Source organism: Astyanax mexicanus, chromosome 7 (assembly GCF_023375975.1).
Source record: "Astyanax mexicanus isolate ESR-SI-001 chromosome 7, AstMex3_surface, whole genome shotgun sequence".
Taxonomy (NCBI): Eukaryota; Metazoa; Chordata; class Actinopteri; order Characiformes; family Acestrorhamphidae; genus Astyanax; species Astyanax mexicanus.
Genome location: NC_064414.1, coordinates 13,298,544 through 13,370,632, shown reverse-complemented (window position 1 = coordinate 13,370,632; position 72,089 = coordinate 13,298,544). Strand labels below are relative to the sequence as shown.

General features: G+C 38.6%; 2 protein-coding genes across 2 annotated transcripts; one reads left to right on the top strand and one right to left on the bottom strand.

The window, feature by feature from the left end:
* The first annotated feature begins 26,389 nt into the window (after nucleotides 1-26,389).
* fbxo11a (F-box protein 11a) lies at nucleotides 26,390-43,744 on the top strand. Its single transcript, XM_007238446.4, has 22 exons — nucleotides 26,390-26,697; nucleotides 32,627-32,754; nucleotides 32,975-33,056; nucleotides 33,169-33,313; nucleotides 34,625-34,754; nucleotides 34,970-35,053; nucleotides 35,144-35,276; nucleotides 35,356-35,462; nucleotides 35,565-35,676; nucleotides 35,764-35,870; nucleotides 36,199-36,336; nucleotides 36,651-36,868; nucleotides 37,545-37,725; nucleotides 37,860-37,982; nucleotides 38,395-38,480; nucleotides 38,874-38,950; nucleotides 39,590-39,733; nucleotides 40,390-40,500; nucleotides 41,530-41,637; nucleotides 41,729-41,837; nucleotides 41,939-42,037; nucleotides 42,850-43,744. Exons 1-22 carry the CDS (start codon nucleotides 26,610-26,612, stop codon nucleotides 42,977-42,979), a joined length of 2,640 nt encoding a protein of 879 aa, XP_007238508.3. The 5' UTR covers nucleotides 26,390-26,609; the 3' UTR covers nucleotides 42,980-43,744.
* Nucleotides 43,745-44,259: 515 nt separating this feature from the next.
* msh6 (mutS homolog 6 (E. coli)) lies at nucleotides 44,260-63,395 on the bottom strand. The gene is made up of 10 exons (XM_022684999.2): nucleotides 63,034-63,395; nucleotides 61,152-61,354; nucleotides 60,144-60,319; nucleotides 57,168-59,739; nucleotides 53,704-53,996; nucleotides 51,064-51,181; nucleotides 49,725-49,814; nucleotides 48,709-48,863; nucleotides 44,561-44,760; nucleotides 44,260-44,435 (listed from the first exon to the last, which is right to left on the bottom strand). Exons 1-10 carry the CDS (start codon nucleotides 63,267-63,269, stop codon nucleotides 44,354-44,356), a joined length of 4,125 nt encoding a protein of 1,374 aa, XP_022540720.2. The 5' UTR covers nucleotides 63,270-63,395; the 3' UTR covers nucleotides 44,260-44,353.
* Between the last annotated feature and the right edge of the window lie 8,694 nt (nucleotides 63,396-72,089).

Sequence of the window (72,089 nt, the reverse complement as noted above, 5' to 3'; positions counted from 1 at the left end):
GGCAACCCACAATTACTTTGAACTCAAATAAATAAAGTCTGTTTTATGTAAAATGTCATATTTCTAAATATTACTTAACTATTTTGGGTCAGGTAAACATCTTTTTGCAAACTGGGTGTGTCCCCAAGTTTCTGACCCTCACCATCATTGTGTAGTCATTTCCTACAGGCTGTCTAAAGTATTTTCTCAAAATAACTCAACACACAGTCATTAATGACTAATCCGCAGGCAAAAACACACACTGCCTCAATTCTGTCTGCATTGCACTGTCCTAAAAGGGAGCCTCTTCTAAAGCTGATGCACAAGAAAGCAAGACCAAGATTAACTTGTTGGGCGTTGAGTGCTGGCATCCTGGTGAGGAGTACCAAGACAAATGTCCCTTGTCTACAGTCAAGCATGGTGGTGGTAGCATCATGGTCTGGGGCTGTATGAGTGCTGCCAGCACTGGGGAGCTGAATGGCAACATGTACTGTGACATTTTAAAGCGCATGATCCCTTCCCTTTGGGAACTGGGCCACATGGCAGTTTTCCAACAAGATATTAACCCCCAACACACCTCAAAGACGACCAATGCCTTGCCGAGGAAGGTGAAGGTTAAGGGTGATGGACTGGCCAAGTGTGTCTCCAGATCTAAACCACATTAAGCATCGGTGGGGCATCCTGTTTGTTGTCATGGAAGAGTGGAAGATGGAAAATAATGGCGACCACACATAATATTGACACTTTGGGCACAATTTGTTTATTTTCTCTTATGGGAATACTCACTTTTCTTGCCAGTGGTTTAGATATTCATTTTTTACACTGTGTTGTTACACTGTTATAAACCTAACACTGTTATACAAGCTGTACATTGACTACTTTGCATTGTATGCAAAAGGCTATATCTTCATTGTTGTCCCATGAAAAATGTGAGGGTGTACTCAGTTTGTGAGGGACTATTCATGTAAAAAAAAAGTAGAATTGTGGCCAGAAGAAATGACTTTCTGCCTAATACTGTTAGAATGTTCTCTATAGACAGAATTCAGAATTAAGATTTATATGCACCATGTTTTATTAAAAATTGGAATACAAAAAATAATTCACATGTTAGATAATGTATTAACCATGTTTACACTGGTATAATATAGTTACAATGTTTGAACATCAGATAACTGTTTACAATGATTGTAAGTAAGGTCTGAAAAGGTTTTAGAGAGTGTGCTCTTAACTATTGTTCTTACAGGCCTGATGGAACAAAAGCCTAGTTTGCTTAACAAAAGACAGTCTAAACAGCCCTGCAACACAATATACTACCCAACACCAATCCAGCCAACCCACTCATCCTCAGTTATTTTATTATCCCTGTACATTTTCTGTTCCTTTGTAAGAACTGTCAAGTGTGAAAAACAGTCGCTAACATGCTTTTGTCCGTTCACATTTTAAAACTCTAAATACAGTTAACACAACATCGTCTGTAGTGGACTATACTACTGATACAATTTGTGTTGATATCACGCAATATGCACCCAATTAGCATGTTTTAAACATGATAATTGGAGAGAGAGAAGAAAATATGTCTGGATGACTGTAAAGTTAGAATTAGTCCAGGAAAAGGTTTGGTTAAACCAGGACAAGGCAGAGGAAGAGTTGGGTCAGGATAAAGGAGAGGAATACAAATGTGAAAAGTATCTCTATTCATTACTCTGTAGGTAGAAGGGTTTAAAATACTTCTGTAGAACTTAAAGTATCAACTTAAGTATAAACTTTCACCCAAGGGTTTTACTGAACAATGAGAAGTAAAAAAAAATGAGGCTATTTTTTTTAAATGTAAGGAGCAGAAAGTTCAGATAATTGTGTGAAAATGTAAAAAAAGAAGAAATTTCTCCTGTAAAGTATAGGTAATCAACATTTCTACTAAAGTTACGTATCAAAGTATTTTTTCTTCGTTATTTGTCACCTCTGGAAATAAAAAAAGTTGTTCCAGGATAAGAGAGAGGAGTCAGAATGTGTGGTGGTGTTCAAATAAAAGTAAGGATTGTTTTTGTATTTGTGTATTTAAATTTTTCACATATGGAACTAAAGCTAATGACGTTTATAATAATATTTTTGCAGAGTTTGGCAACAATGTCATGTCCCTATACCGTTTTTTTACTGAATGACTGCCACAGACTATTTTTAGTCTACACTGTAGTTCTATAAAATAATTTTCACTAAATTACTTGCAGACAGCATGTTGCACACATTTGAAACTCAAGTACATTTTTTTATTATAAAAATAAAAACAATTGTGATGCTGTTTCTGAAATGTTACTTGTTTTTTTTAGTATTTTGACAGTGGTGGCACTGTGACTGACTATTTGTAGCTCTGGAACAGAGAACATGCGTTAGTGTTTTGAAATAATTAGTTGATGTTGATCCATTTTTTTGTGTTTTGACAACAGAAAGTGCCTTTGTGCAGGAAATGATCTATTTGGCTAATTGTATAAGGTAGATGTGTTGCTGTTATTTAGAGTTTAGAAAAAGTATCTAGAGTACTGTTAAACGCTTCTTAGCAGTCGTAAAAAACAATAAAGTGTTTAGGTAAAAATATATAAGTTTAAATGGAGAGGTTGAAAATACTAAAATGTATTCAAAACATACAAATGAACAAAGCAATGTATAATGTGGCCAAATTAAACTGTGCTTGTGATGTTTTAGTATTATTTTTTGAGTAATGTGAACGCTTTTGATTACTCAGTATACTAGCAGTCCTTTTTACCATCTTTCTCTTTTTTTGCAGTCTTTCGCCCCTGCACCCCCACCATGAGGCATCAATGAACTTTTGTCTTGTGGGACAATCGTGATGTTGTGCCTGGAACGGTCATCTGGCACCAGCGGCTCCAGCGTAGGCCGTGGCACATGCTCAAGCTAACGCTATTGTTCTAATAGTGCAGTTTACTACTTAAGCATGGCCATGTGTGACTAATGAGAGCGTACGTCAGACGTAGACTACGGTGTATAGCCTGTATGTTTTTTTTTTCTTGAAATGTACATTTATTCACTAGTTTATGGTCTTAGTGACCAAAATTGTCATATGGTGTGACTTGAATATTATTGTGTATTAAATAAAAAAATTATTATAATGTGATAATGTAAATCTATTAATCCTGATTCTTTAACATTACTATATAAAAGTATGGCATTGCTCATGTGCAAATATATTACCTTTTAAATATTTTATCTACACAGATAGGAAGACGATAGTAATAATTCATATTCTTTACATATACTTCAATTTAATTTGGGAATACCTTGTTATAAAAGTATTAAAATTCTTGTATTCTGCTCTGCTGGTACTCTTCCTTATCTGTCACATTGATGAGTTTATGATAAATAACCAAAATCCTCAACTGACAAATCTGAATGTTACACCAAATGACATGGTGTCACGCCATATAAGAAATCACACCACACATGCATTTAACAAACAAACTTTGTTTGACAAGTGACTGAAACATTAACTAATCCACTGTATTCATTAGATGTTGCACTTTTATTTTAATCTGTTGAATGTTAGCTACAGGAATTTTAATAATGGTTAGTAAATCATTGAACTTTTGTAGAGCTAATTTTTCTTGCATCAGCTATTTGATGCAGCACCTGCAACACTGTTATAAAGTTCAATGCTTCCATTTACTTTGCTCGTCTTTTTCCTCAGGACCTCCTCTTTCTCCTTACAGAATCTGCATTTAATCTCTCCTTGTATTTCCTTGCTCTTTCTGTACTCACATCTCTCGTCATCTACTGAAATCTGCCTCAAACTAAAGTCCCAAAATTCTGTAGTTTAACATGGATTCAGCTTGAAAATGGGAGTAGGGAAATACTATCAAAATGTATTAAAATGATGAAATATTAACTATTAGCTAATATATATGTATCTAGGAGCTTTATTTATGCATATAAATGCAGTTCATATCATACAGTGTGACAAAATAATCATATGGTGTGATAAGACCATGTCAGCCTGTAGGACATTGTGTCATATGAGGTTTCATGTACTGAGCACTGAGACTTTATGCTAACATCATAAAACTATGCTAACTACAATATGGCAATATAGTTTTAAAGGTGATATTGACTGAAAAGTAATTTCTTTTGGGCATTTTTGTGTAAAATGTGTCCCACCATATAACAGTGTCAAATGGAACTGAAGCAGGAGTGCAAGATATACTGATTTTGCTGAAAGAATAAAGAGCAGAATAAAGAAAGATGTTGTTCTTCCTCCTGAAAGAAGGTTTGACTGAAAATTGTGAAAAAAAATTAAATGTTTATTCCATGAATGTTCTGTAAATTCATATGAAACAGCACTTTTTGAAAAATATCATCACAGTTTTTGACATTTTCTTCCATAATTTACATATATTTGACACATTGGACCCAAAAAGGCCACGTCATGTCAACCACCCATATACGCCATTATTTATTCCATTCATTTTTTCATTTAAATTAACTGCCAGTGATTTTAATGGAGAAAATGAACTAAAAACTGAAGTGTATAGTTAACAAAAAAAACTGTTTCATTATTCACCTCAATGAATATAAGCATAACATTAACAAGAATTATAAAACTTTCAAGAAATATTTTGGGTATCCACATTCATTTTTTACATAATCTATTAATTTTTAAAGGCTTAAAAGTCAAGAACACTTTTTTGACAGGGTTGTGTTGGGTTTTCCATGTGTTCATTAGCATCCAGTATTAAAATTTACATTAAGAGGAGGAACCAAGATGCATCTGTAAACATAAAACGTAGTAATTATCTGGGTAATAAATCAAGTTATTCTGCACCTGAACATCCGTTTAGCTTAAACATAAGGAATATATTTGATAGTCGGGTCAGATTGAGGTCAGATCACCTCACTACAAATTGTTGGTTTGGAATTTGCGAACTTTAACTTTGTCACTGATTCTTGAACATTGTTCTTAAGACTCATCTAATACTGACTGAAATCCACGCAACCCTTAACTTTAATAAGATTCCCAGTACCTGCACTGATCACACAGCCCCACAGCATGATGAACCACCACCAAATTTTACTGTGGGAGCAGTAAAGTGTTTTTCTTGGAATGCTTCCAGCTTGCATACCTCCCTCCAAATAACTAAATTTCAGTTTCATCAGTCCACATCACCTTATTCCAAAATGAAGCTGACTTATTTAAATGTGCTTTAGCATACCTCAAGCGCCTCTGTTTGTGGAGTGTGCTCAGAGAAGGCTTCATTTGCATCACTCTCCCATACAGCTTCTCCTTGTGTAAAGTGCGCCGAATAGCTGAATGATGCACAATGACTCCATCTGCAGCAAGATGATGATGTAGGTCTATGAAACTGGTCTGTGGGTTCACTATGACTGTTCTCATCATCCTTCTCCTCTGATTATCTGAGATTTTTTTTGGTCTGCAACTTCAGGTCTTAACTAGAACTGTGCCTGTGGTTCTTCCATTTCCTCACTATGTTTCTCACAGTGGAAACAGAGAGCTGAAATCTCTGAGAGATTTTTGTATCTTTCCTCTAAACCATGATGTTGAACGATCTTTGTTTTCAGGTCATTTGAGAGTTTGTGTTTTGAGGCTCACATGTTGCAGTTTTTCAGAGGAGATGCAAAGAGGAAAAAAATAGCAATTAACCCTTTCTCACAGTTGGATTAACCTGTGTATGTATGTGAATGGTCAATGAGCTTATCAAACAAATTGTGTCCCAATAAATAGTGCTAAAGGTATTTAATAAAGGTAATTAATAAAATAGGTTCCCAAATTAGCTCAATTACATGTAAAATAAAAATATCTTACACATCACATTATTCAAACAAACATGCCCAGAATATAGATTCACACCCAAATTTAACATCAACAACATGTGTTTTATCTATGGACTTACACCCTTGATTTATTTATTAATAACGATGCAGGTCTGCAGGTATCTGATTTGACAGATTATAATACAAGAGGAGTGTGCTGATGTGCAGTCTTAATACTGTGTGTGTGTGTGTGTGTGTGTGTGCCCTGCAAGAGTGTGACCCCTTGCCTGGAGGCTCAGTAGGCTCTATATTAGGGGAGCTGGGATGAAAGTGTGTGTGTGTGTGTGTGTGTGTGTGTGAACAGCGCGTGCTGCCTCTCTCACCGCCTCACTGAGCAGTGGCTAATGAAGCGAGCAGTGTGTGTCTGCCAGGCAGACTGGACCCTGTGTTCCTACGCAACCATGAGCCATGGGGAGGTGGTGAGGCGGCGAAACAGGGCTACTTCTCTCTCACCCTATACACACACACACAAACTTCCTGTCTCAAACCTCTCTGCCTGATTTTTTCTTCTCTTTTCTTTTGTTCTTGGCCTTTTTGTTCACCGGTAATGCATCTCCTTCCGCTCTTTCTCTAGGAGCTCAATTTTCTCCTCCCCTTAGTTTATCTATCCTTACTCGTCATCCTTTGCTCAATAAGCGGGTGTCTGTTTGAATGCTCCAGTGTCTCTGTTTGTATACTAATTGTTTCAGTGATTAATTGTTTTTGAATTGTATAAAAAAAGGCGTCTCAAAATAGTGATTCTAAAAACAAACAGTTTCTTTCAAAATCAAGTGAGCGCTGGATATAAATCTACACCAATTTCTCTCCTGAAAACTGTTTATTTGAGTGGGTAAAGTGCTTCTGTTTTCATACAGTTAGCTTAGGTTTTTTAGTCCTTTAGGACGGTTAGCAGCAACACTAGCTGCGGTTAGCGGTGCGTGAACAGGCCTGTACTAATTGTTTTACTGATGAGTTTTCAATTTTCAATGTATTTTCAGGTTTGGGGCTCTGCACTGTTTAGGAAAATCAGGTATCTGGTGCATTGCTGATGCCATGCAGTGTAAGCACTGATTACTTTTGTTAAGTTTCTTTTTTATTATTATTTTTAGGATTTAGACCAATCTTTTATGCAGCTCAACGCATTAGTTCCCAGCAGAATAAGGTGCTGTTTCCCTTCCACACACTTTCCCCTCAATCAAAACTCCTCAGGGGCAGCATATGTGCTCCTCGTCCTCAAATGCTCTGGGTTTTTTATGCTGTGTGGATGGGAGCCTGATGTAGTGGCCCATTTCATTTTCTTTTTATTTCTGCCTGGTTTAACATCTCCTGAGATTGCCCTGAGTAAGAGCATTTACAAAAGAGGGGGTGGTGTATTTTATTGCATTAGGGTGCTTCAAGTGCAAAAAAACGTTTTCCCCGTCACACCATTCAATTTACCCAAAAACTGGAAAAAGTTCCCATCAACTACTTGGCAGTCAGACCGTGAGTTTTAGTTTGAGAATTTTTAAATGAAATATTCTACAAGGAATAGTGATCACATACAAAATGCATCTCATTATTTAGATTCTACAATAATGTACTAGCTTTTCAGATCACATAATCACACAGTGAACTATCTGTGACAGGGTTGAACCCAAAACAACTTTTTGTGGGGAAAAAAAGCCTAATAAGTACTAGGATTTAATACCTGAGGTAAATGGAAGATGTACTATACAGGTTAAATGTTTGGACCTTAAATTCAGGGTTTTTTATTAACATTTAACATTTTCTGTATTGTAAATTAATACTAAAGTCATCCAAGTCAGCTAAGCAGAACCTTTAATTATTTAGTAAAAAAAGAATATGTTTTATATTTTAGATTTTTCATAGTAAGCATTTGCTTAGGCTACATTTACATTACCAGGCTAAAGTAACTCAAATCTGAGTCATATCTTTTGCTCAATGTGGCTCAGATCTGATTTTTTCATGGCAGTGGGAACATGTCAAATTCAGTATTTTCCAATCAGATTTGAGTCACTTTCAAATATGGTCATAAATAGGATATGTATTCGATTCATGGACATGTGACATGAATGTGAACAGTCAAATCGGAATTCATGCTTTCTTTTGCTTGTCTGCATGCGCTACATGCTTCTCTCTCAAACCCACACATCTCTTGGTGCATCTGTGCAGCTATAGCTGCAAAAACAGCAAAAGCAAACAGCCTGGCCTTTTTTCACCTCCTCGACCTGAGCATGAACTTCAGACCAGCTGTTTGCTGTTTCTCCACTCCAACAAAAGATGCTCCACTTCTCCACTTCCATTTCTCTTTATAAAGCTACAAGCGTGTCTCAAATATGACGTTCATTGCTGTTGATGAAGAAGGCGACGTTTATACATGTATCAATGTGCGCATGTGAGGCGTTACAGGGACAGATTCGTTTACATATGAGCAATGCGGCTTGTAATGTGAAAGTAGCCAAAATGCTCTATCAAAAAAGGGACATAAGTAGATGCAGAAGTGTTTTTTAAGCACCACACTTAAAATACTGTAAGTATTTTATTGTAAAATGTAGTACTGGAGTACTGAAAGTAAAATTACAGTACTGTGTTATTATTGTATATAACTTAGTTTTGGGAGTTTGATCCACGCCCTCACTCCTCCCACTCTCCTCCCTATATAAACCGTCCCTTCCTCTCTACCTGTGTGTTGAACAACCTCGCATGACTGACGTCCTCATCTACGCAGGCTGCTCCACTGCCACTGCCCCCGGCTGCCTTCCTTGAATATGGTGTGTTTTCCCCCAACTGCCGCGGCTGGCATCTCCTCTCCTGGCTCCACGGCCCGGTCTGGCCACTTCCGCGAGGTCTCCTTCGGACTTCAGCGACATCTTTCTCTCTCTCACCGCTGCCAGAGCCCAGGCCGCTGCCGGAGCACACACCATTCTTCTCTAGTTTACCCCTCTGCCTTAATTCTCTCTCAATCTGCACTTCCTTCTCTTCTCATTTGTCTTACTTCCTTCTTTCCGAAATACTCAACACCTCTTCCACTTTCCCTAATTCCACTCTTCACGCTCTTCTGGCAGTTCCCACCATCCTAGATGAAACAACCCTCAAACCCTCACTTTCTCTCTACCAGCATGTGGAACAACCTCGCACCCACCTCCTCCCCATCTTCCAATTTCTTTTATTTCTCCCTTTCTCTTCATGTTTCTCTTTGCGTGGGGGGGCTTCAGATTCATGCTTTTCTTGCAAAGGTGGCCCAAACTCCACCCCAAATACTGAGTTTGCCCCCCCCCCCCCCCCCCCCTCTTCTTCTTCTCTTCCCAGTCAAGGGCATGGGTCAATACTTGCAAAGTGTAATTATTACAGAAAGCAGTGGAAAGTTCTCAAAGTGAAAGTCAGAATGGGAGCAGTGAGATCTTCTTATAAGACCAGCTTGATCTCTTGATTGACTCAGTGATGAGCAGATTCATTAAACCCGGTGACAGAGCAGAGCATCTTCCACTCTGGCTTTAGTGATAATGTGGGTTTCTTACATTTTTGTAATTGAAACAAAAAAAGATGCAGCCCTTAAAAATGTGTCAGAGTTAAATTATTCAACTCATCATAACAATATAAAGTGAAGTAAATGTGGAAGTAGGAGAAAAGAATAATACTCCAGTAGATACAGCAGGACAGATACAGCATGTTAGTACTTAAGTAAAGTAGTGAAGTAGTTCAACTTCCTGACTACTCATCTCTGCTGGTTATCATATGTCATTGGGCTTTATGTCTGGGCTTTTAAGTCTGGTGTAGATTTATCATTGTAACAGTACGAGAAATAAATATTATAGCCGTAACAGAAATGAAAGCAATAATAAAAATAATTCTAATGTTAAAAATAACAATAACATGTTACAGTAAAAGGGTAACATGTTTTCAAACAGGAAAAAGGCACCAATAAGCAATTCAGCCATGAGCAAACATATGCTGAGATGCAAGCTGTCACTGTGACCAAATGAGCCACCAAAACACAGCCAATACATGTGGCAGATACACACGTCTACAAAGCAGATCGGTTGGTGAGGCCGCAAAGTCAACAAGTGCTGTTCTATTCTTAGAGCTGGGCTGAAGCTCGGGCTGGTGGGCAGGCCTGGTCCGAGCTCTCTCTTCTCCTAGGTCGGGCCGGGGAAGGTGCCGGCTGTCCAGTGCCAGCTCCCGCCGAGTCTGATCACACCACACCCAGCTGCGAGGGCCGGCACGGCCCGCTGACCATCTGTCCCCTCCGAGCGGCAGCGGCCGGCGCGGGCCTTAAGCCCAGCAGTGAGGGGATAGTCAAACTGAGTGCGGAGGACGGCAGTGGAGGGGAGGTGTGGAGCCTTTGTGTGGCCATAGAGCTGTTTTCTTCTGCTCCTAGCAACGGCCTTCCACTTCCACAGTTTTTGGGGGTGGCGGTGGTCCTTATGGTGGGCAAGCATGGCCCCTCACACTCTGTCTCACTGGCCTTTTTATTGTAATCAGCCATCTGCCCTTTCTCTGATGCTGTGTGTGAGGGGATAGACCATAGAACATCACGCCATGAAGCTGTGTTTGCATTCTAGAAATGATGTGGGAGAATGTATTGCTGCATTAATAAAATGATGATGGGTGTAGAAGGGTGAAGAGACTACAATACATCTGTACTCTGATAATATTGTTTATGTGGTAGTGTCTTACAAATGCACTGCCTGCCCTAAAAAATCAACAAACTCATTAAAGATTCCAGACGCTGAGATTTTGTGATATAGAATACACCATTCAACAAAAAATCTTTACATAGGACAACACTATAAACTTATAATATAACTTATAAAGAATAGTCAGTGTATAGGTTGCAGGTTCCAGGTGTGAATGAGGAGCAGGGATGTGAAATTTGTTGCTTTGGGTATAATTCTCTTATACTGGCCACTGCAAATTCAACATGGCTGTCATGGCTGGGCAGAATTCAGGCAAGCGCAGATGCAGATAAAAATATACTTTATTAACAAACCTATCAGGCAAAGGAATGGTCAAACTGAAAAGGATCAACAATGGCAAACAACAGTAACAAGAAGATATTATACCAGAGTACAAAAACAGTCCAGAGGTCAATACATGGCAGGGCAATATCAGAGGGTAGGCAAGAATCGAGGTCAGAGAACAAAACGAGTTCAAAACGAGAGATAAACACAGGCAATAGGATAACAAGTTGTACAAGGACAGAACCGGCAATACTCAGCAAAGATTCAGAGCAAATGAGCCCCTTATATAGGGCTAAACCATGTGGCTAGTACTCAGGTGACTTGCTTCCTAAAAGTATCATGTGCTGTGGCATGTGTCTGAGATTAAGTGTAATGTCGGGGTGTGGTGCATCCTGGGCAATGTAGTCCGAAGGCTGCAGATCGCAGGCTGAGTGTAGGAGAGAGACTTTTTTTTAAAAAGTGCAAAATAGAAATGTTTACTGTTAGAGTATTCTGTACTTAATAAATTAAATTTAGATTAATATTGGTCTTGTGTAACAACTAGTCTGAAACAAAAAGAACTAGAAATGATTACAAAAATATTCCACCATTAAACCCTGCTGCAGAAGTTCCTTTCTTAATAAAAGACCTGCAACATATTTCTGAAACATAACCAGCTAAAACATGATGAGAGACAGATGTAATATTTGATCAAAATTCAACAAAAGCCTAGGACTGCCCATTTAACAAAAAACAACAACAGGAGATTATGGAGGATTAAACAGCATCATGTTTTGGGACTGCCTTACATCAGCAAGCACTGAACATCTTACAAAATTATGCATAGACGTATCCGATTTAAGACCACATATGAAAGTGACTCAAATCTGATTTGCAAAAATTTGGATTTGGCACATTCACGCAGCCATGAAAAAATTAGATCTGGGCCACATTTAGCAAAAAAAAAAAAAAACAGATTTGAGTCACTTTAGCCTGGTAATGTGAACGTAGCCTATTCATTGCTAACTCATTGTATTGCAGGTCTAAAATGCAGGAATGTTACTTTAGGGGACAGCTTGGGAACACCCTACACTTGGATAAGTTGTGAGGTTTTATCTTGTGAGTTCAAGCAGGAAAATTCCTGCTCTAGTCTGCAGGCTCTACACTTTAACCATCCCAACGGTTGCCCCTGGATACAGAATTCCTCAGCAAATTGGTTCACATGTTAGGAAGCTTGCTGTTGCTGAAAGCACAGTTTAGGAGACCTATTCTGACATGAGGATCACCAGGGTGCTGGAGTAAAATACACAGGAAACAGAGAGTAATGATCTCTGTGGTGTCTGTGTAAGGAAGCCTCAGATAAACAGCATTACATGTATCTATATTTTAACACACAGCAAATCAAGATTTGTTTAATTCTGAACCAATATTTTCCAAGCCAGCATTCCGCTGACCCTGAGCTGACCCTGACCCTCTTGTGCTCCACCTGAAGGGTCAAGCAAGCATACGCATGCTGCTTTACTGTACGAAGAGCTAAAGAAAGAGAAAGAGAGGCCACAGAGAGGCTGAATCTTCAAACTGACTGTAGTAAGATGAAATTTTACGCCGTGTTCACATATACTGTTCTCAGACACTCTTCACATCAGGAATGCTAATAAGAGCGCTAGAACACTGAGAAAGAATCCACTGGCGGAGAGAGCGGTGGCTAATGGAGTCAGTATTAGTTTATGTAGGCTACTCTGGGCAGATAGATAGCATCAGCAGGGCATGTGAGTTTTACATGATACTGTTGTCATGGCAGCGGCCTAGATCACACCATGGCGACAGTGGTGTGGGGAAGAGGGCGTTTGATCCGGGGCGTCTGATAAACACATGGACACACAAAATCACTGGTCAGAATATACGAGGGAAAATAAGAAATATTCCGAATGAATGAATATTAGAGTAAATGAGTGATTATTCAAGAATCATAAATGTTGGCATCAGCATTCAGGTATGATCTGTATCTGAGACTTTTTGTAGAAGCCCCACCCACATTCGACCCCCACGCCCCACTGCTCATCTTCTGAGCTTAAAGGCTGACAAAAGTATCTATATTTAAAGTCCAGTGCCAGTCAAAAGTTTGGACACATCTTCTCATTTAGTGTTTATTTTATTTATTTATTTTCTACATTGTAAATTAATATTAAATACATGAAAACAATTAAGGGACACATATATCCTCTACAATCTCCTGAGCTAAACTTGATCAACTGAGATGGTCATTTGGGATGAGCTGGAGCTTCACAGCGTGAAGGAAAAACAGCAGATATTGTTCAGCACCTCCAGAAACTCCTTCAAGAGAAAACTCTTCCAGGTGACTCTCCCTCATGAAGACACTGAGATTAAAATAAAGGGTGTGCAGATCTGTTCTTAAAGGTATATGTGGCTATTTTACACAAATCTAAAGTATAAAACAAATTCTGGTTTGTTTAACACTTTTTGTTTTCTAAATAAATATACATGTGTAAACAAATATACAGCTTTAATTTCTTCAATAGTAAGTTTACAATGTACAAAAAACGAAAAAATAAAAAACACTTTGAATAAGATGTGTTCAAACATTTGATTGATACCATGTTTCAGATCAAAAAAATCAATCAGACCCATAATTTTTCAGATTTAAAAAAATCAGATCCAGATTCAGCTTTCAGCTCCACACTCCCTCCCTCCTATTAAACAGTAGATATACTGATGTGACATGGCAAACTATTGTTTCCACAATATTCCACTGCAGATTTTTAAGTTAAATAATTTGCCTGATTTAAGGACTGTATTATTTTCTGATTGGCTATACTCAGAAACACTCCTACAGTCACTTTGTGCTACCAGCCTCTACAACTGTGCAGTTGTTGTTCAGCACCTCTACTGAAGTCACTGCCACATCCTGCTTCACACACACACGCACACACACACACACACACACACACACACACATATGTACACACACACAGACAGTTTCCTGACATTGCCATCCGCATCTGGAGTTCACTGATAGCCCCACTGAACACACGAGTTCCACTGATCACACTTTTACTTCTGAACAGCACAGTTTACACAATAACTCTCACTTCTCTCAGTCTGTGTGTCCTGACTGATAAGCAGCTGATCGGTTATAAATCTGTAACTGATCTAGGTTAGTCTGTGGGGTTTAACAGAGAACCACGAGGCTTTAATTAAGGTAAACTGAACACACTCGCTCTACTGTTAATGAGAGCTATAGCTGATAAACAGCACAGCCTTGTGGATCAAACCGGTACTGCGTGAAAAGCAAAAAATAAAAAACTTCAGGAAAACTATTAAGGAATTATACTATACTAAACGAATACTTACTGCAATAATCCTGTTAAGAGTATAATATAAAACACTAAAGCGTTAAATTAAGGCTTTGATTACTGCACAATATATGAAGGAAACTTTAACACGCCTTGCTTTACAAAACTAAATATTTAAAATAGTTCCATAAATACTATCTAGGGAATGTTATTAGACCCACATGTGAACGTTCTGATTAAGTTCTAATATGAGCAACAGGGGACCATATGGGAATGTTCTTTTTACATCCCAAACGTTAACTACATATTAAAAACATTAGAAAGAGAAAAAGAGAGAGAGCTCATTCACTGTCTTCATCTTTAGGAGGTGCCCAAGGTTCCTTCTCCGCTGCTTAAAAAAAGTATAAATAAAAATATTTACAATTCATTTCAATTACTTTTTAATTTCTTTTAATTGCTCATATGACAATGTGAAATTTAACTGGTTAAACTATGGATAAGTGCAAATAAATAATTGTGACACAAGAAAATGTTAATTCTAGGGAAAAAGTGAAAGGTAAAAGAAGAAATCAAGCTAATAGTGGCCTGGGTTACTGGAATAGTCAGGGTTCCTCAGGGCGGCATTTACTAGAGCAAAGCGCTGCTGTTAAAAGCAGCAAAAATACTGGAATTCTAAGCTTACTGTAAACAAATGGAAGCGCTTTACTCACCCAAATTAACATTTTTCGGGAGAGAAATATGTGTAGATTAACATCCAGTGCTTGTTTAAATAGAAAAAGTTTTTTTATTAAGAAATACAGTTTTCTTTACTTTGGTGCTTCCCTATTAGCAGAGGAAACATGGCAACAGACTTGTTTCTTTCTGTCACGTCCTTGCCCTGTTTCCCTGTCATTTCCTGTCTGTGCTCATGTTTCTGGGTTTGTTTACCTGTGTCTCATGCTCTGTCTGTAGCTCCGCCCCTGTTTTGGTCTGTGTCTCTAACTTAACTGTTGTCACTTGTGTTCATTTGTAGCTCCGCCCCTCATTAATTGGTCCCCAGGTGTTACCTGTTCACTTTCCCGCCTTGTGTGTGTATTTAAGCCTCTTTTGTCTCCAGTTCCTGCTGCGGTTTGTTTTCTGTTAGTTCTATGAGTGCCCTGTTTTGGTTTATTGTTTTTTTTGTTTTCTGTTTTTTAAAGACAGCGTGACACTTTCTATCGTTGCTTAACACGCCTTATAATCTGGTGCGCCTTATGTTCGAAAATAAACCAGAAAATAGAAGTTTATTGCGCATTATAATACTGTGCTTATAGTCTTCAAAATATGATACTGTACTAGTTACTTTTACAAAATGATGATTAGGTGTAAACTGAGGCTTTGTAATTGTAGAGAATTCTGTAAGTTTGTACTCACTGAGCAGACCGCGTGGAGACACCTTTAACTAGGCCTGGACAATAATTCGATATCGGGATTTATCGCGATAAGAAATGTTTCAATAACGGTGATATCAGTTTTGTGGTATATCGATATGTATTATTTACAGAATCACGGACAGGCGTTTTTTACTGGCGTCAGCTCGCCGCAGAGCTCAACACATTCAGCCCCCGTAGCTGGGCTACGTCAGTGCGTGATGACGTAACCACACAGGCACGTAGCCAAATAGGCTAGGCTAGGCAAGGCTAGGTTTAAATGGCTAGGCTCGGGTCCGCTTCGCTACGCAGCAAAAATGTCTCGCGCTGGAGCCAAACGAAGCCGGGACGAGCGGATCCCTTACCGCTTTGCTGCAAATTGTGCCGGAGAGTGCAGCCGACCAGCAGCGGTAATGTTAATACATCTAATCTGTTCCACCACTTCAAGCAACTCCACTACATACAATATTTTTCTTATACTGACTGAAGCACTTTTATAGCTTATGTTGTAACTAAGTTATTCATAGTTGATAAAGCCTGTAGGTTTGTTTATTTGACGGGAAAATCTTGTTGCTTTTATGTGTATAAAGGCTTCTTGTATTCTATATCCTAGTTGAAACACTTTTGTTTTAATCTGTTAAATTTGTTCACAAAGAATAAGAAGCTCGGCCTCTGTTGTAATTTAAAGTTATTTTTATTGGTAATAGTTATATAGGCTTATGTTTGACAGGGATGTCATGTTATTATTTTGCTATATGCAAATAATATTGAGCATTGATTTATTTTGACTACTTTTATTTCTAAAGTATTAAAGTTTTTGTGAAAGGAGGTTTCAAAGGCTTAAATTACATTTTCAGACAGTAGTAGGTACAGATTTCTGATAGACAGATAGATAGATAAATAGATAGATAGATAGATAGATAGATAGATAGATAGATAGATAGATAGATAGATAGATAGATGTGCATATAATGAGGGTATCTGAAGGGTATCTAGAAGGGTATCTACAATCACAGATACACTTTCCTGCCATTATGAAAAAAAAAATATATATAGCATTTTGTGTGTTTTTTGAGTTTCAAAGTGTATTCAGTATGTCATAAAGCTGCTTTCAATTGCAAGTTGACTGAAATTTTCTATAAATTATTCTGCGTTCCATTTAGCTGGGAGCCGGGTGTGACATCAAGCATTCATCAAGCTGATATCAGCCAGCATTGTTAGTAATGCTAGCGAAACAAACACTATCAGTGTGTCCTAATTCAGGGGCTGCATCCTTCAAAGGACTCATTTGAAGGCCGATTACATCACAGTGAGCGACTAGACTGTCCCATTTTAAAGGCTCCTTTGAATGCGGCCGACGAATGCGGCCTATATATATATAAACTAAATATTATAAATAATATAATATACAAATAATATATATGTGTGTGAATATTATTAAGTTCATATATAAGTATTGTTTAGTTGCGGGATGGTTTCCTCAAGAGGCATGGTTAACAGTATCTTTTTATTTGTTACAGCACTTTTACTCAGCCAGCTCACTTTGTCATATCAGTACAGCTGATAAGACCTGTTACTTTTCCCCACCTTTTACACCAAATTAATCTGAGCAGTTGATCTGCCCTGCTGTTTCACTCTTAAGTTTTTCCTCGTAAGGAAGACTACTAAATGGCTTCGCCAAAATCCGGTCCACAACATTCAAAGGTCAACATTAGGAAAGTCTCTGGTTCAACTCAGAACAGAGTGAAAATTAAATGCTCCCAGCACAGATGTTTACACCACAATATTGCTGTCAATCAAAAAGGCATTCAGCCTCAGACAGAGCATCCAATCATCATCCAGAAGCTGAGTGTCCTGGCCAGCCGAGGGCAGCCCACTGCCCCATAGACCCCCAGAGATGCTGAGCGTCCAATGGGCGGGACCAGAGACTGTAAAAAAAAAAAAAGTCCCATTTTAGTAGAGCCATCGCAGCCTACCCATCCTTCGAAGGACGCAGGATTTCAGTTACATATATCATATATTTAAGAAGATTTACAGAAAGTGTGCAATAAGTGTAAAATAGTCATTTCCACTGTGAGGAAAGGGAAGACAACAGTTCTAGTTAAGGCCTGAAGTGACAGAACAAGAAAATCTCAGATAACCAGAGGAGAAGGATGGTGAGAACAGTCATAGTCAACCTACAGACCTCCAGAGCTCCAAAGACCTACAACATCCTCTTGCTGCAGATGGAGTCACTGTGCATCGTTCATCTATTCAGCACACTTTACACAAGGAGCGTCTGTATGAGAGAGTAGTGCAGAACGCCACAAACAGAGTCGCTTGAGGTATGATAAAGCACATAAAGACAAGTCAGCTTCATTCTAGCAAAATGGCTAAATTCCTTTTGGGATCTGTCTGTATCTCAATAGACAAATATCTCAATAAATAAATACCTTCAACCAGACTCTCATTGGAAGCTATAGGAAGCGTTTAAAGGCTGTTATTTCTGCAAACCTTTTTCTGTGCCTAAATTTATGCACCTGCCTAATTTTGTTTAACCTCTTAGGACCAGTGATGGTAGTAACGGCGTTAAAACTAACGGCGTTACTAACGGCGTTACTTTTTTCAGTAACGAGTAATCTAACTAATTACTCTGACTGTAACTATAACGCCATTACCATTTCCTACACCCCGTTACTGCACGTTACTTTAGCCGCTCTATGAACTTTTTTTTTGTTGTAACTTTGGTTTGCCCTGGTTAACCCCTCCTCTGTCCGGTGAACTTGAGCTTCTGGCCGCTGTGCCTGTGGTTTGGCGTGGTGAAGTGAGGCACAATTGTGACGATTTGCTGCTCTAATCAATTCAGTGATTGCCGTGGACAGGCCAAGTTCCGATTTAAGGAAGTTAAGCTCTTTTTAGCTGCTCCGGTTTTTGTGGTGCTGCTGCTTTCTCTTTCAGAGCTTAGATTCTCTGCCCGAACCCGACCTGACCCAAAGACCGTCCCAAAATCGGGCTCCTATTTTTATTTTATATAAAGCTCTGGTGTGATAATCACAATGTTGCTAAGTAACCAATTATTATTGTTCACTAAAGCGAACGAAATAGCGAAAACTGAAAGTGAAAAAACATTTGTGTTAACTGAAATAAAAACGGTAATTAAAAGGAAAAAACATAACTATCTCAAACTGTATTTTGTGTTTATAAAACTAACTAAAACGAACTAAAATTACTGAATTTTCGTGTTTAATTTATTTATAAGAGCTGTTGTACAGCGGAGTTGTACAGCGGGCGGTGTTGCCGAGCGCGCAACACCTCGTGGTCCGTGGCGTTAGTTCTTGTGTAAAGCGCTCACGCTAGCCGCAAAATACGACAGAAAACACTGAAAAACTGCAGAACTATGTATGGGATTACAATATGAGCGCAAGGCAGATGAAAGAGAAACAGGAGATTCAGTATGTGAGAACATTTACCTGTGAGTAGCTCATTCCAGAACAAGCAAATATTTCTCTCTCTCTCTCTTTCTCTCTTTCTCTCTCACGTTTATTAGATTGATCTCTCTGATGAGATGTGTGAAAACTAATAAAAACTAGCAAGCTCACCCTAAAAACAAATTAAAACTTACTGAATTAAACTATAATAAAATGAAAAATGTAATCACGTAGCTCTGGGCGCACGTGAACACCTCCGCGTTTGACTTGCAGCACTGTGTGTAGCTGTTCTTAAAAATCATTATAGTTTTATGCTATGTTTCAGTGTTAATTAACATAATTCTGATTATATTTCACTCATTCAATCAGCCCGAAAACAGACAGTTTAGGTTTGGGTTGGCTCGGGCTCATAATGACAGTTCATGGTTCGGGCTTGGGCAGAACATGCACGAGCTCCGGCTGGGTCGGGTCGGATTTTTTGGGCCGATCTAAGCTCTATTCTCTTTTGGTGAAACTGTTATATTAATACCATTTTAACGGTCATTAGATTGTTGTTTTTGTCCATTATTTTGTTTTGTTTATATACATATTTCCTTTGAGTGTGGCTTGGTTTGTTTAACTCCATCCCCAGACGCGTTTTTCCGTTTTTTTGGTTCTGTGAAGAATTTCGTTTTTATTTTTTGTAATTCGTTAGATTATATTTTTGTCAACATTTTGGGTTTATTATCGTTTGGTATTTTTCTAATAATAACAGTAAATACATAATTAATTTCCTTTTTTTTGACGGGCGAATAATAAAAGTAACGCGATAGTTACTTTTACTGGTAACTTACTTTTATAGTGGAGTAACTCCGTTAGTAACTCAGTTACTTTTTTGGAGAAGTAACGAGTAACTATAACTAATTACTTTTTCAAAGTAACGTACCCTACACTGCTTAGGACACGTGTCAAACACAAGGCTCTTAGTCTTAGTCTTAGTGTCTATAATAAATAGGTCAGAAGCGTTCTTTGACCAAAAACTACATTTCCCACAATGCTTGTCGATTGTATTACCCGTGAAGTTATGGCTTACTGCCACTACACGGCAGTGTAGTCATTGCTGTGGAAACCCTGCCGGAGGGAAGGCGTAACTTCGCGGGTGGAAATGAGACATACAAATGTTAATCCCATAATGTCCAGAAAAAGAGAAGTTGATGCAGACGGACGGCTGTGCTTCAAGGCGAAAGACCGGTATGCCTTTTGTGTTACAAATAGTGTTACTGACCAAAATAAACGCTTTTTAGGAGAGATATAAGTTGTGTGTAAATATTTATAAGACAATAACTGACAAAATCTGTTGTAATGACGTTTATAAACATCACTGTGACAGCACTATTCACAGTTTCACTGCAGCAAAGGACGAGAATCACTTATCTAACCAGCCTTTACTGATTTCTGTCCCCAATAACCCTTTCAATAACCTCCAATAGCCTTTAATAATCTTCAGTAGCCTTCAACAGTCTAACCTTGCAGCCGTGGTGTGTCCACTAAACTCCGTAGTTATAAACACCCTGAGTTTAGCAGCGCGCTAACTGACCTGTTTATAATGTAGTCCGAGCAGTGACTCCGTGACGGCTGCTCTAAACTGCTGCTGTTAGCTGCTTGGGCTGAAAGATGAACTGTAGAGAGCTGTATTATCCGGTTAGTGGGGTCAAAACCTTTATTTTCTACACAGAAGAACTTAAAAATTTTAAAAACGCTCCAGACTGGCTCAGCTGAGCCCTGTAGCCCTTGGCTGGGCTGTAGCTCTGACTCAGTAAAGACTGCAGGCTTGTGCTGCTGCTGCTGCAGCTCCCACTAGTGGTTGGATGAGGAACTGCTAAATCTGAGGAAATGCTAAATCTGTCACATGTTCTTAACAGCTCACAATTTTTGATTTTATATTTATTAAGCCTTATTTAAGTATCAAACGTTTTGATCAAAGTTAATATAACTTGTATTTTATGTCATTTCTATTCACTTGAATAGTTTGGTTCTTGATTGATGGAGTTTTTGGATTTCATAACATGACAAATTAAAAGGATTTATGTTAATAGAGCAACAAGCAAACATTTTTTCCATTGAGAGTTATTTAACATTAAGGAGTAATTGCATTCATTTTATATTACATCTGGTTACATTTTCTTACATTTATAAGTTACATCTGGCCCTCAGAGGACAGCCAGTATGCCAATGTGGCCCTCGGCCAAAATGAGTTTGACACCCCTGTCTTAGGACCTGGCGTCCACATGTGTGTACATCACATTTTGGGTTGTCTAGACCACAACACTAAAGTTTGCTCTACAATGTCCTGGGGCCTCATGTATTAAGACTTTAAGACTCGCGTGGACTTCCTACTAAAATGTTCCGTATGCTCAGACCTGAAAAGTTCCGTATGCACAAAAAAATCCGGATTTATCAAACCGTGCGTAGGCAGAATCCCAAGTATTTCTCTTAGTACATCGCAATCAACTTGCAAGTGCACGAAAAAATCAAACCTGCCATGTCTCCTGCCTCAATTACGCAGAGTATAATGTTATAATAATAATAATAATAATAATAATAATAATAATAATAATAATAATAATAACAATAATAATAATATGCTAGATTATAATATGCAAGTCAAGAAAGAAAAGTGTCGCAAGACGCGTAGCGTAATAACTAATAATTACCCATGTTTTAAATGTATTACTCTAAGATGGATAATTAATGCTTTCAATTAAGTGAAAGCATTATCTTGTTTTCAGCTTGTTTTCTTATCCTCTTATGCTCTTGGAAATCTAAATCTGTTTATAAGCCAGTCATCATTATGGACCAAAAAAACATATTGGTCACGGAAAATGCGTTCTCAATGAATTCGACAATATTTTCCAATAATGCCAACGCTGCATCTCAACAACTTCAGCGCAAACCTTTATGCATGTTTATATAATCTAGGCTAAGTGGAAACACGTTGAACGATTATTTCTGTAAGCCAATGAAATTGTCTGGTTAATTTACTTTATTATAATAAATGTTTTGCACATTATTACTTTTTGCGACTTGATTGTGTTCTATCGAAATATAAAACTAAAGTCCTCATATGTGGACAGAAACTACATCATGTAAAAAAAAATATTTTTTTGTTTTTACACTAATTAGGTGCCAATAGTAAAGAGAAATATAAAAAGCATGCCATGCAAGAGTTCAGAGGTTACAGAATTATTGTACACTTTCTGTAAATCCTATAAACTAAATTTTACTTCTAAAATATAATTGTGTTCAAGCTCTGCTGTGACGACTCTGTCTACAGGCAATAGCTGTGCAATTTTTAAACTGGCTCCCTCAGTTTCTTTAGTTTTAAGTTCTTGTTAGCTTCTCTCTGTTATATCAAATATAACAGAGAGATATATAACAATATCTCATTATATCAAAACACCCACATCGGTCATACATGGATTGTTGTTTATTGAGTCAATGTAAATGAAATCAGAAAAGAGTAGGTTAACTACTCTAGACTTTGTATCAACAAGTACTTTTCTTTTTAATGATCTTCTAATCTTCAAGTTTCAGAATGATTGAGAGGCATGTTTCCTCAAACTGACTATTGATCATTGATTGTTTGATGGTCTTTATGACTGCACTTGAGGATATTTCAAAGTTCTTGAATTTTTTCATTAACATTACTCAAATAGGGCTATTCACTGTATACCAACTCTACCTCTTCACAACTGATGCTCTCAAACACATTAAGACACAAGAAGTTCAAGTAATTAACTCTTGATAAGTTCAGCACAGCTGTTAACTGAAAGCCTGAATTGCAGGTGACTCTACCTCATAAAACTAACTGAGAAATCCAGCCAGGATGTGCAAAACTGTCATCTTAGCAAAATGTTCTATTTCGAAAAATCTGAAATATATAACATATTCTGGTTTGTTTAACACTTTTTTGTTTCCTAAATAATTCCATATGATTTTCTTAATAATTTGGATGACTTCAGCATTAATCTACAATTGAGAACATTTTTAAATAATAAAAAACTGTGTTTATACATGGTGCATTATGTAATGGCTTTTTCTGTTTGTACAGTTGTGAATTCATGTTGTTAATTCAGGCTGGGCCAGATGAGAGCAGTGGAGGTTCCTGAGTTGCTAAGTTATATTGGTATCTACTGGGTCTGTACAACTGTAGGGATTCATGCTTGCTTTTGGTTTCTCTATTATTTCTGCACTAAAATAAACTTCTGCCTGCATCTTTAAAGTAAAATATGTCCTTTTTTCTATTTTTATCACCATCAGATGTTTTAGAAAATTACTTGGCCATTGGTCATGTTCCTGTCCATGTGATCTGTGGCTGTTCTGGAAGGTCTGGGCAGTAGCAAGAATTTAAACAATTTGTCACAGTACATTTTTATTCTGGTTTTATTTAGGGTTAATTATTTGAATATTGGTTCTAGAAACAGTAGTTTAAGTTTTAATGGAGACTGTGCACTTCATAAATGCCTCCAGCATAAGCACATAAAAACTATGGGATATAGATAAAGCAAAAAATAAAACTGAAATGGCTAAAATGAACATTCAAATACATTTTTTTCCACTTATGTGTGAAAATATCATGCCAAAAATACAATTAAATTACTTTATTTCCAATTTAATTTTCACTCGATACTGGAAGAAGGAAAACTAATACTTCACTTTGACATTGCTTTTTTCTTAATGTACTGCATAATACATGTTCAAATTAAAAGTGATAAGTTACATATGTGACATAATGCAGAATCAGGGGTCTCATGTACTAAAGGTGCTTTTCACGCTCACGGTCAGATGTACTAAATTTGACTTGAACGTGAGGTAGTGCTTTTCCTCAGGGCACTTTCATTTTAGACGTACGTATGTTGAAATTACAACTATTAGGGTATCCTTTCCTTACACATTGTAATAAGCATTATTGGATAAAATAAAGTAAATTTATCAGATAATTAAACAGTAAATAAATCAGACAATTTTATTGGCTTACTGAAATAATCGTTCAACGTGTTTCCACTTAGCCTAGATTATATAAACATGAATAAAATGTTGTGCTGGAGTTGTTGGAGATGGCAGCGTTGGCATTATTGAAAAATATTGCTTTATTATCCATCTTAGATTAATTATTATTTTCTTTTTTTTCTATTTTTTCCCCATTTTCTCCCCAATTTACACAGCCAATTACCCAACCCATTCACTAGGACTCCTCTATCACTAATCACTAATGCCCCAACACACCAGGAGGGTGAAGACTAACACATGCTTCTTCTGATACATGTGAAGTCAGCCTTCTCCTCTTTTCGAGCTGCTGCTGATGCAGCATTGCCGAGCAGTCAGCGCGCTCGGAGGAAAGCGCAACGGCTCGGTTCCGGTACATCAGCTCACAGACACCCTGTGCTGCAGACATCACCATAGGAGTGATGTGGGAAGAGCGCCATCTACCCACCTGGAGGGAGCAGGGCCAATTTTGCTCCTCTGAGCGCCAGAAGCTTGATGGCAAAGCTGCATGAGCAGGGGTTCGAACCTGCAACCTCCTGCTCATGATGGCAGCGCTTTAGATTGCTGGACCACTCGGCCCCTGATTAATTCATTTTAAACATGGGAAATTATACTCTGCGTAATTGAGGAAGGAGCCATGGCAGGTGTGATGTGTTCGTGCACTTGCGTTTAATTTCAAGTTGATTGCGATGTATTAAAAGAAAATACATGGGTTTCTGCCTATGCACGGTTTGATACATCCACATTTTTTTGTGCATTTGTAACTTTTCAGCTCTGAGTGTACGGAATAATTTAGTAGGATAAGGAAAAATATTTTAAAGTTACACTGTCCCTTTAAATTTCTTAATAAAAAATATACTTGCAAATGTCTCAGAGGGATGAAATTTTTTGACTGATCTATAAACAGGCACCCCCATCTCACGGAAAGTGGGGATAAAAATAAAATACATGCTATTGAGGGTTAATGACCTCTGTTGCTATTTTATTCCACATTTATTCATTGAAGAACATTGTTCTGTTCTAGTATCTGACTAAAAAAGGACTACTAAAATGTTATAGCTTTGGTTTCTTTACAAACAATGACATTCAGTCAAATCTGTGTAACCACACAAAGCAGCAGTACCTGTCAAAAGTGCGGATACACCTTCTCATTCAATGTTTTTCTTTATGTAATTTATTTTCTACTTTTTAAATTATTATTAAAGACATGAAAATGATTACTTTATTTTACACTGCACCTATCAGACTTTCCCATATTATCCTACATACAGCATTCTGCTCCCTGTACTTCCCACACAACTCATTCTGTACCTGCACTGTACTCACTTTACCTGAAATTTCCTCACTTCCTCACACATACTCTAGATATATGCACATCTATATAGCATTGTATATTTATAAATTCAGTCTTACTTAATGCATTTCTGTGCAATACCATTTGTCAGCAGTGTTATGTGTATTGTTATTATGTGTATTGTGTATATTGTGTATACTGTAAAGTTATCTGTATATTCTATTTAATTTTATTATTCTACTTGTTGTAAATACTGTTCTCTGCACACTAGTGGGAACCTGCCCCCAAGTTTTTCACTCACATGTACACCTGTACTCTGTGACGTGACAATAAAAATCTTGAATCTTGAATATGGAATTACGTAGTAAACAGTAAAAAAAAGTGTTAGTCCTCCCCCTTTTCACTCACATGTACACCTGTACTTTGTATTGGACAGTAAAAATCTTGAATCCTGAATCCTAAATCTTGAATCTCCTGATCTAAACCTGATCAAATGAGATGGTGATTTGGGATGAGCTAGAGCTAGAGTTCCTTCAGGAACTCCTTCAATAAGACTATTCCAGTGGACTCTACCTCAAGAAGACACTGCAATTAAAACACCAAGAGTGTGCAGATCTGTCCTCATAAATAAATAAGGTACTTAGAAGAATCTAAAGTATAAAAAAAAATCTGGTTTAACATTTTTTGTTTACAAAAACAAGTGTGTTCCTGTATAACTTTATAATATTCTTCAATATTTCATTTAAATAAAAATCATAAATAGAAAGAAAACACACTGAATAAGATTGAAGAGGTGTGTCCAAACTTTTGACAGGTACTGTATAAACAAGGGGTCTGTGGGGGTGAGCACAGTTCTACTCTAGTATCTGACTTTATATAGTATAATACTGGGGGCTTTGTATTGTATGTTTAGTGTTTTTTTCTGATTATCCATCCTGTAAGGCTTCTTTGTGACAGCATCAGTTGTAAAAAACCCATACAAATACATTTAATTTGATTTTCAGCCATTCAGTGAAATTTGTGTAGCCACAAAACAGCAGCATATAAATCATATAATATAAATGTATACATGTTAGAACTGCCGGGCATTCTCGCTCGTCTTAAACAGCACTTGAATCACTCGAACCCGAAGCTGCTCTGTTGTTTTGTAGGCACGGAAAGACCAGAGCGGGTCCTGTGATTGGTGGATTAGCGCATGTGACCGGGTTTGAGAGCGTTTGTTCCTGTGGGTGAATGGCTCCTCCTGCTACAGAGAATCGGAATCGGGGACAGAGTCGTAGAGCTGGGGCTGGATCAGGAGAAAACACTACATAAACCAGCTTTTTGGGAGAAGCGAGCGGGCTTAACGGGGCGATGTCCTCTAGGTTTCTGATTTACTTCTCAGGTTGAACTCTGTCTTAAATAGCAAGGAAGGGTTCTGGCGAAATTTTGAATAGTAAACACCCCAAATGAACTCCGTCAGAGCTACGAACCGAAGACCAAGACGAGTGTCTAGGCCGCGCCCGGTGCAGCCGGAAAGAAACAACCCAGAAAGAGGTGGGAGCTGCTGTTCTTCTCTTTTATTCTATTCACTGTTTAAAACAACACGTCTAACCGATGGACTCTTAAGAAACGCAGCGCTTTTCGATTAGTAGCCGCTTTCTTTGTGCGCAGACGGCGACTTAGTGGATGACAGGACGCAGATAGTTGTAATACCGCGGAACTAGGAAACGCCGAGGCTCCGGATGGGCCTGGAGGAGCCCAGGCCGCGCTTTGTTTCGCTTGGTTTGCTTTAATCCTAAGTGATCTAACGCGTGTGGGGGCGAGTTTCTGTAACAGTGGTACTAATAATAAAGCGCTCCGTGGTTTGCAGTAAGTGTAGAAGACGCAGTTGCAGTAAGTGATGCGTTTTGAAGCGGCTCTTGGCTAGTAGTTACTTTCATGCGCTTGTGGCTTGTGCCTCTCTTTCAGGCTAGCGAGTTAGCATTAACTGAGCCCAGTAAGTTAGCCTTAGCTAACAGTTAGCTACGACAAGCTACGATCAGCTGTTGGGAATTTTGAAGAGGACCTGGTTAAAGCATCGTTTAAACACATACGTCTTCTCGACAGCGCATATAGTTATATCAGGGGAAACAGTTTGAAAACTGTCATTACAATCCTGTTTAATAGCTAAGTTAGCTAACTGGTAACGTTAGCATGACAGCTACCTAGCTAACTAACAAGCTAACGTTAAACATTAAAAACTCCGCTGCAGCCCGTCATTTTCAGAGTGTGTTCATTGTTTAAATTAATGTTAAGACAGTAATAGTGATACTAAACGGCCGCTTTGCTTTGCTTAGTTAAACAGTAATAACAGTGGAGGGTTTCTAGTCTTGTGTGATCTTGTGATCTCAGATTAGCTAGTTATCTATACAACATGCTGCGCTGCTAATGGGGAAACATTGTGTACTGTGGTTTATAAATACAGCGTTAAGAAGTCTCCAGTTTTTCACTCGTTTACTTGAGTACAGTTGTTGTCAGGTTCTAAGCATGTTAGACAGTTCAGAATGGCTCGGCGAATAGGTTGTGTGTGTGTGTGTGTGTGTGTGTGTGTAGATTGTATATGTGCAGAAGGAGAAAGTGTTGACATGGCTGATGTGTATGTACACATGCCTATATACCAACACTAGGGCTGCACCTATAAGTCTCTACTAATGAACGATGTCGGTTATGAAATAATGTCAACTTCAAGTCTTTGTGGTTTGCAAGTGTACTGCTCTATACAAAGTGCTGGGGGACAAAATGCAGTGGGGCAGGGGCTGCTTACTCACTCATTTAGTTCACACTAATACATTTGTTTAAGCTATTAACTAATGCTTATCGTTATTTAATTTGCTATGATAACTTATGTTAAGGCATAGGGGGACATTCACAGGTTTACAGACTTAACCATGTATTTGACCTGGAGCCATACTTATGGGAAGCATTGATTAAAGTAATGGCAAAATAGTTGTTGACTATTAAATAACAACCAGACTTCTTTGGATTTCTTTGGATTCCTTGAATCTTTTATTAAAAAAACAATATAAACAACAATAAGTGCAATAATGTAATTTGCCTCACTTGCAAGTTTGAAGCTACTTTGCTATAGCAGGGCATAACGAGCATGGTGTAACGTCCACTATGAATTCTTCATTGTATAAGTGGACAGTTGAAAAAAATCTGTCCAAAAGCTATAGTGCATGACTGTGACCCTAAAATGTTTCAGTAACTGCACCAATAAATTTCTCCAAATAATTAGACAGAGAGTTCCTGAGTGGGCCTGTACATTTCGTATCTCTATCCTATTTGGATGCTGTTAGATGGCTCTACCAAATATCACATTGCTGAAAGAATTCTCCCAATGTCGGACTGCTAAGAGTGTTAAATAACCTCAGTTATTTAAGATTATTATTAAGATCAATTCCTCCCAGCGAAGTAAATTATGTAGACTACTTCAAGCCGTTTTATTGATTGATCTCACCAACGCCAGTTATTGACTAAATTGAATGTTAAAATTGTTGGTCAATGTACAATTTACTAAACAATATTGACTGTGTGACTCTAATGTTAAACGTTTATCTTCATTTTTGACTTTTACTTTTGACACTGTGTCAAATGTTGTGGAATGTTGGATTGCAAATAAGTATGAGTATTGTTGTCTGTAGTTGAGACTTTTTTTTTCTTGATTTGCAGTATTTTGTGACTAATTTCTATTTAATGTGAATTTCAGTACTGGAAATTACATTTAAACACAGTACTTGAACTTTAAGAACTGATATATGCTAATACACCCCATACCTGCACTACTGCTTGTACTTGAACTGTCATACCCACTTTAATTCCCCATACAACCGTGACATTTAAATAACTGTATGCACTCAATCACTTCACCTGACTTAAGCTATTATACCACTATATTTGCACTATTGTTACACGGGTTCTGTTTATACTTGCACTGTCATTCCCTCTTTAATCTCCCCCTCATCTCTATTGCACTATTGTCTTGCCTTTTTGTGTCTATCTGTGTCTTTGTTGTATTGTACATATAGTGTCTCCCATTCTTTTATATGTATAATCTTATGTTCTTTACATGCAGTAACATTTAGGAAGGAGAGTGACGTAACTTTTTTTAATTAGGTCCTGTACATTCAACAATAAAACTACTTGACTTGATTTCTGCATTACAACAAATCTGCTCTTAAAGCTGTTTTTATTCTTTGAGTCCTGTATTTAGAAGGTACGTGGAGATGCTGTTGTGTTGCAGTAGTTGGTCAGGCACTGTGTGTTTGTAGTGGTTACTGCACTAAGTAGCCCTGGAGAGCCTGTGTGCTACCAGAGCAACAGGGCTGTGTGTGTGGCTCTGCTGGCAGTGGTTAGCTCTGTCCCTGTCACTGAGGACTGTGTGCACAGAATGGCTGTTCACTTTTGAAGGTAAACTCAATCTTCCTGCAATAATGTTGGTGTTCAAAGTTTAGTTATAGAAAAGTACATAAGAATAGACCAGCCATGTGCAGATTGGCACCTGGGGAGAATGTATATATGTATGTAGTCTTTATGAGGCTGAATTGTGGGACCTTTCTTACCTGTACCGTTTTTTAGGAATGTTTTACAGTTATTTGTTTCTTGCTTCATTTCAGGGTGAAAAGATGGTGGAATGGTAAAGTATGTTTGTTGCTTGTGGATTGATTTTAAATTTAAGTGGCACTTCTGATTTACCTGCATTTGGTCAGTGGCAGGTGCAAAAAAAAAAAATGTATTAAACACACACACAGAAATGCAACTACGCCTATTTTAATTGATTTATGTTCAATTTGAATGAACCCATTATGAGCAGTGATGAAAAAACTGCCAAAAATAGTTAATCAAAACACAGTCTGTACACTCTTTGATTTCTCTTACGTAGTCCCTGGTTGAGTAAGAGTGTTAGCCAGGTCTTTAAGTACTTCCTGAAAATTCTTCACGCATCTTAGTATTCCTCAGTATAGAGGCTGTCTTGCATCGGATGAATGCTTTTGCTTTAAATATGCTAGCTTGAGGGGACAGTGGCATTCAAACGTTTGGACAACCGAGTCTAAATTTCTGTTATTGTGAATCACTAAGATGTTTTGGTGACAGTTGATTGTTTTACGTTGGATGGTTTGCGAGTGCTGATGCTGCGTTCATTATGATGGTAGTAGCACTTCTCCCACTCTGCTACATGCTTCTGTTTAAGGTGTTGAAATAAATTGGTCGTGTGAGGGACGTTGGGAGGGGCGGGGGTGTGCGTGCGGGAGGGAGGGGCTAAGCTCAGTCTGAACTACAGGAGCCCACAGGGGAGTGTCGGTGGTGGAAACTCGAAAATCGATTTTCATAAAAACATATTGTGCTTAACTGTAAATTTGAATTAATAGATTAATCGCCCAGCTCTACTTAGAGGGTTATAAAACCCCCAGCATTGGGCTGTGGAAAAGCCCAAGAGCTGTGTTCTCTGGAATGAAGGCGCTTCTTTGAGGAGGACCCTTAAACCCTCACTGCGCCCTGATGCCCATTCCTGCCCACCGCTTGTGTATTTTGCATTCACCAATGCATATATGCAATTATGGGCTGATACTGATAACCAATATTACAAATGTTTATTAAAACGAATAAAAAAAAGAGCATAAATCAGTGGATTTCAAAGTAGCATGGCCAATGTCGGCCAATAGGAGTATTGTGGCTAGTGTCACTTGGTCATTTTCCAGCGTACAATAAAAATATTGAAGATTTATCAGAAAGCAATTTCCAGCCAATACCAATAGAATTCCGATATCATTGTGCAGCCGTTTGTGTTTTCCTGTTGCACCAAACTGTAGGATCAGTCCAATCATTTTAATGTTATGTTAGTAAGTAATATTAATATTTTGACGCATTGTAATACATTTTTGCATATCATGTTGAAACATAAATATTGAGGCTATCACCAGTACTTAAAGTACACTGACCCAACTCTCCATTAAATTACAGAGTGTGTAATAATTAGTGTTTAATTGAGTAATGTGCAGCACAAATTGAAAACAAATCTCTGTAATATGCATCATGGAGTATTGAGCTGGGTATTGAAATTCGATACCAAAAAAGCACCGAAATGGCAAAATAATTTGGGGCCTGTTTTCGATACTTTGCATGGAATGTGGCAAATGCAGAGAGCACGCGCAGTGTGGTTAAAACAATTACCAAGGCGCCCTGTCACACAAACATAGAGCGCGCAAATAAATGCAGATCATTCAAATTGTCCACACACCGCCACTGCGCTGGAATCTCTTAGACACACGGGCTCGCTTGCTCATGCTATCTTTTCCTCTCTTACTCGCTCTCTTAACCACTCACTCTCACTTTTTCTCACTTGCGTAGTCTTCCTCTCTCTCTCTCTACTTTTATAAAAAAATTATGTATATATATTATAATGCAGTACAAAAAGCTCTAGTCTGGAAGACCTAAACCACTCTACACTATTACTGTCCCCTCATAATAACACTGGGAAATTTCAGCATAAAAAACCTTAATTATGATTCTAATTCAAATGAGAATGAGAATACTCATGTTGCCTTTTAAATGAATCCGTTGTGTGAGAATAATAATCCCGGCAGTCATTGGGCGAAAGGCAGGATCCTCCCTGGACAGGGTGCCAATCCATCGCAGGGATTTTGAAATATATTATTGTTAAAGATTTGTGCCATATTATCAATTTTTATTCAAAGTTATTGGCTTAAATTGGGAAATGACTGATAAATCTGTGGTGTTTTACCTAAAGCATTTGGGCTAGCAGAACTACAGGATGATGGACTCATGTCATGGCTGCCCTATCAAACACAAACATGCAGGTCCCATGAGGTTTGTCACCTGCTCCATTCACTGCAGCTGCTCAGGGGCTCAAGAGCAGGTCAGCTGCTTCTTCTCGCAACTGTTTCACTAGCATGGACCAAGATTAGTTCATATTATTATATTTAGGTATTTTTCTTCTAGTGCATTTTTTTGTTTGTAGACTAGACTTAATAGGGCACATCTAAAGTGTGCAACTATTTAATAAATGATACTGCTTAAGGCTGTCTGGTTTTCTTGAACAGCTCTAAATTTGTAAACCTGTCAGTTGCTTGTTTAAAAAACAAACAAACAAAAAAACATTAATAATATTCACTGCAGAATGAGATAATGAGCTGAACAGAACTTCCAGCGTTTGACTTGATTTGCACTGAATTAAGAAAGCACTTAGGCAGGGGTAATATAATTCAACTGTTAACGGTTGGATAACCCCAGTTTTGCATTGGACCCTACGATCAGTAGTTTTGTTTGTGAACATTTTATTATTCTAAGAACATTTTGAAAACCTTACTCGAATTAAAATGACCCCATACTAGTTTGTAGTAGACATGTTTCAGTTTCTTAGCTTTTATAACATGTTATAATGTGTGTTATAAATAGCAGTGTGTTTCTTGTTTCTGTCTCTTAGATGAGGAGGTGGCTGCAGACATGGTCGCCGAAGAATCTGGTCCCGGAGCTCAGAACAGTCCATACCAACTTCGAAGAAAGTCTCTCTTACCCAAAAGAACTGCTTGTCCAACAAAGACAAATATGGAGGCAAGGAATTTAATAAGTGTTTAACTGATGTTTTTTCTTTCTTTTTAAGACTTTTTTTATAATTTGTTTTAAATTTGCTGTTAAAATATTTTTTAGCTTTTTTTTTTTTTTACTGATTCCATGAAATATTATTTTAAGATAACTGAGGAGAAACACAGCATATGCTGTGGTCTTATATTGTAGGAAAGTAAAAAGAGATGTCTCCCCCCCCCCCTTGTAGGGTGCTTCCACATCAACAATGGAAAACTTCGGCCATCGGGCCAAGCGTGCCAGAGTGTCAGGGAAATTGCAAGACCTGCCAGGTAAAAGGAATGTTAATGTTAAATGTTAGTTTTAACATTTTAGTCATGTTAACTAAATTAAATGATTGGTCTCTCTCTCTTTCTCTCTTTCTTTCCTTCTTTCTTTCTTTAGCTGCTCCAGCAGAGCAGTATCTGCAGGTGAAGCTCCCGGATGAGGTGGTGCTGAAGATCTTTTCATATCTGTTGGAACAGGATCTGTGTCGAGCCGCCTGTGTGTGCAAACGCTTCAGTGAGCTGGCCAACGATCCTATCCTTTGGTGAGTGTTTATGTATATACCTCTGTACCTCTATACCGCTCTATATGTATGTCAGGTCAAGTATTTGGAAGTATTTATTTATTTTATTTTTTTTTAACTTGGACCTTTCTCACTAACATGATGGATTGAAACAAAGCAATCTGAATGAGATGAAACTCTAATGCCCAGCTTTAATTCATGGGGGTTAACGAAATACTACAGTAACTAGTAAGTAATTGCTGTCCTTTTTACATGGTCCCTCTATTTTGTGAGTTACAAATAGTTGATAAAGGTAAAGGAAGTAGAGTTTACATCAGGCCCAAAATCTCCAGCCCAACTCTGTCTGAGCCTGACTTATCCCATGAGCTGCGATTATGAGCCTGAATTAAACCCCACAATTTATTATAGTATGTAGAGCATTTAAAACCCCTCTGTGTGGGGCCCTGATCAATTGCTGTGCAGAGCTTTTAATATACCCGTCCGGAGCTGCGGCTGCGGACGAGTGAAACAGCTGACAGGCCAGCTCTGAGTGAATATAACATTCTAATCTGTGGAACTTTATTATGACTACAGTGTTATTTGTACCTTTTTATATATTGTGATTATCACGTCATAGCTTTATATAAAATAAAATATCATTGAAATGCAGGCCTACATCATTCCAAAGAAATGTGGTGGGAAATGTCATCCTGTTCAGGCTGGTCATCAATTCAGACTCAGGAAGAGAATCTTGGGGTGTTTTCACACCTGTATTTGGTTACTTTTGTCTGGATCAGTTGAGTTTTTTTACTTGGAGTTTTTCTCTTTTTGTTTGGTTTGGCTTCACACAGGCACAAACCTAAACGCACCACAAAATGTGCACCAATAAGCCAAGCAAGCACATTGTCTCCGTAAGAGCAATAAAGTAATATAGCGAGAAGATTTTGTGTTCCAGCGCCTATATCTGTGCTGTGTGAAGCCTGCGCATGCACGAACAGAGACAGCGTTTGTTTGTATATGTTGTAACTAATTAGCGGTATCAGGCTAATATATCAGATTAAACTGTGCCTTATCAGCAGTTAAGCTCAAATAAAATAAGTATATTTGATATTAAGGGTACCAAGGGTACAAACAAACCTGCTGATAAGTGCCTAAAATTAGTCCAAAACATAGATTCTACAGAATGAAATCTGACACCCTTTAGGGTATGTAATCTTTTCACACACATTTTCCTTTGTTTTCTCCTTAATTTACATTTGTCTATATTCTTAGATTTATTTTTTTTAATGGGTTGTATAGTTGGTGGTCTGTTCAGAAGCTGAACTTGAGTGTTGAACAACGTTTGATCAACAGGAAGAGATTGTACATGGAGGTTTTTGAGTACACCCGTCCCATGATGCACCCTGAGTCAGGAAAATTCAATCAGATTAACCCAGAAGAGTATGAGCAGCCCAACCCATGGAAGGAGAGCTTTCAGCAGTTGGTAATATTTATTCCTGTATACATTTTCCCAAAAGAACACTCATTGCATTGTTTTGTAAATTGAGTTTCAGGTTGAGAACCCTCATAAATGCTTTTCAGAGAGAGATGATTACTTGTTAGACCTTCAGGTCAGATTAGTTTCCTCTCTATTAGTATTTCGGACCATACATCCTTCTAAAACCTGAGACTCTGAGACTGTTTATGCATTTCTTTCAGTATAAGGGAGCACATGTGAAACCGGGCTTTGCAGAACACTTCTACAGTAACCCTGCCAGATACAAAGGCAGAGAGAACATGCTGGTAAGATCTGCTCTTTGATCTGTTACCATATTGTCCATGTTTCTGATCTCTTGACTCTTTTAAAACACACTTTTTCTTGCCATTGCTTAGTATTATGACACCATTGAGGATGCATTGGGAGGAGTTCAGGAGGCTCACTTTGATGGGCTGATATTTGTCCACTCTGGCATCTACACAGATGAATGGATCTACATAGAGTCACCAATTACAATGATCGGTGCAGGTATGTATATATTGATTTTATTAAGTTTTGGGTAACACTTACCACTTTAAACTTGTTCTAATCTGAATTATTCCCTCAGCTCCAGGGAAAGTCGCAGACAAAGTTATCATTGAGAACACTAGAGATTCAACGTTTGTGTTCATGGAAGGGTCTGAAGATGCGTATGTTGGCTATATGACAATAAAGGTATGTGTTTTCTTTTGAGATTATTAAGAACAGTTTTCCCATCACCATACCTGTCAAATGTTTCATTTTCATGCCTTGGCTGTGATTTGACTATCCCTGCAGTTTAACCCTGATGATAAATCAGCCCAGCATCACAACGCACACCATTGCTTAGAGATCACGGTCAACTGCAGCCCGATCATTGATCACTGTATTATTCGCAGCACTTGCACAGGTCAGGAAAACACACCTTTTTATTTTAATGCTGTTTGTTGCTGTTTGATATTGTAATTGGAACTAATGCTGCTCTCTTGATCTGCAGTTGGTTCGGCAGTATGTGTGAGTGGCCAGGGGGCGTGTCCCACCATCAAAAACTGTAACATCAGTGATTGTGAAAATGTAGGCCTGTACATTACAGATCACGCACAGGTAATGTGGCATTTCTTATAACTGCAGACTGTCAGTTTAACACAATTTAATTTGCTTTGTGCAGTAAGTTTTGTTGACTTCACTGGGACTTAGAACACAGACCTGTGACTGATAAATTTAATATCTGTAAATGATTAGCATTTAAGTTTAAGTTAATAATCTTAAGGAACTGTTATCAGAAATCATTTTAGAGTTATCTGAGAAACGTGCTTTTGTTTTGTGTTTGTGGTGGTTCTGTTTTTACACCAAAAGAAACTTTGCATGTTGGCTTTTGCCAGTATAAATGGACCTTGTGTGACGACACAGTTAAATATGTCTCCTATTCCAGGGAATTTATGAAGACAACGAGATCTCTAACAATGCTCTAGCTGGGATTTGGGTGAAGAACCATGGAAATCCCATAATCAGAAGAAATCACATTCACCATGGTAGAGATGTGGGAGTGTTCACCTTTGACCATGGCATGGTAAATTCAACATCTATCAACCAGTCTGATGCTACGACTAGTGCATATTTTCATACCTTAAAGCTTTTTTGGTATTTTTGAGTTTGCATGCTTAAAAATTTTAATGTTTGTATTTTTAAATGTATAAATTGAAGACAAGCCACTGTTAACATTTACAAAAGGTGTTCAGGACAGAGCTTAGGATTTATAGTATAATATACAATATGGCATGTAAATTTATGTTGATTATTCCCCTTTCCCCTACCAGAAGGTTTTTTAGGCAGGTTTTCATATCCTCTGTTATGTTCCTATTGACCCTCTGCTTCCCCCTGCAGGGCTACTTTGAAAGCTGCAACATTCATAGGAACCGGATAGCAGGCTTCGAGGTGAAGGCTTATGCTAACCCCACAGTGGTGCGCTGTGAGATCCACCATGGCCAGACGGGTGGCATTTATGTGCATGAGAAGGGCAGAGGTCAATTCATTGAAAACAAGATCTATGCAAACAACTTTGCCGGAGTGTGGATTACCTCAAACAGTGACCCCACGATTAGGTGAGTTTTCTTCTGAAAAGACTTTACTGTGTTACTATCCTCACCTTACATATGGGCTGAAGAAAAATAACTTCCAGTGTATTTCAGTTTTCATCATTGCGATTGGCCTGGGTTATTCAGCTGTTGTTTTTATTTCATCTAGTTGATATAAATGGTATTAACTGATGTCCTGATACTGTTAAAATGATTCTGGTAATTAATGAAGGCTTTACTTACCACACTCTTGACCAGGGTACTCCACAGCCAGACTCCTGTCCGGTTCAGAATACTTTTTTACCATTTACCATTATCTCTGTCAGTGTAGTCACTATAGGCAGTGGCTTTTACACTTTCACACACAATTATATCATATCAACCAAAATTTAGAATGAAATTTTTTGATATTGTTCCGCTGTGGGTCCTACATACTAAATGATAAACACGTATTTCCCCCTTAAAAAGAAGATATAATAATTAATTGACTTTATATTAAATATTAAACTGTTAAATCAGAAACCCACGCATCTGTGCCAGTTTCTTTCACAACAGTGCTCTGTAAACCGGCAGATTTCAACACAGAATGCCAGCAAAAGATGTAAAGCAGCCACTGAGGCTGATGGTGGTGGTGGTGGTGATGATTTATTATTATTATTGCTTTGCGAATCCATATTTAAAGCTCTTCATGTTCGATTTCCAGGGGTAATGCTATCTTCAATGGAAACCAAGGTGGCGTGTACATATTTGGGGATGGCCGAGGTCTGATAGAAGGAAACGATATCTATGGAAACGCCTTGGCAGGGATTCAGATTCGTACCAACAGCTGCCCGATTGTCCGGCATAACAAGATCCACGATGGCCAGCATGGAGGAATTTATGTGGTGAGTGTGAAAAGGTTTAACGCACCACAATGACCTGCTTATTCTTGATGACTGTGTTAACAAAAACAAATAAAAAAAATACTTCCAGGAGTTAGCCCAATAATATAATGTGTATGTGTGTGTTGTTACTGTAGCATGAGAAAGGTCAGGGTGTGATCGAGGAGAACGAGGTCTACAGCAACACGCTGGCTGGAGTGTGGGTAACCACAGGGAGCACACCTGTTCTGCGCAGGAACAGAATCCACAGTGGGAAACAGGTACAACTTAACCATACGCTTTAACTAGAGGTGTAACCATGCAGTCTGTTCATGATCAGATTTGATCCGTGATTCAGTGTTCGCACGATCTTTTAACTAAATTATGAATGATGCAAAGTAAAGTTCTGTTTTTAGTTCTTAAGTGTATAAACAGTATGAACATGCACCTTGTATAAATATTTGTATACATATGCACAATGAGTGAGGGTGTTTGCGACCTCTGCTGATCAAACGGCACAACTGCATTATATTTATTAATAAACCCATCATAAAATATCCAAGATACATTGTTACACTCCTTCTTATAACATACATTTTGATTAAACCTTACTGTTTAAGAATAACTTGGCCTAATACAAAAACGTATCTTATCAAATTGAATTTAACAGTGATGAAACTGTTTTGTTCACAGGTCGGTGTTTATTTCTATGATAATGGACACGGAGTGTTGGAGGATAATGATATCTATAATCACATGTACTCTGGAGTTCAAATCAGGTCAGTTTGTGATATATGGATATTAGTGATTGAAATGGTCTGTCAATGAGAAACACAATAGTAATAGTGGCCATTATATTATCACTGTATTTTAACCTTTGTGTGTATTTGTATGACCAACAATAAAACATAATTTAGTGTAATATATTGTTTTTTACCTAAAATAAAGATTCTGCTTTGTAAATATTTGATTCCCAGCGTACTTAATTAATAGGTGGGGGAATCTGCCTTCCAAATTTGGAAGAAAATGGGATTAAATTCAAGAAAATATATTACTAAATAAAAATAACCTTTCATTCTTAAGATGAAATGATGGAATGAGAGCTTTTAAAGAATTCATCTTTAGAGGCACTTCAGATTCAGTCTGATTTATGCTAATGTTTGTCTCTACAGGACTGGAAGCAACCCAAAAATCAGACGAAACAAGATCTGGGGTGGACAAAACGGTGGCATCCTTGTTTACAACTCTGGTAAAGTCCCTTTCTCTCACAAGATAAATCACAATCTAATACTACAAACACAGATTATGTCCATTTGTCGGTTTTATAGTAATGATGATAAAAAATCTGTGTTGGGTGGAGGCGGGGCAAATTACAGTGAAAGGTGGGGTCAAACTTTTACATTAATCACACGTATCAACACTTTAACTTTGCCAGTCCTGGTTTTAAGGTTACTTTTCTACATGAGTTTAATGTGTTAATCATCAACAGAAAATAAAACATTTAGTGCAAAAATATCCGATCCATCAGACTAAACCTGCAAGTAAGGAAAATCAAATACTTTTGAAAATATTTGTAACAAACAACAGTAAAAGTCCCCTCTGCTCTTGTTTTTGTCTGTAGTTCGTGTCTGTAGTTAGACACAGTTCAGTCATAGATAACATTTAAACAATGTGTGAACAGTCAGTCGGAGTTGGGATGAGGTTTAGGATTTTAAAGTGAAACTAGTTAAATCAGAAATAAATTATGGGTGGTTTTGTTCTGTCTAGATAAAACATAGAAGACATTTTACCAGCACTTCGGTCTTTAAATAATTTTGTTGAACGTCTTTTGAACTTAGATTTTAATCCTGTTCCCAAAGGTTTTAATCCTTGGTTCTAAATGTTTTAGGTTTGGGTTTCATAGAAGACAATGAGATCTTCGATAATGCCATGGCTGGAGTTTGGATCAAGACAGACAGCAACCCGACTCTCCGCCGGAATAAAATCCACGACGGGAGAGATGGAGGAATCTGCATATTCAATGGAGGACGAGGTTGGAGCCGTTAAGAAAACGTTTTTTTTTTGTGCCTCAAGATTATTAATAAAAATAATTAGTTCTCTTAAGGTGACTATTGGACAAGAATGAGTGTTTATTCTTTATATGTAAAGATGAGGTTTGTTGTACTAACAGAAAATGTGCAATATGCATTAAACCAAAATTTGACCGGTGCAAAAGTATGGGCACCCTTATCATTTTATTGATTTGAATACTCCTAACTACTTTTTACTAACTTACTGAAGCACAAAATTGGTTTGGTAACCTCATTGAGCTTTGAACTTCATAGCCAGGTGTATCCAATCATGAGAAAAGGTATTTAAGGTGGCCAATTGCAAGTTGTTCTCCTATTTGAATCTCCTCTGAAGAGTGGCATCACTGGCTCATCAAAACAACTCTCAAATGATCTAAAAACAAAGATTGTTCAACATAGTTGTTCAGCGGAAGGATACAAAAAGTTGTCTCAGATAAATACCTTAAATGTTTTATCAAAAACAATTTAATATAAGTGCTCTACATCCAGTACATGCAATAGTCAAAGCTAGTTTTGGCTGTGAGGCACATTTCAACAATTAGCAGTTGCAGTAAATAACTGTTATTTTGTTTAGGTAAGCTTCTTTGCATGTTGATTAATGATTTATTTAATTCCTAAGGGTTGCTGGAGGAGAACGACATCTTCAGAAATGCTCAGGCAGGGGTCCTCATCAGCACAAACAGCCATCCTGTACTGCGGAAGAATAGGATATTTGACGGCTTTGCTGCAGGTGAGCGGCGCAAACCAATCTTACAATATTTTACCACCTTTAAGAACTGTATGAAACAGCTGTGGTAATTTAACCTCCTAAACATTTCTGAGAAAAATGATTTACACATCATTACTAATTGTGACTTTATATGTGGACAACATTTATTTTGTGCCTGGACACAGCAGCACTTCTTTGGATGAGTGCAAAACAAAGTAGAATCAACAGTTGTGCCCCTTTAAGCAATATTGCTCATTTGAAGTGCTGCTTCAACACAAACACATAAAGTAAAAAAATATATATATATTTACTGTTTTTACTGTTTCTAAACAGAATTGAAACTGTAATATGTTAACTCTTCTACCACCACTAGGTGACAGTATAATGGCTTTTAATAAGAAGACACCGGGCACTTGCAGAGCAAGTTTCCTGTTGTGTTCTAGACAACCCAAAATGTGATGTCCCCACATGTGGACACAAGGTCCTGAGAGGTTAAAGGTGTTTTCACATGAGAACTCTCTGGTTGAGTTAAATTGGAATCCGGTTGGTTTGTACTCTTGGTGTGGTTTTGTTTGAGCAGGTGTGAAAATCTGAGATCTGTGAGAGGAGTGGTCTCTCTGCTGTATCACACTGAACCCTGTACAGCGCTCGCTGCTGACACCTATTCAACTCTGCTTAACAACACTGTGTGGCGCCATCCTGTTAAACAATGTTTTTAACGTGGAATATTAGCTGCTGAGCTTTCCTGTGTTTACTCTTTAGCTCTGCCCCTGACAGCTCTGAAATTCTCTCTCCACTAATTGTTGAGTTTTTTTATTTGTAAACAAACAGTGTATATATGTATGTATACACACACACAGGTTTCTGACAGAAGCATTTCTATATAACCAAATTATTGTTTTAATGTGTTTTTTAAAATGGTATAATAAAGATTGTACATTTCATTCTCAGTAATCAAATTAATGTGATTAAACTCCCAGTCGTTGTAGTCTAAAATTATTGTTAAATATCTGCTTTATTACTGATCATTGTAATGTATCCCTGGAACAGGTATCGAGATCACAAACCACGCAACAGCAACTTTAGAGGGCAATCAGATTTTCAACAACCGCTTTGGTGGTTTGTTTCTTGCTTCTGGAGTCAACGTAACAATGAAAGGTAACACTGAAGATTGCTCTGACGTTGTGTGTGTGAACATCGATATATTAATAATAAAACACTAACCTAACCTTTTAAATGCTGTCTACAGATAACAAAATAATGAACAATCAGGATGCCATTGAAAAAGCTGTGAGCCGAGGTCAGTGCCTGTACAAAATTTCCAGTTACACCAGCTATCCAATGCACGATTTTTACAGGTAACACCTTTATCCAGTCGGAGCTGATATTTATGTTTATTAAAGTATGAGCAGAACTAATTTTATTTTATTTTCTTCTTGTTTTTCCTTTCTCTGTGCAGATGTCACACCTGTAACACGACAGACCGCAATGCAATTTGTGTGAACTGCATCAAGAAGTGTCATCAAGGACATGATGTGGAGTTTATTAGACATGATAGGTCAGTCCGATTTGTATTATTTTCTGTAAGGATTGTTACACGCACAGCATTGTGTGATGGAGTCCTGACTATAATTGTGTTATGTAGCCCCTATGTAGGCACTCATTCTCATCCAGTAATCATTGTATAATGTATAGCTCATGCAGTTACTCATTAAATGACAGACATTTCATTAAATATAGTAGCTTCACGTTCCTTTATGATGCTTAAGAAAAGAGATAAGAGCAGTCATCAGAGCTGATTTTACATGCGTGCATGCACTTATGTATTATGCAGTGTTGTCATCATAAGTAGTGATATACACTGTTCATAAATATGAAAGCATTGCTTTATGGACACATTATTAAATGCTTATGAATGTGTTTTGAAGTGTATGTGTATGTACCCTTTAAAAGAAAAATGTGGTTACACATTATATGCAGTGTACCTACATAAACACATTCATAAAGCCCAGGGGAATTGTGTTTGATTGGAAAGGGAAGGGACTTCAGGGCCTATTGAAAATGTACTTTATGCATTAAATAACTTTTTCTCTCTCATCAACCATATCTATGATGATTTAAAGATATTAGACACTTGTGCATGTTAAAATCAATCTTTTCAGTCAGTCATGTCATTTTGCAAAAGCTGTTCATAAATACTTCATTCAGTGCCCATGAATGTGTTAATTAAAGGGTACATGTATAAGAGCTTCATAACAGGTTACCTAAATGTTGTCAGTCTGAGAGAAAGACAGAAACCCTGTTCTGAGTGGGGAAATTGCTGCAGCCCCTCTGTATTCAGGGTGTAACCTGCTTCTCGTTCCTCTGCAGGTTTTTCTGTGACTGTGGTGCTGGGACGTTATCAAACCCTTGTACTCTAGCCGGCGAGCCGACGCACGACACGGACACGCTGTACGACTCCGCCCCTCCTATAGAGTCCAACACACTGCAGCACAACTGAAGCAGCGTGCCAAGATCTGACCTCCAGAGACTGCGCTCTCAGTGCAGTGCTGTCGCTCTAGAAATAATTAAATTACAACATAACATGTGGAGAACACTTAAAAAAAAATGGGAGAATGTTCAAAACAAGAGACAGCTTTCATAATGCAAGCTCTGAGGACTTTTGTATTAAAAGAAATGTGCTGTGGCTTTAGCGCTTCCCTGCTTCTTCATGCAAACTGAAAGACGTGGATGGCGCCCTTTAGGAGTCGGATAGTGGATAACTGTAACTTGGAATATTTGAACGGCAGTACGGACTGATGTCTCCTCTACAGGAGAACCGGCAGTGCTCTGCAGACTCTGCATGGAGAGAAACTTTGAGCCATATGAAAAAGACACGGCTAAAATATGGCTCCTTCACATGTGGAAGGAGTTTACAAGCTGTTTTTCCTAAAGCGCCCGTTTGGAGGAAACTATTGCCACGCTATTGTGTATATGTATGGGGATTAAAGTTACCCAGCACTTCAGCATTTTTTTGGTATTGATATTTCATTTTAATCCTCATGTTTCTCATAGTTTTGTATTTTCAAGCAAAAATCTTAAATGTACTTGAATGTGTTTTTATTTTATTAAATATTAATTTTGGAGGTTGTTAAACCTTTTAGACCTACTGTAATTGTGCTCATGTTGCAGGATGTATGTTCTTTCTGTGAAAGAGATTTATCAGGAAAAGAGAAAATGAAACACTAACTATTCCCCAGCAATGTCTTTTTTTTTTTTTTTTTAATAAATGGTAAAAGCAAAAATGTAAAGGGTTTAAATGGTAGAGGAAGTGTTTTCACGAGACTGGAGTGAAGATCAATAAATGTTTACCCTGTCCTTTTGTAAAGTTTTACACTGTAAAATCTGAGTTTCTCATTCATTCTGTTGGAGGAAGCAGCAGAGCGTCAGTCTCGTGAAATCACTGCTCGTTGCCTTATTGAAAGATGAAGATGATGTCCTGGATGAAAGGGAATGTGAACTTGCTGGAGAAAATGTAAAACAGCTTCTTGCTTTGTTGAAGCTTGGAAGTATCTATAAAGTCTTTTTTTTTTTTTTTTTGTTTTGTCTTATTTTGCTTTCGCCCTATTTTTTTTTGACTCTCATCCAACTGTATTTGGTGACTGTGGGTTCTTATACAGCCTGAATTGTATGCATGTTCCATGACATCTAGACTTAATATATTGTGGAGTACTCAACCATTATGTAGATGTTAGTAATTAATCAAAGGTTTAATTTCCTAGTCAAAAATGAGGAAAAGTGTTCATTTTTAAAAATAAACTTTATTAGATCATGTCAGAACCAATGAAAATGATTTGATGAACAAAAACTCATGGGGAGAATAAACCTGTTTCTTTTAGAGCTCGCCGATCATCTGTACCAGCTTAGCAAACCGTTTTCCATTAGCTGTGGGATCATCAGCAAACGCACAGAGTTTCCTAGAAAGAGAGAGCGAATTAGCATAATTCATGAATCTTCATAAACATTACAACAACCTTTTCTTGCTTAAAGAAACTGCACTTCAAGAACACTGAGCTCTTATTTTAAATAAGTAGTTTCTTACTTGAAGATCCTCAGGGCCACTGTGTTCCTCTCAAACTCGCGAGCTTTGTGATGTCCTGACTGGATGACCTCCTCTGGGATACTGGCCAGGCGGGCGGCGTTGAAGCCGTAGCTCTTGGGACAAGCGCCATTGATGAACTTGTAGAGAAAGGTTATGGTCTCCTGGCTCGGGTCCTCACACTCATTCTCCACCATGCAGGCCTGCGTACAACCAGCCAGCTTAATTAATGCAGTCGCTGTAATCTGATTTAACTTCTATTATAGAGTAGATCTAAACAAGGTCACAGTACGAACAGCAGAGCCTTTCCTCATCCAACAGTTCTCCTGAAATCAGTAAAGGAATCATGAAGTAGTGAAATCAGGAAAATATGAATGTTTTAGTTTCTAATGCCACCACAATGGGTTTAGGCTCCATCCAGATCATTCTGGCCCTTTCAGACCCTGCATACAGCACAATGGACTGGATCTTGTATCTTCTTGTATCTGTTTTGTTGCACATAATATTAAAGAGGTGTTTTCCATCAAAACAGACAAATGAACAAGTTTATAAACCAATGAAACAGTAGCTTGGTCCCAACCACTGCAAAAACAGTAGTACTAGAGCCATTTAGGGGAAGTAACAACTATGTTTTCCTACTTTAAAGTGATTACTACTGTATAGGGATGGTTTATGAAATAAAAATATTACATACTTCCAATGCAATGGAAATAAATAAAAAAAAAGCTATTAAATATTTTACTTAAGTGGTAGGGGGTGCCATATTGTATCGTTGGTGATAATATTGTGAACGATATTATACCCTTAAATATCGTGCCATATCACCTACCCCTAATTATCACATCAGGGTACTACTTTTTTGTTGTTTTTAGCAAAAAAAAAAAAAAATGTACACTGTTCTAATTTCCCATTATATATCTAATAGAGACAGATTATATGTGTTCAGTATAATTTATTTTACTTTAATCCTGGATATATGGAGATATTTGGAGTGCATTTTTAATATCACGACATTCTGGATCATTGCCTTTTGCTACAAATCTGATAAAATTTTTTTTTTTTTAATATCTCAGTTAGCAATAGATTGCATGCAATAATACAATTCAAAATAATTTTTAATTCAGCGTTTTGTCATATCGCCTAAAGTATCGTTATCGTGAAAATACCATGAAATATCGTGATATTATTTTTAGGGGTGTAAATCACAAGATTCATTACGATACGATACAATACAATACAATTATTTTAGTCAACAATACGATAATGTACGATACCTCAAATTATGTCACGATACGATACGATACGATTCTACTTGCTGAGGGCTCCTGCATTGTGTAACTCTTAACTCAAACATGTGCTCGGCAAACAGCAGCGGAGAGTAACGGAGAATAGGCGGAGAATAACACAGAGCGGAACAATGCAATGTTTAAACCTCTGACTGCAGATCCAATTTTATGCTCATTTTCATGCGGTTTGCACTACTACAATATAACAATGAATATCTTAAGTTTTACATATAGCACAATGACCATTCAGGGCTTAAATTGAAGTAGACAGTTGGGGCAAAACAATAATTCACTTCAAGACTTTAATTTTCATTATTTAGGTTCCATTTGAGAACATCAAATGCAGAAGAAAATGTAAAAAAAGAAAAAAAAAAAGCACCTGTTATATTTGGAGTTTACAATGTGTGTATGGATGTTGGTGAGGAATAGTCAATCATTCTCTACATTTCCTGATTCAGTAGTTGTAATTTATATCACAAAGCAAAGTTACACTGCATTATATTAGGTGTCCACCAGGCGTCTCCAAAGTGTTCAAAATCTCTCCAGGAGAAGCCTTCTGGAGAAAGGCTATGACCTGATTAGATTGGACACCCACGTGATCCAGCGCTCACGCCATTGGTTCAAAAGACGATCACTCAAGAAAAGTAGTTGTTTGTGGACCAATAAAAACCACAGAATCTAGAAGAAGACAGCCTTAGCTTTGGATTCACGTACAACTTTACGTGAAAACATTACATTGTGTGGTCGCTAGTAGCTTGAGAGTATTACGTTGCGGCTGTGCTGAAACTAAAGCATGTTTGTGAGAAGTGAGCAGGCGAATAAAGGACTTTTTGGATATTTTATCTGCGGTTCAGTGCTGTATTGTGGATGCTGTGATAGTAAGTGAATTTTCTATAATATAATATGATGTTATTTTATACACTAATAATATTTTATAAGGCTTTTTTTTGGGGAGGCATGTTCCTCATGTAAACAATGTAAAAAAACAGGCTGTTTTCAGTTGGAGATTTCTGGCGACTGGTTTCATGTAGACGGCTGTAAATTTGCATGCAGGTAGTTAAAGTAGTACTAATGAATATGAGTTGGTTAGTTGGTCGCTCTGTTTAGAATATTTGACGCTTTGAAGCATTCTACTTTACGTAGTCAGAACGGGACCGCCGGCGACCCGCAAGACGGCGCTTCTGCAGTAACCGGTTAAACGCACGTGAAAAACACATCAATGTTTTTACGTCAAATCGAAGCATCGTATCGTTCATAGTTGTATTGATGTATCGATACAGATCGATGTATTGTTACAGCACTAAATCGTTCATAGTTGTATTGATGTATCGATACAGATCGATGTATTGTTACAGCACTAATTATTTTAGAGCCATATCGCCCACCCCTAATTAAGTGGATAAATTTGCTATACAGATTTTTTTTTTGTAATATTAAGAGTCTAATTTTCTGTGCAGACAGAAAAACAAACATTTACATTTTTTGAATATCATGCTTTATAACAGCATTTTGCAAACTGCACGCTAATAATAATAATAATAATAGTAATAATAAAAAGCAAGGATTTCACAATCAGTTAAAAAGTATAGTGTAGTCATCAGATACTGCAGCAAGAAACATTAAATTCACAGTAGGAATTTTGCAGGAATTTTACACATTGTATCTACTGATTTACTGACTGAATTTATTTTCCTGGAAAGTTTCTGTAATTACTGTACATTATTATAGTAGAATTAATACAATAGTTTTACAATGATTAAATAGCAATTCTAATAATAATGCCCCTATAAACTAAATGTAAGAATAGTTCAAATTAGAATAAAAACAAAGGTTTACAGAGGTTTTGCCGTTTTTGGGCTAGTTGAATTTTTTGAAGAGCAGGTTTAGACAGACATGTCCAGAGCATAGTTCAACAGGGCCTGCAGATCCTGAGATCAGCTCCCCTGAGCCCCGCTGAACCCAGAACACACATTCATAACTCTAACCATGGGCGTGGTAGTGGGGGGAAAAGTGGACCTGACCACCCAGGGCCCAAGTAGAGAAAGGGGCCCATGAAAATTTTTGCTCACGTTCCTTGTGTACTGGCATGGATAGGGGCCCACTGTCACTGAGAGTGTACAGGGCCCCGAATTTGCTGCTACGCCCCTGACTCTAACCACTAGCGCTGCACGACATATCACTTAAGCCTCGTCATCACGATGTGCGCATGCACAACAGTCACATCGCAGGACGTGCAACGTCATCTAAGGCAATTGAACACGTCATGTTGTGATGTTTTGTGATTGTCTCTGTGTGAGTGACAGGCTGCTGCTGCCTGAGAAGCGTGAGGGGGAGGGGGCGGGCGTAAACATGAGGTAACTGCATGGCTGAACACATGCTTGTAAATGCCAAGGCAGACGAAAAGCTGTGCACCTCCGTCCGGCACAGTTTTGCACAGATATTTCCAGTGAAAGCTAAAATAGCCCTATTAATCCAAGAAAAAAAACGTTTCAGAAAAGAAATTCAGAATAAAGGGGCGATTATTGTTGTTTTGAGTACTCTTCTGACTAAACTCTTGGTTGGTCCGGATCTCTGATGCGAGAGAGTTTAACGTTGCGATATATATCGTCAAAAAAAACAAGGTTGCAATGTTACATTTTTCCAATATCGTGCAGCCCTACCAATCAACTTCATGTTAAAGAGTTTATACATCCAATACGAAGTATCCACATGCAGTAAATAAACACTAATAAAAACACTTCAGAACGCCACACACTAAATCTGGAGTCAACAAATGTATCTATCCAACACTGTTAAACATGTCGACTAATTGCTGCAGCCCTGCGTGTAAATATGGTTGGAACATGAAGAAAGAAAAAGCCTCACCATGTGTCCGAGTTTGACAGCGGGGTCCTGGGCGTAGTCCTCCACTAATGAGTGATAGTGTGTGGAGAAAAGGGTCCGGCAGTGAATTTTCTCAGACAGCTCTTTCACCACTGCACTGGCTATGGCTGTGCCGTCATAGGTAGCCGTACCCCTGCCTACAGCCAAAAACATTCATTCCTCCTTTAGTGGCTGGATGACAAACATGTGAAAACAGGCCTCACAACAATTACACTAAAGATTTATCGTACAATAATAATTGTCCATTAGTAATAATAATTGTCCAATAATTGTCCATGAGTAGGTCTCACTGCTAAGGGGGCGAGACCTGTGAAGCTAAGCTAAATAAACAAAACTGTAATTCTTACAAAAAAAACTTAACCGAGTGCTGGGTAGTAACATTACTCTACACAGATTTCTCTCCTGAAAACTGTTTATTTACAGTGAGCTTAAATTATCAGTTAGCCACTAATGATGCATCTTTAGTGGAAACCAGCAGTACTGTCCGGGGTTAGCAGCAGGCTACAGTCCGATAATACTCACCCCTGACCGGCAAAAGAGCTAGTGCTTAGCATGGTTAGCTGCTGATGCTAATGCTGATCCAGCAGTGCTAGCTGGGGTTAGCAGCTGGCTACAGGCTGATAATCACCTCTAAACGGCCAAAAAGTTAGCACTCGAGCAGAGAACAACTTACTTAAACAAATCTACTTAAATGTGAATGAGCTGGTATGTTGTATCCCTTTTTAAAAACAGCAATTATATTTTGGTTTTATTCATTTAGGTTATTTAAACAATTTCCGCCATGTTGCAATAATTAAACATTTAACATTGCACCTTAGAGGTTTAATGCATTGTTATGCTATTATATATATCATTATATCAGTGGCATAAAATGGTCTTAAAATGAGAATATCATTGAAGACAATTATTTCTGGGACAATATATTGCGCTGAAACAACAATTGCTGCGACAGGCATATTTACCAACATACACTTTGAAGTATACAGCAAAACCATTACCCAGTTCATCCAGAAGTACAAGTGAATGGTTGGTCCCATGAAGCAGGATACTGGCTGTCTCACTGAGCTCCACAAAGAAGGTACTCTCACCTAAAAATTTATTTAAACAGCATATAAAATGTAGCAGAAATGGGTTGCTGAGACTGTATTACATACTACAAGTCTCTTAAACACTAAATAGCATGCAACATTAAGTAAACAGCTTCTCACTAAAATGACTTAAGAAATTCTTATTGTGTAGGATATGGACACTACATTGCCAAAAGTATTCGCTCACCCATCCAAATGACTGAATTTAGGTACCAATTATTTCATGGCCACAGGTGAATAAAATCAAGTACAAAAGCATGCAGACTGCTTCTACAAACACTAGTGAAAGAATGGGTCACACTCAGGAGCTCAGTGAACTTCAGTGTGGTACAGTGATGAGATGCGGCACCTGTGCAAGTTCATTCGTGAAATTTCCTCACTACTAAATATTCCACAGGCAACTGTCAGTAATATTATAACACAGTGAAAGAGACTGGGACTGACAGCAACGCACTCTGTTAGTGTAAAATAAAAGAGCAGGGTCAGCAGATGCTAAGGAGCATAGTGTGCAGGGGTCACCAGCTTTCTGCAGAGTCACTATATTTAATTTAGAAAATATACCTTGTCTATATATGTAAGTATTTACTCTAAAGTAAATGGATTTTAGGCAGTAAAGGCAATGCATTAGTACTACTGTGATCTGATTGGTTGGTGCACTGATGCTCGTCAGAGCACCGATACAGTCAGTGAACAGGTTTTATATCTGGAGTTGAAACCTTTAAAAAATTGTCTGCGGTGCTGAAACATCTAAAATGATTCTTTGTTGAGGAAATGATCAAATTCAGCGTAGCATACAATATATTTATTTTGGATAGGTAGAAAGGGCTACTTTTGAAAAAGAGGAAAAGAAGACGAGACAAAACCCAAATGAATGTGAACTAGTTCGGTTTTGAACTGTTAATTTAAATTAGTATGAACTGAAATTTAAACTAGTTAATGTTTGTGGACAACCTCCACCTGTTCCAACATGACTGCACACCAGAGCACAAAACAAGGTCCATAAAGACACAGATGAGCGCGTTTGGTGTGGAAGAACTTGACTGGCCTGATCTCAACCTGATAGAACAGCTTGTTCATCCAACACGTATGAATAGAATGTTTCTCATATACGTGCAAAGACAGATCAAATACTTTTGGCAGTGGAGTATGTGTGTAAAATGTGTATTACAGAAATAAATGTTGAATATCTACTGAGGCTTGCAGTGCATGAACAGAAGGAGCAGTGTTTCTCAGCAGTGATGAGACCTACCAGACATGATGCGATCAGAAGCACCAAGGCGAGTAAACACTCGGTCAACAGGAGTGAGGCGCAGGCTGTCAGCAGGAACATAGCACCCCAGCTGAGCCAAGATAACCACCAGGCCACACTACAGCCAGACAACAGATACACACTGCTGTAGTTAACTTCATCAAATAAACAGCAAGCTGTGATAATAACTTTAGTAAAAAAAAAAAAAAGGAAAAAAAAATCTAGATGGCAGGTAAATGTGGCCCAAATCTTTTACATCATATGCGACATCAGGAAAAGAAGAAAAGAAAAACCTGACTGAATTTTTAACTTTCATTTCAATACTTGTCCGATATATGGCAATACAACTGTCTGAACAGCCAGATAAGAAATCATGCGACTTTTAAGTCAATAATAAAGAAAAAATGAAGTGAGTAGATGGGGGAAAAAGGACAACAGCAGTGAGTGTGGACTTTTGTTCATCTCTCTGTTCCAACAATATTAAAAGGCTTGTGCCCTAGCCACATAGTGTTTCTAATGAATTGCCCAAAGGCAGATACAGATTGTGGCAGAATTTTGATTACAGTTGAACATTATAATCTCTGTCAGAATATAAAAATATAAGAATATGAGCTATAAAAGTGAAACTGAATGTAAAGCAATGCTCTTCAGTGCCTGAGCGTCAGTTACAGACAGAGGTTGTATATGGGTCACATTAAAAAGACTGTGCGAACAGCCTAAACTCAATATCAGATTTGGGCCACGTTCAACTGCTGTGTGAATGCAGACCCCGTGTTTTCTCATGAAGAATAAGCTGCAGGTGTTTTAAAAGGAAAAAAAGATCTTAAAATTTCCATATTCACTAAACCCACATCCTTCCGTTGTGAAAACTCTTGTATGCCCATAGTACGTTTCAAAACTTCATATTCTAATTAATCAATGAAATCTACCCAATTTTACCAACGCTCCTGCTAATCAAAACTGAATACGGGGGATATAAAAAAAGAAAAACGTTTGGGCAGACCTGATCATTTTCATGATTTTCCTTTATAAATCATTGGTTGTTCAGATCAGTAATTTTAGTTAAATATATCATATAGCAGATGAACACAGTGATATTTGAGAAGTAAAATTATTACTGGATTTACAGAAAGTGTGAAAATTCTTTAAACAAAATTAGGCAGGTGAATAAATTTGATGGTGGTTCATCATGCTGTGGGGCTGTGTTATCAGTGCAGGTACTGGGAATCTTATTAAAGTTGAGGGTCACATGGATCCCAGTCAATATCAGCAGATTCTTGAGTCTTCAAAAATCAGTGAGAAAGTTAAAAATGAAGTTGCACCAGGGCTGGATACTTCAACAAGACAACGACCCTAAACACTAGGAGTGTCACAATTCTCTAAATCCTCAATTCAATTTTATTTTCGATTTTAGAGTCAAGATTCGATTGTCGATTTTCTTTTTTTTTTTTTTTACAGCTGAGAGGCCTATGTCAGTTTTAGATTAGTCTATGGTCAGTCATTGGTTTGATTCATCAAATTTACAAAATCTTATTTCAAAAGGTGGGCTTAATATAAGTGATGCAAAGTGATACAAGTGATCTGTAATACACCACATTAGGCACTAATGGTCAAATCTAAATAATTTAATTAAGATATATTTGTAATGCCATCTAGTGGCTGTTTTTGGTAGCATCAGTGTGCACATAAAATAAAAATAAAAAAAATACAGGAACAGTCATGTACAAAATAATAGAACAATTAGAGCCTTAGCAAACTGAACTCTATCCTACTATAACAGTTACACGTGAAAAATAAGACTTTTTCTTTAACAAAGATATATTAACTTTTTAGAGAAAGATGCTTAAGGTACCAAAACTATTAACATATTTGAGGCTAGACAAAACAACTGTTATTTTAATACTGTCAAGTTTTTCTTTAAGAGGAGCATGTCCACATTCTCTGGAGAAAGTACTGCTCTTTGAGCTACAGCGTAGCGTGCTGCGCTATTTGAGGGAGGTATCATCAATCCTCTTTTTGACTTCGATGCTCGACACCATGACATAATTTTGATCGATTTCAATGAAATATCGAAATCGTGACACCCCTACTAAACACTGCTCAAAATCTACTAAAGCATTCATGCAGAGGAACAGTACAATGTTCTTGAATGATCATCTCAGTTCCCAGAGCTGAATATTATTAAAATCTGTGATGTGATTTAAAGCAGGCTGTTCAAGCTCAGAAATCATCAAAACTGACTGAACTGGAGAAGTTTTATAAAGAAGAATGATCCAAAATACCTTCAACCATAAGCCAGACTCTCATTAGAAGCTATAGGAAACGTTTAGAGGCTGTTATTACTGCAAAAGGAGAATCTACTAAATATTGATGTAATTTTTCTCTTGGGTTAGCAAATTCATTCACCTGCCTAATTTAATTTAAATAATTATTGGAGACTTCCTGTAAATCTTATAAACTTTATTTTACTTCTCATATATCACTGTGTTCATCTGATATATGATATATTTAACTGAAATTGCTGATCTGAACCAATGATTTATAAAGAAAAATCTTTATCAGGGGTGTCCAAACTTTTTCATAACTACTGTATGTTTAAATGGATGACTACAGAAATGATCAGTGCTAAGCTATTCCCACCTGTCTCATCAGGGTGGATTTGCCTCCCATGTTTGGTCCAGTGACAAGCACACATGACGCCAGAGCTTTGTTGGTGTCTTCACCCTCCTCTTCCTCAGTGCCTGGACAGCCAATGAAGATGTCATTGGGGATGAAATCATCACCAAAGAAGGTCTTTGTGACACAGGGATGCCGGGATCCTCTGAGGTCCAGAAAAGGTGAAGACTGAGGACCACTCTCTGGGAGAACTACCTCAGGTCTTGCCATCGGCCCATCTGCACTCTGACTGTACCGGGACAAGCTCAGCAACACATCTGCAACATCACAGTCATCACATCATTACCCATCAATATTCAAATTGTGTTTGTTTACAGGTGTCAGATTGATGTTTAATTATTAAAAAAAAAACAACGGCGCTTTATTAAAAACAAAAACAAGAGCATTACTTTAACTTATTAAACTGCTCATATTTTTTCCTAAGCATGTTACTGGATGCATTTTAGTGTTTGAGTTCTTTTATATATCAGCAGTGGATTGTTACAACAATTAAGAGAGATAATTAGCAATGGAGTTAGGGAGAGAGTGAGAGAGAGAAGGCAAAAATGAAAGAGAGAGAGACAGACAGACAGCGTGAGCAGGAGAAAGACAGACTACGCGAGCGAGAGATGTCCCTTTACTGTTTTCATGTATTTAAATGTTAATCTACAATGTAGAAAATAAATTCAATATAGAAATAAATAAAAAACATTGAATGAAAAGGAGTTCAAACATTTGACTAGTACTGTGTGTGTGATGTATAAACAGGGTATCTGCTCATTTAAGGCTTTTTAATCCCACTAAAACAAAATTAAGATTCTTTTACAATAAGCAACACACTAGTGCTGGGCGATAAAACGATAACGATAGTTATCGAAAAACTTATATATCGCGATAACTATGATAAGCCAGGCGATAGGATTCGATAAACTTTATTTTCTATTTCCCGTTTAAGTAGCGCTGTGAACAGGCGCAGCACGAGATCAGGAAGCACGCTGAACTGCTGCTCAGCCTAGAACAACCCTCTGTGCAATCTGTGATCATTAGCTAAGGTGCCTTCACTGCTTTTTACATTCTTATAAACTAATAGGTAACGCATGTTAGCCGTGTTAATCCACTTTCTGTGTAAATTTATGTTAACTTCAGCACGAGTGATGGGTTAGTATATAAACACACAGAAAAGCAGCACCTTCCGTTTTTTTCCTAACCCTCACTGTTTCTGTTAGAAAACCCTGAGGGCAGAATTATCCTCTGTCTCTGTGTTTTTAGTTTTTAACAGGGTCTGTTGTGCTGGACATTTTACTAAATACAGAAGATTATATAATCTGTGTAGCTGTATTTGAACAGAGCTAAACATTGCTGTATGTAATGTAAGTCTAGTCTACTGAAAGCCAGTAATGTTAGTATAAATCTGTACTGCAGTAGAAGTGGAGCATTTCAGAAACATGACTTTATTCGTCTCACCTCCATTACAGGTCACTTGCTTTAAAATATTTAATTGTAGCATAATTTAAATGCAACAAATTCTAAAGGCTATTATTTTATTAAACATTAGCAGAAAATAATCTCAAAATAACAACAAATATAAAGTAGAAAAACAGTAAAAATATGTAATACACACTTTTTATATGACCAAAATTTATTAGTCTAAAACTAGACTAAAATGGAACTAAAACTATTATATATTTTAGTCAAAAGACTAAGACTAAACTGTATCAAAATCACCTGTCAAAATGAACACTGTGATATACTATTGTATTTTGCTTTATGTAGTTGTCTGCGGACCTGTGTGGATGTATAATAATGACTTTTTAAAATTAATTTAAAAGCTGTCTGAGCACAGTAGTGTCTGTCCACAGGACTCTGAGCCTGCTAATGATTTTGGCAAAAAACTCCCTTATTCTGTCACTTATGAGTACAAAAAGAAACCTTTAAGTGTAACAGAAAGTGATTTGATATATATTGTGATACATATCGATATCGGCTGATATGGAAAACTATATTGTGATAAGATTTTTTTCCATATCGCCCAGCCCTACAACACACACAATGCCAATATTAAGTTTTCAGTAAATCACTTCATATTGGTATCTTTTTTTCTAGCTAAACTAATTAAAAACGTATGCCCCATTCTGTCTTATTATGTGTGGTTTAAGATTTACTGACTAAAGAACAACTTAATTAACTAAAGAATGCTCAAGGACCAGAGTTATTTTCGCTCACGAATCATTTTCGTCTTAGTCTTAGTCAACTAAGCTTTTTTTCCCCAAGACGAAAATGAGATGATAACTAAATAAAAACAGTATTAATAAGATAAAAACAAGACAAAATTAACTGACATTTACGTCAACAAATAAAAACGAGACCAAAATGTTTGGCAGGGACGAAATCCAATCAGAACTGATTTAGTTTTGTGAAAAGTAGGGACCAGTTAGGAAGAGATCCAATCACTACTACTTTAGCGAAGGTAGAAAGGCGGGACAAGCGGGGTGCTCATCCAATCAGTACCAGTCTCTCTTGCAGTAGCAACACCACTAATCAGTCAGCTTCTGCAGACCAGAGTCACACAGATCTCCATGCAGAGATCAGTGTTTTTAATACTAATGTTATTTTATGAGCTGATGATGTGTTTAACTTGGCAGTGCACTAAAACACAGAACTGCTGCTCTGTAAAGGTAATGTTTCTGATACAGATCAGATCAGATCATCTGTTTAGTCCCACAGTGGGAAACATATAGCCAGTGTTGACAGCAGGAACAGATCAGAAAAAAACTCAATAGAAAAAAATATAACAATAAAATAAAGAAAATTCTGAACCCAAAAGTGTAAATTTCCTTACAGCACTTTCTCATCAGTTTTTTACTTTAACTTATGAAGTCTCTCAGTACATCCTGAGAGCATCTCTTCAGGGCAGTGTGTAAATGTGTGATTTTGAGCTCATTTATAGAATGTAGCTACAGTAGGTGTTCTGGATTAGTGCTGGAGATAAAACTAGATGTTTTATTTACTGTTTTACTAGACTGTGTTTTTGCATCTACAGCTCTGTTCAAACTATAATATATCTATTCAAATGTTTTATGACCTGATTTCTAAAACAAAATAAAAAAAAATGTGAAATATTTATAGTCACATACCTACAATAATCCTATACATTAAATAATATATAAATATAAATATATTTCAAATTCAAACATTAACAATATTACACAACTGGTGTAATATAAGTGTATAGTTAATAATTCAAGGGAACCGATGAATTTTTTTTTACATTTACATTTAGTCAACTAAATTGAATGTAATTTAAATCTAAAACTAAAAACATTTCAGATGAGTAAATTATGACTAAACCTAAATGCTATTTTCGTCACAAGACTATGACTAAAACTAAATTAAAATTTGCTGTCAAAATTAACACTGTAAAGGAATGAAACTGTAATTAACTTTCTTACCGAGAACAGCCATGCACTCCACTGCAGTCTGCCAGTCCCTGTAGTTTTTGTCGAAGTTGTAGAACAGTCTCCTCATGCAGTCTTTTAATGCTGCATCCCTCTTCTCCTCCCAGCTCTGCAACTCTGAGAACAAGCGCTCAATTTCCTTTGTTGAGTACCTCTTCCAGCCCTTCTTGGTGGACCTCACCTCATACTCCTCTGGGACGTTTCTCTCAGAAACACTGTCTGGAACCTCCATCTGATAACGATTTCTTCCAGTGCCCCAATAGGACAGAGTTCTGCAACCGAGTCTTTTCTTCTGTCGGTCCAGATAATCCTGAAGACCTCTCTCAGAGTCTTTGATTCCACTCACGGCCTGATCAAACTCTGGGTCAAAGCCAGACTTGGGTGTGATCACTCCGGTGGTGCGTGCTTTTTGATGGTCAAAAGCAGTGTCCCAGCGGTTAAGCTCTGGGGTTAGGTCAGGAAAGAGCCCATCCTCACATTTAGTTTTAAGGAGCACCACTTGTCTCAGCAGTTTGGACTGGAATCCTTCTGAAACAGATTCCATAAGAGACACTATCTCCTGCATGGCCTTAAACCCTTCCAGTGCAGAGAGGAAGTCTGCAATCTTGCGTTTACTATAGACAAGCTCCTCATAGAGCACAGCCCTGCAGTCTGGGTGATTCTGCCCCTTTAGTGGAGTACCCATGCTATGGATTTTGCTAAGTAGCCTTTCAAGGTCTGGAAGCTTCTTCAGGAGTTCTGTAGCCTCAGTTGCTTGTGCTGGAGCACCCATTAGGTCTTCAATTGCATTCAACCTGTCCTTAATGGATGTGGGATTGCAGAGGGGGGCACACAGCCATTGTTTAAGCAGTCTTTTTCCAAATGGAGTACAGCAGGTGTCTAAGCGCTCTAGCAGGGTACCTTCCGTACCTCCAGTAGAGCTGTTCTGCAGAATCTCAAGGTTGGTCAGAGTCACTCCATCCAGGACCATGCGTTGGCGTGTCCGGGCAAAGAAACCTGATGCACCTTCTGCCTGCTCCATTTCCACATCAACTGGAACATACTCTTCGAAATTTGCCATGGAAAGAAGTTCCTGGTCCACAAGACATTTTTTAAGATAGAACATGCATCCACCAAGGGCAGACAGGGCAAGCTCATATCCCTCTTTAGGAGTGAGACCTAGTGAGTCGCTGTCGGAGGTCATTGCTTTCAGGACAGTGGGGAGTGTGGATCCTGCATTACCACCTTCATTCTCAATTTCTTTGAAGTAGTCTTCTTCTGCTAAAGTCTTCAGAGTCTTTTGGGCATCCCAGAATTGTGTGCCAGCATTGAGAGCCTCCTGCATGGCAGAGGACACAATGGCCTTAAAGATCTTGCGCGTCTCCAATGACAGGTTGCTCTTTTCAAACACCACCTGAGCTGGGGCATAGTGCGCAACTAGAGTACGTAGACGGGAACAGTGACGGTCATCATGGAACTGACCGACGTGAAAGCGACCGACAGAGGTGTCGATAAAACAGACTCCGTAGATGTGGCCATGCCCTGCACTTTCCTCCTCGTTCTTCTCCTTCACAGCCAGTAAGTACTTGCTCTGGACCTCTGAAGGGGCACCATCGAGTACACTGTAGGTCTGCGTGCCCCGCGTAATTACTCTACACACCTCTCGCCGAACAACACGATCAAATTTGGTGGGACGTGCCATGGTCTTGCATCGTGCTTCCATCATTTCGGGAGTCTCAGTCTGTTCCACACGAGCCACTTTGTAACCTTTTTGGACAAGAACATCAGAGAAACGGCTGAAGCCTATTTCAGGAAATCCAGAATGTGCCCAAGTGCCTTTCATAAAGGTAAGTCCCAACTCGTTTACACCAATCACAGCATCCATGTGGTAGAGCTCATAGAATTTGCCTACCTTGTAGAACAGAACAGCATCAAACATTTCCGACTTGAGTTGCCACCAGCGCCGCATTCCTGGCGTAACCCTGTTAGAGAACTCTTCAGGCACATACAGGGTGGTGGGGTCATAGTCTTCGTCAGACTGACGTCGCCTCCGTGCATCCTTCCTCTTGCCATCTTGTAACCAGTCCAGTTTTTCATGATCCCACACACCATGCCCTTCCACACCTCCCGATCCAGCAGTTCCCTGACTCTCGAAGTTTTCTGGAGCAGAGAAAGCAGAGAGTCGAGCTTTTGTGTCAACTGCAACAGAATTAAGGGAAGCAGGAGCTCTTTTAGGAGTCTCAGATGGTGTAGATTTACTTTTTTTAGCAGGCTTCTCTGCCACTCGTTTGCGTTTTACAGGTTTTACTGGGCTGTCTGGTTCTGACTCAGGCATACTCTCTTCTTCCTCTTCAACGACTCCACTGCTAGCGCCATCATCTTCCTCTTCACTGCTGCCTTCCACTTGGTCTGGCTTAAACTCCTCCCCAGAGCCTTCACTGTCAGAGGCCACAACAATACGACGACGTTTGGGCTTCTGACCATTCTCTACTGTGGCGCGTGATGAACGTCTACTGGGTTTCACCTTTTTCACTTCTTCTTCTTCTTCTTCTGACATCTCTTCATTAGATTCTACTGACTTTTCGACCTATAGTGAATGTAAAATTGTAATTCACAAGCTGTAATAACTATTTACATTTAATAAACCTCTTGCACTATTATTTGTTTTTCTTTCTTTTCATCTTCATGTCATTAAATAGTTATTTTTTAACCATAGTGCTACAAACCACTAAGTAATACAAGTCATCACTATGCCCCTTTCACTAGCACTGTAAGCCTGTTGGGAGCATAAGCTAAAAGCGCTGTATTTGGGAATGCTAGGGAAAAATGGAGATTCACTCGTGTTTAACTACACCTCAAGTCCATTTCACACCAGTTTTCTCCTTTAATGCATATGTTCAATAACACAGACTATTGGTTGGTTGCATATATATATATATATTGCAAGGTAATAATGCAAATATATAGTAAAAAGTAAAACTTTACTTTTACCTCCATTTCTTCCTCATCATCCTCTTCCTCATCTGAAACATCCTTGCAGAGTGGCATCTTCAGTCTTTCCTCAGGAATGTCCTGCAGAACTTGATCTGCCAGTTCCATCGCCCTGCGAATCACAGGTTTACCACTGAAGAACAATCCACCTGTTTTAGCATCAGCAGAGTCTGAACCTGTGAGATGCCAACAAAAAGCATTCGTTATAAACAAGGATTATTAATGGTGTCAATCAATTAAAAAATTAGTAAGTAAAGTTTGTAAATAAAAAAAAAACAGGGTTGGACTGGGAAAATTTTATAATATTTATATTACTGGAGTCAATCACTTAAAAAAAATAATTTGACAGTAATAATGAAATATAGTGGGTTAGGGCTGGCAGACAAACTTTTTTTACTTTACTATAATACCTCAGGCAGGGTAGTTTTGATGCTTTTATATGAAAATATTTTAATGGGCTGAGTTACTGAGCTTAACTGGGAGCTTTAATAGAGAAAATAAACACTAGTGCAGCTCCTTAATCCACACATAACCTAGAAATTAGAAACATGCCATCAGCTGTGTGTGTGCATCTGCAAGAGTGAGAGAGAGGCTAAAATAGCATAAATAAAAGGTAATCAACCTTTTGAAATCTACTTTGGGGTCATCACAAAATATGACCATCTCTGTAAATTTCGTCAGATCATGAAATTGCTTTTTTTTTAATTACCATGTTAAAGTGTGCAGATTAAACGCATGTGTTTTCGTTGACAGCACTAGACTTTAGGGATGTGCCATATCGTATTGTACACAATAATATCGCTAACATTTCTGAATATCGTGAACGATATTATACCCTGAAATACTGTGCCATATCACCCACCCCTAATTATCACATCAGGGTACTACTTTTTTGTTTTAAGTGAAGAAAAATCCACACTGTTCTTATTTGCTAGAATACAATTTCATTTTAATTTTGTTGCAGTAGTGTATTCTTGAAATATAAAACCTGAGTACAGTTCAGCTCACCTTTATACTCTCGAATATATTTTGTTCTGACCCAGCCTCGCGTTGGCGGCTCATCAAAGAAATGTACATGTGATCTCTGATCTCGGCCTTTGCCCCTCATCTGTTGTCCATTTATAGGATGGGGCACTACCATACACGGCCACCAAGGATGCCCCTCCAGTTTTGCCCACACCAGATCACCCGCATGAAAAGTGAACGAAGAGCTGAAAAAAAAAAAAAAAAAACATCAGTCAGGAATAAATAACTTACACTAACTGCAACCAACACTCAATGCAACTATGCAACTAAATAAGTTCTTGTTAAAAGCGTTATTAATCATTTAAAGATAGCACCAATAATACAACAGCACGTTCTGATATAAAGCGAAATTAAAAGTGTAATGGCTTTAGTTTTAAATAATCATATTCACTTCTCTTTGCATTTTTTCTTATGTGATATAATAAATATCATCTATTGTGAAAAATTCTATAAATAACGTGATACAATATTTTTTGCCATATTGCTTAGCTTCAGAGACAAAGCGACCTGGTGCAGATAAAGATATACACATTTATAACTTACATAAAGACTTGACACCCCAATATAGGGCTTGGTACATTTCTAGTGCACAATAAATACACAGCAATTAATTGAAATACCAGCCAAGTAGACACTGGGTCGAAATAAAAGAAGCAATTTTCGGACAATACCAAATAATTCCAATATTATGCATCCCAACTAAAAGCATTATAATCCATATTTACAATTGATTAGGGGTGCAAGAAAACCTGTTATATATAAGAAAAGCTATCCTATCGCAATATTTAGTTTTGCAACAGTGTACTGGATTTTCAAAAACAGTATCGATTTTTCAGTAACAGTTTATATCTTTCCTTATAGCATTCCAACACATAACCTCGGTATTGTGATACGTATATCGCCAAGTTCCTACTAATACACCACCCATTTTTTTAAATCACCGTGTGTATGAAGATTTATACTGTGCATTATGAAAATAGGTTTTTAATACGGTGATATAATGAATAATGAATATAAGTATTTTTTCCATATCGCCCAGGACTAACATGGTTATAAATCAAGCACTAAAAAATAATGCAAATCAGAGACTGGCTGTATGTCTGAAATAAGATCTCCCATTTCAGTAGATGTAGGATCCTGCTGGTTAAATATGGGTCATAAATAAACTGTGTAGTTAAAAAGGTCGTAAATAAAGCAGTGTGATGGGATGTGTCCCTCCCCTCATCCCTCCTTCCCATGTGCCTCAGCCTCGCTTCTCCCGCCAGGAAACAGCACCAGGCCGAGACTCACAACAACTCTCACACTACTAACACAGTTAACCAGAGTTACAGTGAATTATTACAGGATTCAGAGCGGATTAACTAACACAGTTAAATATTCACCCGATGTGTCACACGGGCTCTAATTAAAGTTAGCTAACCAAGTTAAAAACCAACGTTAGCCAGCAAATTGTGTTTTTAGTGCAGCGACAAACCTAAAGTAGGGCTGTTTCTGTAAGAGATGCTGCTTATTCTGGCAGGACTCTGGGGCAGGGTCAATAACCGCTGCTTCTGTTTAACTGGATGAAAATGTTAAGAGCAGCCCAAAGCTCGTCTGTCTGTCCACACCGCTACTACACTACCTACGTTACCAGTGGACAGCGCGGCACCGAATCAGCACTTTCAGCTCGTTTCAGACACAGCTCACTTCTCCTGGACCGGAGAGCTAAGCTAACACTGTGTAGCTAACGCTAACTAAATTCACCAGACCGGCGGCTAAACCGATCCAGTTCTTTAGCTTTAGCCAGGTTAGCTAGAGTAAGTCTGACCTGCTACCTGCACTTGTTTTTTGGTTTGTTAAGATCGCAGAGTGGAGTTTCTCCTACCTCTGTTTGGGAGGAAGAGTTTTCTCTCCGAACAGTTTGGCCTGGGCAGCTTTAGCCAGGCTCCTGCTGGGTTTAGCGCTCTGAGCGGCGAGTTTAGCCTCCTCTTTCGGGGAAACGCTGGATTTACTGACTGAAGACGGTAAATCCGCTTCCACCGGGGACGGGCTGGACTTGGACTTGGTAACAGGCGGCGGAGACTTAGTAAAGAAATTAAAGATAGAGCTCTGTTTAGCCATGACTCCTCTATATCAGCAGCAGTAGTAGTAGTACAGACACACTGAGAATCAGCGCTCAGAGTCCTCAGCTCTCCTGCGCTTCGCGGTGAAGCTGCGCGCGCTCACAAGTGTTCGCGGGAAATCGCTGCGTGGTGAAAGGCCAAGGAGCGCGGGGCGGGGCCTGCAACCTCACGAACCTGCGGACCAATAGTATTCCTCACAAAGCAGTTTTATAATATTTACACTCTTACTGCAAAATGTTACATTAATTAACAAACGATAAACAAACATTGTCACATTTTTTTTATTTTTTAATTATTGTCAATAACCACCCCCTGAATGTAAAAATGTGTCTTTTTTTAATTGTATTTTTCTATTTGTTAGCTAATCATGTAGACCGTTTCAATCAGGGAAAAACAATAGCAAAGCTACTGCTTATGTCTGTTCCTCGACGCTTCTAGTGGCGCTATTTTAAAATATCCAGCTGTCAAAATTACGAGCGCATATTTCGCAAATCTCCCGAACACAGAGCAAACACGATAGTCAGAAATTAGTAATTAATGATCAAACCTCTTTTCCTGATCCTTTTAATAAGGATTTAAGAGGGAAGTTTTTTTCCTCTGATTTAAAACGCTTGCCAAAGGTGACCTACCCCATACCTGTCAAGTTTTAGATTTAAAAATAAGTGACATTTTCCTCTGTCCACTTAAAGTCGTCCCACCAGCCCAACAAAGGTTCAGTATCCCTTACATTTTAAGACAGGTTTACAAAAAATCTAAAATAGCGTCCGCACTATTTAAAGCGGCGCTGTGAAGCTGCGGGAATGAGTGAGAGGAAAGCCGAGTTGTTACCAGTGATAAGAAGCTGATGTTTGAACTAAGTTCAGCGCGTTGTAGCGCATATTTAATCAGTGGCATGTACACACAACAGTATATATTTAATCACTTTTTTTTTTACATTTTAGGGGAAGCTGAGCTTCCCTTGCAGTCTTTAAACAATCGCCTCTGCTCCAGATATGTTTTAATATCAGCTGCTCCGACTAGCTGCCTTGAACTCACAGCGACGGGGGGCTTCCCCACACTGCTTCCCCACGCTGATTGGCTGTAAGGCGGGACACTCTCCTTGAACCGGCTCCACGATTGGTTAAGAGACACAGAGCGGTCAGTGCCCTGTCTCCTCAATAATAGATATTTTTTAATTGTAAAATAATACGGGAAATTTACGAGAAAATACTAATACGGGAGGACGGCGGGAAAGATGAGTAAAATACGGTAGTTTCCCGGCCAAAACGGGAGACTTGACAGGTATGACCTACCCAGATGTGATCACTACCTGAAACGGAGTGTGTTTACACCAGAGAGGCAGTGAAAGCGTACCGCAGTTTGGACGCATATACAGGGCCTTCTAAAAAAAAATCGCATATTGTGATAAAGTTCATTATTTTCTGTAATGTACTGATAAACATTAGACTTTCATATATTTTAGATTCATTACACACAACCGAAGTAGTTCAAGCCTTTTATTGTTTTAATATTGATGATTTTGGCAAAAAAGTAAAGAAAAAACAAAAATCCCTGTCTCAAAAATTAGCATATTTCATCCGACCAATAAAAGAAAAGAGTTTTTAATACAAAAAAGTCAACCTTCAAATAATTATGTTCAGTTAAGCACTCAATACTTGGTCGGGAATCCTTTTGCAGAAATGACTGCTTCAATGCGGCATGGCATGGAGGCAATCAGCCTGTGGCACTGCTGAGGTGTTATGGAGGCCCAGGATGCTTCGATAGCGGCCTTCAGCTCATCCAGAGTGTTGGGTCTTGCGTATGGAGTGAATTTTGTGCCAAAAGTTTTACGTAAAAAAATAAAATCCACAATCAAAATTTTAAGAATCAAAAGTAAAACATGTATGTTGCAAATTCAAAAGAGAAAAATATATATCAAATATATATATTTAAATATACTTGGTTATTTTATTATTCTTTGCACTTATTTGAAAATTATTTTAGTTTGGATTTTGCCAGTCTTTGCTTTCATTTTTTGATTTTTTTTGGATTTTCTGTGGATTTTTGTGGATTTTGCTGCTAAAGACTTTTGCTTCTGGAATCTCTCCTTTGCTTCTGCTTCATTTTTTTGGTTCTGATTTTTGGCACACTTTTCACGGGTGGGCGGGGCTTAGAAGAAGGCGTTCCCCTTTAATCTCTATTGGTCACCTACCCTGAACCCTCGTCTGAGATCCGCTGAAGTTCAGCTAGTTTTTCTGAGGGAGCGTCGGTTTCGAGGAGGGGAGATGGAAGGAAGTGACGTAGGAGAAGACAATGAATCGGACATGTCGGGAAGTGGGATTGGGACGTGGGGAGGTGGAGGAGAGTGGCAAACTGTGGGACCTAAGAAAGGTAGGAGGCTATCGGATGAGAGAGATTCGGCTGGAGGTGGGAATAGGGTGGAACAGGTGAAGCGTAGGAAGGAAGAGCATGTTGTTCTTCTTCGGTTTGGGGCGGACTCAGGGACTCCTTTTAACCCGATTAGATTGACGAATGAACTAAGGAAAGCTTTGGGTGATCTGGCTGGGGCTAAGATTTTGAGAGATGGTAAAGTGTTGATTACATGTAAGGATGCGCGACAGCGAGATAAAGCATTGGAGCTTCATAGTTTGGGGGGCAAGTCAATAACGCCGACCCTGTTCAGGGAATCTGCGAGGTTACGGGGAGTGATTACGGGGGTCCCACTTGACATTACTGTGGCTCAAATAAAGAAGTCTTTGACGGGGGGCAGAGTAGGGGACGTTATCCGATTGAAAGGATTTAGGGATGGTGTTCGGTCAGATAGCATGTCGGTCATGATCCAATTTGAAGGTGTTTCCTTACCTGAGAAGGTGTTTTTGGGATACATTTGTTTCCCAGTCAGGGTTTATATACCTCCGCCAGTGAGATGTTATAACTGTCAGAGATATGGGCATATTGCCTCAGTATGTAGAGCAAGAAAGAGGTGCGGGGTTTGTGGTGGTGAGCACGAATACGGGAAGTGTGTTAAAGATGTTCGGCCTAAATGTTGTAACTGCGGGGGGGATCATAAAGCTGCATATGGAGGTTGTGAGGTTCGGAAAAAGGCTGTGGAAGTACAGACGGTTAGGGCTGTTCCAGGCTTGTCTTATGCTGAGGCGTTAAAAGAGGTGGGCCGTACTAGCTCTCGGAGGTAGTTCCACCGAGGACGGATGACCGTCCATCGGATCAGGGAAGGGCAGATACGGTGTCGCAGCCTCTTGGTGTATTATATCCAGAGATTCTGATTGTGGAGAAGGCTAAGTTCGTCATGTTTATTGCGGATGTGATTAATTGTACTGCTCAAACAGGTAGTAGGACGGAAAAGATTAAAATAATTGTTCGATCTGCGGAGAGATTTTTGGGTATACTGGGACTGACATGGGAGTCAGTTAGCGGAGGATTGGCTGGGAAAATGCCGTCCTCTCAGGCTGAAAATGATTAGTAAGAGTCTGCTCCTAATGCACTGGAATGCTCGGAGCCTTATAGCTAATGGTCAAGAATTTAAGCACTATGTGGTGGACAGGCAGAGGTTGCCAGATATAATTTGTGTGCAAGAAACATGGCTAAAGCCACATTTAAGCTTCACATTGTGTGGGTACACTGTACTTAGGCGGGATAGGATTGAGGGAAATGGAGGGGGTGTAGCAACCTTTTTAAAGGATGGGCTGGTGTTTAGGGCTCTCCCTTTTCATGGGACGCACGAGTCTGTTGAGGTAGACATATGGGGACCATGCGGGAAATTTAAACTGATTAATTATTATAATCCGTGTAAGAAACTCACGTTGGATACGCTTTCTGATGTTGGTGGTTTGGAACAGCACGGGGTGGTCTGGTGTGGGGATTTCAATGCTCATAATACCTTGTGGGGGAGTTCAGGTACGGACCAAAATGGCACAGTGTTGGAACAGTTTCTGTTTGAAAGGGATCTGGTGTGTCTCAATGATGGTAGGGGCACGAGGTTGAATGTGGCTAGAAATACCACTACTGTGTTGGACCTTACGTTTGCCTCTTCAATATTGGTAGGGATGAGTAGTTGGGACGTGTCGCAGTCTACCTCTCTGGGGAGTGATCATTTTCCAGTTGAATGTGAGTTTGGTATTGAAGTATATAGGATGGGCCGTACCTTTTTGCGTAGATGGAATTTTTCTAATGCAAATTGGGTCACATTTTCTGACCTGTGTGATCAAAGATTTAAGAACATGGGTATCTCGGATGACGTAGATATTTGTAATGAAAAAGTGTGTAATATATTGTGTATGTCAGCAGAGGATGCTATTCCACTTAAAAAGCCATATGGGGGGAAAAGGAAAGCTGTTCCTTGGTGGACAGAGGAATGTTCAGTGGCAGTTGTGGCACGTAATAGAGTGCTTCGGCAGGTTCGGAGATCTTTGTTGTTTTGTGATTTAATGGTGTATAAAAAGGCACAGGCAGTGGTACGTAGAACTGTTAAGTTGGCAAAAAGGTCCTATTGGAGATCATTTTGCAGTATGATCGGGTCAGATATATCTGTACGTGATATTTGGCACATGATTAAGAAGATGAGGGGGATTAGGAAAGGTACTGATGTCCCTGTCCTGAAAACAGATATGATTGAGGCAGTGACGGATGCGGATAAAGCAGAGCTCTTAGCACAGGAATTTGCAAAAGTCCATAGCTCTGTTAACTTAAGTGAGGATATGCTGCTGTCTCGGGAGAAAGTTCGTTTACAATTTCCTCGAGTTTTGTGTAGGAAAGACGTTTTTGATTGTGTTCTAGATGCTGATTTCACTTTAAGGGAACTCAAGTTGGCAGTAGCTGGGTCTGGTCATACAAGTCCTGGACAGGATGGGATATGCTACGACATGGTTAAGCATTTGACAGATGAGTCTCTCTCTGTGCTTGTTGACTTTTATAATAGAATATGGGAGGTGGGTAAGATCCCTTCAGCATGGAAATTGGCAGTGGTGGTGCCCATTGGTAAACCCGGTAAAGATCTCTCTAGCCCGTTGGGATATAGACCTATATCACTCACGTCATGTCTTAGTAAGATAATGGAGCGAATGATAACGGACAGACTGACGTATTATCTTGAGACCCACTATGCCTCCCTTTGATATAACGACGACAGCACAACTGTTCTTAATACACTGATTAGGGGTTTATTCCTAAACGTGAAAACTGTAATACAAAAAATGATACAACAATAAGATAAACAAAATTACAACTTTGCATATAAACTACCATGAACAGCATGAAATTGCATATTAAGTTTCATTTATGTATTTTAGCAGATACTAGAAACAGTAGCACCAATACACTCATTAATCTTTCTTAAAACAATAATACAAAAAAGAGTAACACAAACCTCATTGGCTGCATAAATAACTCAGGGAGGGGTATGGCTTCCTTTACAGTGTCCCTTACCATGTGAACACACCTTTAAACACTTAAATTTAACTTAGGAAAAGACATGAAAATGCCCATTCTGCTACCTGTCCGTGCATATAACAGGTCCCACCAGGAAACCTTTGTGGACATGTAGTTCCGCCTCAGCTCTTAAAGTAGAAATAAAATACACTGCCCAGGTATGCAGTTACACTCCCACCAAATTTATGATTTCTAACTCTAAATTACTCAGGATGAAGAAAAATAACAATAAAATAAATAAATTATAGCTTCAGTTTTGACTTCTCCAATAATGGTCACAAGGTTGCATCTAGATAGAGATAGAGTGTGAAGAAAGAGAAAGAAAAGATAGGAGAAGGTGGGAAGACTAGAGTCTTCAGTTTGCTTCCAGAAGTGTCACTGTTTTATGGATGGGCCTCTCTAGGTGGACAGGTTTGGAGATACGCTTTCCCTTCTCATCAAGGCTGGAGTCACTAATAAGCAACTTCAATCTTCTCACTCTTCCATCCTTTCCAGGGTATACTTCGATGACCTTTGCCATCTTCCACTGGTTACGTGCTGTGTTATCATCCTGCAACAGAACAACATCATTGACCCTTGCATCTCTGCGGTCTTTTGTCCACTTCTGTCTGTATTGGAGATTCAGAAGGTACTCCTTCTTCCATCGCCTCCAGAAGAGGTTGGCCAAGAACTGAACACGACGCCATCTCTTGCGGAGGTAGAGATCTTCCTTAACGAACCTTCCAGGAGGTGGAGCGAGAATCGTTGACTTCATTGTCAAGATGTGGTTTGGGGTAAGGGGCTCTGGGCTGGATGCATCATTAAGGCAATCAGTAGTCAAAGGTCTGCTATTGACAACTGCCATGACTTCATACAGGAATGTTCGTAAAGACGAGCAGTCAAGTTGTCTGGCTGACTGTTCCATGATTGATGTTAAGACGCTCCTGATGGTGCGAATTTGTCTTTCCCAGAATCCACCCATATGACTTGAGGCTGGGGTATTCATAATGAACTCACATCCAAATTCCTTGAGCTCTTCCTGATCCATTTCTTTCAGTGCTTCAGCAAGCTCTCGTCTAGCGCCGATGAAGTTTGTGCCTTGATCACATCTTATCTGGCGTACCATTCCACGAATAGCGATGAATGAACGCAGAGCGTTGATGAATGCATCTGTGGTCAGATTGTCTAGCATCTCGATGTGCACTGCTCTGGAACACATACAGGTAAGTAACAGCCCATAACGCTTTAGCTCCTTTCTTCCTTCCTTAATATAGAATGGTCCAAAACAATCCATCCCAGAATAGGTGAATGGAGGGGTGGTTTGCATCCTGTCCTCTGGGAGGTCTGCCATCCTTTGCTGTTCTGGGCTTCTTCGGAACTTCCTGCATGTTGTGCAGTTGTAGACATGTGATGATACTGCCTTGCTGCAGCCAAGCATCCATATGCCACTGGATCGGAGTGCATTCAAGGTCATTCCTCGTCCCTGATGGAGCACTTTCTCATGATAATGCTTGACGAGCAATGCTGATACATAACTGTCCTTTGGAAGGACTGCTGGATGTTTAATATGTGGATGTAAAGCGGCATGGGTTAAACGGCCTCCCACTCTAAGAATACCTTGTTCATCAATAAACGGACTCAACCTGTATAGCCTGTTGCCTTTGACTTGTGTCTCTTTATGTCTCAGGAGATACTGTATCTCCTTTGAAAAGGTTGCTTCTTGAACCATCTTAATTATGAACAGCTCTGCTTCTCTCCTTTCTTCAAGACTGGTGGCTTTACAGGACCTTGCCTGGAGACCCTTGACTTCTTTTATATGGCGCTTGAGTCTGGCGATAGCTTTTACCATTCTGGACCAGTCGGAGAACTTGTGCAGGTGTTCTAACAATGATCTTGTTTCCTTTGCCTGAACATTGTGGACCTGGACCTTCTTGAGTTCAGGATCACCACTTGAGATTTCTTCCATTTTTACTTGTGTACTTGGTAGTTCCTTCTGCCACAGAAACCTTGGGCCAGTGAACCAGTCAGAGGATACAAGCTGCTCCACTGCAAGACCTCTTGAGGCGTGGTCTGCTGGATTTTCTTCAGAAGCCACAAACCTCCATTGAGAGAATTTTGTGCTTTGCCTGATACGTTCCACACGATTTGCTACAAACACGTGAAATCTTCTGGCTTCATTATTGATGTATCCAAGGACAACCATAGAATCAGTCCAGAAGAATTCTTGTTGACACTCTATGTCCAGCTCTTTCTTGAGCATGTCACTGATGCGGACGGCTACTACTGCTGCTGACAGCTCAAGCCTTGGTATGGTTGTGACTTTGGTAGGGGCAACTCTTGCCTTATCCATAACCAAGGAGCAGTGAACCTCACCTGATTCATTGACTACTCTGAGGTATGAGCACGCACCGTAGCCTGACACACTGGCATCAGAGAAATGGTGAAGCTCATAGTGCCTTGAAGCTTGATGGAACGTAGCATCTTGGGATCTTAACATTAACCAGATGTTGTAGATCTTGGAGCCATCGTTCCCACTGAGGTTGCAGGTCATCGGGTAAAGCATCATCCCAGCTGAGCTTGTCCCGACACATCTGTTGTAAGATCTCACAGCTCTGTTCAGAGCAACGAAGTCACAATCACATTCACCCTCAGTCACAGGTAAATACATGTCTGCAGAAGGCTGTAGCTCCTCTTTGTTACTTGCTTGTAGATTCATGTCCGTACGACTCTGCAGCATATACGCATCTGCCCACACTACTTCACTCTAATATCTTGTTTCTCAACTGTAGACCACTACTCTCTGGTGCCACCTTCTGGAGCAGATGAGTTTTCACTATGCCTCCCTTTGATATAACGACGACAGCACAACTGTTCTTAATACACTGATTAGGGGTTTATTCCTAAACGTGAAAACTGTAATACAAAAAATGATACAACAATAAGATAAACAAAATTACAACTTTGCATATAAACTACCATGAACAGCATGAAATTGCATATTAAGTTTCATTTATGTATTTTAGCAGATACTAGAAACAGTAGCACCAATACACTCATTAATCTTTCTTAAAACAATAATACAAAAAAGAGTAACACAAACCTCATTGGCTGCATAAATAACTCAGGGAGGGGTATGGCTTCCTTTACAGTGTCCCTTACCATGTGAACACACCTTTAAACACTTAAATTTAACTTAGGAAAAGACATGAAAATGCCCATTCTGCTACCTGTCCGTGCATATAACAGGTCCCACCAGGAAACCTTTGTGGACATGTAGTTCCGCCTCAGCTCTTAAAGTAGAAATAAAATACACTGCCCAGGTATGCAGTTACACCCACAATGTGTTCGCTAGCTATCAAAGTGGATTTCGACAGGGCAGAATGACGATGGACCCTGTTTTGTGCCTGGAGTCTGA

Excerpts from the sequence above, each read along its gene's own strand:
- msh6 (XM_022684999.2), bottom strand. The coding sequence starts at position 63,269 with ATGGCTAAACAGAGCTCTATCTTTAATTTCTTTACTAAGTCTCCGCCG. Across the intron at positions 59,740-60,143 it reads ATGATGAGGAAGAAATGGAG|GTCGAAAAGTCAGTAGAATC; the intron begins GTAAAAGTAAAG and ends CATTCACTATAG. Across the intron at positions 48,864-49,724 it reads TGTACTTCTGGATGAACTGG|GCAGGGGTACGGCTACCTAT; the intron begins GTAATGGTTTTG and ends TTTTGGCTGTAG.
- fbxo11a (XM_007238446.4), top strand. The coding sequence starts at position 26,610 with ATGAACTCCGTCAGAGCTACGAACCGAAGACCAAGACGAGTGTCTAGG. Across the intron at positions 34,755-34,969 it reads AGGAGAGCTTTCAGCAGTTG|TATAAGGGAGCACATGTGAA; the intron begins GTAATATTTATT and ends CATTTCTTTCAG. Across the intron at positions 39,734-40,389 it reads CATATTCAATGGAGGACGAG|GGTTGCTGGAGGAGAACGAC; the intron begins GTTGGAGCCGTT and ends TTAATTCCTAAG.